This window comes from Vipera ursinii (assembly GCF_947247035.1).
Source record: "Vipera ursinii genome assembly, chromosome: 6".
Taxonomy (NCBI): domain Eukaryota; kingdom Metazoa; phylum Chordata; class Lepidosauria; order Squamata; family Viperidae; genus Vipera; species Vipera ursinii.
The window spans coordinates 27,630,859-27,702,947 of record NC_139515.1 but is presented as its reverse complement, the minus strand read 5'-3'; the positions used below and the strand labels follow the sequence as shown (position 1 = coordinate 27,702,947).

Genomic DNA, 72,089 nt, shown 5'->3' with positions numbered 1-72,089 from the left:
AAGTCTAACACCATCTCCTTTGTCTTGCCGATGTTCAGGTGCAGGTTGTTTTCTATGCACCATGAGGATAGTTTTTGAACTTTCCCCCTGTATGCTGTTTCATCTTCACCTGTAATAAGACCCAATATGGTGATATCATCTGCAAACTTAATGATCACAGTGGATGGGTCAGACGATACACAATCATATGTGTACAGTGAATACAGGTAGGGACTGAACACACAGCCCTGAGGCGAACCAGTGCAAAGCTTCAGGGAGGTGAATGTGACAGACCTAACCCTCACTATTTGTGGCCAGTCCCTCAGAAAGTCTTTGATCCAGTTACAGATGGAAGAGGGAAAATCCAAGTCAGTCAGCTTTTCAATAAGGATGCTTGGCAGGATAGTATTGAAGGCCGAGCTGTAGTCAATGAAAAGCATCCTGACATAGTTTCCAGGTTTCTACAGATGGCTCACTACAGAATGTAAGCCAGTAGCTATGGCGTCATCTGTTGATCTATTTCCCCTGTAGGCAAACTGATGTTTGTCAAAGTCCAGTGGGAGGCATGTCCTAAGGTGTTGGAGAACCAGTCTTTCGAAGCATTTCATCACTACAGACATTAATGCAATAGGTCTGTAGTCATTTAGGCAGTTAATTGCTGTTTTCTTTGGGACTGGGACAATAGTGGCTGCTTTCAAGCATGATGGAACACAGGCATTTGCAGGGAGATGTTAAAGATGCTTGTCAGGACCCCTGCTAATTGATCGGCACAATTCTTTACCACTATCCCCAGCACCCTGTCTAGGCCTGCAGCTTTGCTGGAATTCATACCCTTCAATGCAGCTTTCACTTGATGTTCGTATAGTGGCTGAGAATCAGAAGCCCGGCAGGCATAGGCTACGGGGTCTGGTCTTTTCACCTCAAAGCGAGCAAAAAAGATGTTTAACTCCTCTACCAACAAGGCATCGGTATTGACCGTGTTCCTCATGTTTCCCTTAAAGTTAGTTAGGTGCTGCAGTCCCTGCCACACTTGCTTCAGGTTGTTATCTGCTAGGTGGTTCTCCACCTTATATTTGTATTGTTGTTTTGCCATCTTAATGCCTCTCCTAAGGTTTGCCCTGGCCTCTCTATATGTATCCCTGTCCCCTGCCTCAAAGACAGAATCCCAACAGACATTTGCAAGACCATAGCTTGGTTTAGTTTTCTTGGTTGTTTTATCTGGAAGGCATACTTTTTCTTTGTCCTCATCTTTTTATATGATTGCTTTATGATCATAAATTGAATAAACTAAATTAAACAATGTTCCTGCCAAAACTTTGCAAAAGGATTTGCTGACTAAGAAAAATAATTTCAAACCTAATCTAGCAGGGGGGGATTCAATGATTCCAGATAGCTTCAGAGACTAAGCATTGATGATTTGCTACTATGCATATTTGGCCTGGTAATGTCCACAATAAAATTAAGAAATTATAACTTACACCATCCTGGCCAGTTTACATTCTTTCAGTTGTCTTTGCCCACTGGAATAAACCTTATGACTATTTTTAATAAAAGATAAATGTGTGCCTTCAACAGAGTATTTCCAGTTCATTTTTATTAAAAAGGTGTAAAGTAAAATCATAATGATGCACTCAACCTTTCTCTTCGAAGAGGAGTCAAAAAAGGTTTGTGCTTGCAATTACGGGATCTAAGTATATGTTGAATCTTAGACATTTTCAGTGGAGCTGAAAGTCTCATGCTGCCTGTCTCTCAACAGCAAGGCACTTTTACTGTATTGTTTTTATCTGGTCAGAATATTCAGTCTTTGGAAAACCAGGGTGAAAGCTCAGACTTTTGTGCCAAAGTCTACCCATTGTGTATTAAAATATCCAAGATGATTCATTCAGTCAAACCAACATCTTCTCATCAGCAGGTGAATTGGTTAAGAAGGCGTTATATCTTTCTCTAGCATAAGTTAAAGGGAGGAATTCCAATCAAAAAACTAAAACTGCTCTTTTGAGTAAAATATTTTAAGGAGCCTTCCTTTAATTCAAAAGAAAGCTGTTCCAAGAGAGACCTCTAGTGGCCAATTCTGAACACAACAAATATTCTGCATTTTGAAACTGTTTTATGGTCAGATGCTTGGAATTTCATTTCCAAAAGAAATGACTGCACAATTCCCACCAATTCCCCTTTTAATGTGAGTAGTTAAAGATCAACAGTGCCAACTATTAAATATTTTATAAACTTGCATATAGCAAAATCATTGTTAGATACTGAAGCAAAATTATTTTAATGCAGTTATCATAATATAGCACTTACCAAGAACTCCAATACAATGAAAATTAAAAGAATTGAGTGCAGCACAATATTCCATCTCAAAAACAAATAAATGTTACCTCTGTCAAATTGTCATAATTTGAGCTTTGAACCATTTTTTAAAGGAGTTGTTACCAATCTCTCATTATATAAAAGATTGACTCCTGGTCAATGTTGGTTCTTTAACAATTAGATGTGGGGGGGGGGGGAGAAATGACAAGGTTGCAAATGAAGTGGTACAGGTGAAGCTTTACATGTTTTTAATGTGTGTCATACAGATGATGCACATAAATAATACACAAACCTACATTTGCACTAACACAGCAACATTTTGACTTTTTTCCCCATACCAGATTGTCATCTCTGTTGACTTAATTAGGCTGCCATTGCATTTTTCCAGTATTTATTTCATTTTCTTTTTACTTCTCAGTCTTAAAACTTCCTACTGTTTTCACATCCATGTACTACGCAAGTAGGCCAATTCTGTTTAGCTTCTCAAGATCACCCAAGGCTAGATAAGGGCCATAACCTGTAGTGAACATGAAGAACTTATTCTCATAAACCCTGTTCATCCCCTTCTCTTGCCAGGAACATTGAAGACATTTTTCTGTCTGAAAAACCAAGTAGTTTCATGGTTGAATGTTACTGCCACTCTGGCAAGAACACACACGCTCCTCACAAACATGTGAAGACTCCTGTCCAGAACACAGTGAATATTGCTAAAGAGTGAGAACTTTGGCCCAATATTTTACTCCTCTCCTCTCTTCTCCTCTCCTCTCCTCCTTCCAATGTTACCTAAAGAACCATTGGCTTGTGTCCATTCCCTATTCCCAATTGGCAGTATTTGCCCTGAGAGGCAAATCATATAAGTATCAGTACATCCAATATCAACCTTATCTTAATCAGGAATAATCAACTATATACAACAGGGCATGTCAAAATCATGATGTCATGTGACATCATGCAATATATCGGGACTTTTTCCCCATTGCCGGCAATGAGGTGGGTGCAGTTTCAGCGTGACAAATCTGGTCTGTGGGCCGGCAGTTTGACATGCCTGGGACTAGAAAATTTATTTCCTATCAAGGATCAGTTTTTAAAAGAAAGCTGACTCTTTTCCAATAAGGAAATCAAGTAATAGAACACATATGCTTAGAAAATATGAGTATTTCATAATAACTCTAAAGAATTTAAATATAAAATATTTATTGTTACAACTTGAAAGAATATTCAAATATTTAAAAGTTGAATGGTGAGCAAATACTTCTTAGCCAATGTTTAATTACATGGCCAGCAATTTTCCATATAATTTTTAGTTGACCTTTACTAAAAGTATTTTATATTGTTTCTCATAGAAAATAATCTTCAAGTGGTTTGCAAATCAAATACAAATACTGAAAGTGTTCATTTTTTTTCAGATGAAAGAGAGTGAAATGGCTATTACGCTAACTTAAAATGCTCTGTGCTTAAAAGGAATCCAAAGCTTATAAGCCTTGGCACTAGCAAACCTGAGAAAATAAATGTACAGGACAGGTATTATTATGGGAAAGTGATGTGTACAACCATATTTGAAATAAATAGCAAGACCTTCTGGGAAGGCTGAATTGGAGACATTTTATATCCCATAATTAGTTGTATCACTAGAAATATTCTATTTGGATCTGAATTGGCAGTTTGGGAAACAGTTTAATACAGTTCAGATTGATCTGCAAGCCCAACTTGCATCTGAATCTGAATCTTACTGAAACTCTTATTGATTAAAAATTAAAATCATCAAGTGCTGATCTCTGTAGTAGAGCCTGCCCATTCCACTCATAACTCAAAAACTTGTAGAGTGAATCTCATTCAAGGCAGAGATTACTCCCTTGCTTGCTAAAATAAATGTGGCTCATTAAGCAAACATGCGGTATCTCAGGGTGGGGAAGGCCATGGAGGGCCTAGTGCTGGAACAGGCCCCAAGGCCTTCCTGACCCACTAAGATACTGCCTGCCATGCCAGACTCACCTGAAAAAGATCCTCTCTGCCATGGTTCCTGATGCCACCCAGATTTGAGGCTGGTGAATGCTTCCGTCCCCTCCATAGCCTGATCTGGGCTCTGGAGGCCTTTTCCAGGCCGCTGCCACCCAGAGGTGTTTTCCTAGCCGTTTGCGCTAGGAACAAAGGTTGGAGGGGGGCTTCTGCATGCTTTCAGGAATTACTGTATTTTCAGACTTGGGAGTTTTCTAATTAACTTTACTTTTTTTAATAAAAGAAAAACTTCCTTTTTTCCTGGGATAATTAAATGAAAACAGCTGGCAAATGTGTCTCTTAGCTAGGATCTAACTAGCTAAATTCCACATTAATAAATTACTATACATTTACATTATACCACCAAAAAGGATGTGCATCTTCCAAAGTGAGAATGTTATAAAGTGTTATAAACCCTAGATAAAACATTTCAGAAGAGTAGGAACAGTGTTTTTTAAATCTGGAAGAGGGAAGTGATTCCCTTTCCTCTCTTTTGAGCTTGTTTTAATAGGATATTATATAAAAATGACATATATCATAAAAATGACTCTAGGCAAAAAACGTACAGTATTTCAGAAGGATAGCTGCAGGGGCTTGGAAATGATGATGAATGAAACGCTGCTTACAGCTTTTTTTTGTTTTCTGCTCAATTAGTATCAACATCTAGGGAGCTATAATGACAGTTGAAATAGTGAATAGGAAGCAGAAGTAGAAGCAGGCAGACATGCATTTTCCAAGCAATCTTTCACTACTTACAGCTGAGTCCCACAGATCCTCCTTTTCCATTTTTGCTTCTAAGAGAAACTAAAAAAAAGTCAGAGCACTCCTCTAGTAGAGTGTTTTTCCCAGTTGGCAACTTTAAGACATCTCCCATATAGGCTGGGGGACTATAGGAATTGATGTCTGCACACTTTATTTTTATTTATTTTTTATTTTAATTCCATTTATATCCCGCCCTTCTCCGAAGACTCAGGGCGGCTTACAAGCTTAGCAGTAGCCTTCATACTGTGTATATGCCTGCTTATTAGGGCTTTCACACCACCACCCCAAGCGGCATTATTACAAAGTCAGCTTATTGCCCCCAACAATCTGGGTCCTCATTTTACCTACCTCAGAAGGATGGAAGGCTGAGTCAACCTTGAGCCTGGTGGGATGCGAACCTGCACTAATTGCAGGCAGCTGATGTTACTTAAGGAGGCATTAGCCCACTGCTCCACCAAGGCTTTAAAGTTGCCAGGTTCAAAATAGCACTGCTCTGGTATGTTACTCCAACATCTCTCTCCCAAAACAATTTGATTTTTATTTTATTTATTTTTTAAAAAAAACACAGTATATGTAGAAGCCAGAGATGTTAGCTACAACCTTTCCCTCTCTCCTTTTTCCTTATTTATATCGAACACTTGGGAAAGGTGTTATCAATTTTTACTAAGGGACTGACCTGTGACTATGTTCATATGAGTCTCTGAATCAATAATGAAATTCAATACATATGCTTCAGCTTTGATATGATTCCAAGAAAGCCTACTTAAATTTTGATATATTCCAAGATGATGTAATTTTATTTTCAAATTCATTTAAATCTAAAACACAGTGCTTCCTACTTCAGATTGCTCACTTCCAGTAATAGGATGGCAGTAATGTTGTCAGGACTGAGAATAGGTATGGGAACACAATATAGATCTGCTATTGTGGGGCAGCTGTTCACTTTATTTATAGCATTTCTTTTCCTTGATAACAAATTGTTTGTTTTTGCAATAATTTTGATGATCATGCTAGAGATCAGAAAGAGTCAATACTTTTATTGTAAGTTGGTCAGTTGTTCTTGTTTTGCATTAATTACATACTTCTCTAGCTCAATAGCTTGAGGAATGCTTGACACATTTCAGCTGATAAGATTTTCACAGCTATTATCTCTACAAGGAATAACCTTCTCATGCCACTCAGCTAGTAGGACTGCAATTTTTGAAAATAAACTGCTGTCTATTTCACATTGTGCAAATTATTTTGTTATTATTGCTACTTTATTCAAGGTCAAATATTATTTGACTTTAATTGTTAAATGATGAGTGCTATTAATAAACCATTCCAATGTATCCCAAACTTTTGGTCTATTGATATCTTCTGAATGAAGATATCAATAGTTACAACACCATCTACTATAAACCACATACATCAGCATGATGAAGTGCATAGTGATGTTTCATGTAAATGGCACAATTACGTATTTGCATCCTGATGTCAGAAGTAAACATGTTAAGTCACAGCATATACATGAGGAGATTGTGACACACATTTTGTCATTTGCCAGTCTTACTTTTCCTTATCAACACTCAAGGTGAGTTTCTGATTATTACAATGAACTCATGTTCTTTCAGTACCAGAGTAACAGTTTCATTTACTCAATCATTTCAAATCTATCCATATTTATTCTCCATGTTTATTCAGTTGCTGGTATTTTCTTTAGACACAATTCTTCTTGTTTTCTCATATGCTTCTAGTTCTACTGGTTGGCATATTTTTACAAGAACAAAATATTTAAAACCTAAATAATGGTTCTGTCTTCTCTGTCACAAAGACGCCTCACTCTGATGAGGCTACCTTGTACAGTTATATTATGATAACTTGTATATGGTTGTTTGAAAGGCTTCAAGCTTTTGTCAGTATTAGTATTGAGTATCTTAAGATAACTGGGAAAGGAAGATGAGAATGAAATATTAAAGCTCCCTTCAATATTAATTAAAAAGACAAGACTTTTGCCTTGGATGTATTACATTCTACCTCAAGGGGGGAAAATGACATAAAACAGTATGTTTGTTTAGATGAGAGAGATGAGTGAAAGGCTATGAGAGCAACATAGGAGAAATAAAGATTTGATAAGACTGTGCGGTAAAAGAAATATCTCTTACTACAGCAGGTCTTGTGGATTCTATCAGCTAATGCTGTCACCTTAAAGGTTTATGAGGCAAGTTAATCCAGAATGAGTTTCTGAGGATGCTATTTCCTGACTTTGGGGGGTTATTAATAATCATTACTTTTTAAGTGACAGAAAATTGAAGATCCTCAATTCATTGTTAGTGCTTTTTCACTTGAACTGACCTTCTCATATATTTGCACACTACATGGAAAATCTACAATAGGTTAATGTTAATTACATTTGGATTTTAGCTAGAAAGACTATTTCATAAAAGCAGTGAAATAAAGTAGTTTGTAAACATTTATTAATATGTACAATGTATGTCAGTAGAGTCAGTGCTGACCAGTTATTGTCATTTTGAAAAATAATTGTATGCAATTAAACCATTTTTCAACAGAATAACATTTTTGTCTATTATTTTACAGATCTTACAATTTAATGATGCCATCTTGGGCTCCTTCTATAGGGACGAGCTGAGGTAAAATAAGAAATGGGAACTTTTTGAAAAAGCCTATAAAGAGTATTCATGCAGGGCACATCAAATATTTTACTACTGGGAATCTAATATCAGAACATATGATAAGCAAGACAGAAGTGCAGGAGAAGAGACATTTTTGTCTCTTGACATCTTTGTCTGCTCCAGAATTAGAAGATGTGAATTGCCAAGAGAATAGGACTTCTGCAAGCAGTAAATCAGTAGCCTGTTCCTATCATAGTTTCTTTTTGGCTTTTTGGTTAGTCCAGGTGTTCCTATATTGAGAAGAGGTGGCCCTAAAGGTGCTGGTTGCTCGCTGGAAATTTCTGGGATTCTTGTGCCTTATTTAGTCTTGGGACAAACTTGCAAATGCTTCTTAACTTTTCTGTCACAAGATACACTTGTATCTCATCTACAGTAAAACAGAATGATAAAATGAATTTGACTACGTTCATATTAAAGGTAAAGTGTTTGACAGAACAATTTTTGAAAAGCCTTCACCTGCTAGGTGTGTCTTAAGCTAAACAAAAAATTCACACAGGGATTTTACATCTGAGCCTTCAGACTGTTTCAGAAAGCAGGTTTAGCTATAATCCAGCCATATGTCAACTATATTTGTATGGGTCCAATCGAGTTTGCATTTTTATTTTCTTTTTAATGACCACATAATGCCTTGCATTGGGGTGGAATTGTCGCAACTGAATAGAGCTGAGGATTTACTGCTGGAGGCCATTCCAGACACCTATGTGGAGCTCACAGCAGATATTTTCTCTCTTTGCCGCTACCTAGGATCAAACTCACAGCCTTCTGATTGTAAGATGGAGCTCACTTCTAGGTCCCCAATCCAGTTTGCAATAAATGAATGGAATGAAATGAAATGAATGAAAATAACTATGTGTCAAGTTTCCGACGTATGGGCTTTTCAAGTGACTCTGAGGCATTGTTTACCTTAAAAGTCCTTTATTAGCCTAATACACCAGCAAATGCTTGCTCGAAGGAAGCTGGAATATGAAATCTCCACCCCTTGAACAATATAATTAAACACAATTCTCCACCTTTCTAATTTTGTCATTAATCATATTCTTCAATTAATTTAAAGAATCAGCTTCCCTTCCCTTAGAAGAACTGCCAAAGTCTTATCTTCTTTAGAGAGACAAATGGCCTTCAAAATGCATCCCTACTCTTCCCTCCCACCAATTTTAAACTAAAACAATACACAAGTCTTAAAGCAATACACAAGTTTAACATAAGAAATAGCTACTTCTTCATCTCATGTCAAGCATTAACATTCGATGTTAGCAGCATTGACACTATGTTTCAGTAGTGTACCAGTTAAAAAGGGATAACAAAACAATAAAACAGCAATGCAATGGCATCCTTAATGTATTTGACATCCAGAGCAAATAACTTTTAACATATTTTTCCTTTTATTAAAAATTCATTTTCAGTAATAATGTTGAAGCAAGGAATAATACTGGTCATAAAATAAATACAGGCAATGATTTTTTTTCTTTTATGGAACAATATTCATGCCAGTAAAATAAATAAATAAATATAATGTAAAGTTTACCGCATAAAAAAAATGTTTTATCCTGTCTTTATTGCTGCCAGTAAACAAATACTTCCAAATAAGAATACCAATGCCATCTGGTCTTCTAGAGCTGCTGTCTGTTCTCCCACAGCAGATTCCACTTGTTAAATTGTGTGAAAATGTTCCTGAAGTGCCATCAAATCCAATTCTACCTTTGCAATATGCCATCAAATACCAAATACCTGATTGGCATGCCAGCATCAGTGACTCCACACTCACTACTAATCTTCTGGATAGCATCTTCAGCATCATTTGATAGGTAAGAGGTTTTGTCCCCAGGTCATTCAAAGGCCCTCTAAAGGTCACTTTTAATTAGTTAGACTTACAGACAATGTAAGTCTGATGCCTGCACTTGAAGCAGACCACTTCTACCTTGGTAGATCATTGCAGCAAACTCAGTTTTCACTGAAGGCATTCCAATCCCAATTGTATTCAAATGACAGTCAAAGAATAACAAAAGGCTGGACCACATCCACAAATAAGTGTTGCAACTCAAAAATTTGGACAAACATGTATACACATTAGAACCTCAATTTGAGGAAAGAGGTATCTAATAAAATGAAATGTTCTCTAAATCTGAATTCATGTATTTGACAGATTTAATTTCATTTGTACAAAGTAATTTGTACTGTTATATAACTGATCTAATTACATTTTTGTCAATTATGCAAATGACAATATCATAAATTATAGAATTATATAAGTGTACATCAAATGACATCAATTATTTGGACTGCTTTGGAATCAGTGGAATTTATCAATTACTGTATTTGCAAGTAATTAACTTTTCCTTGTTGCATCCAAAACCATATATATGTGGTAACAGTATGCCCCAAAAGGCATTTTTCAATTTGAAAATGGTAGATGCTGGGAAGCATATGCATGAATATCAGTTTCAGTATTTACAGGAACAAAACAAACCTGAAGAGATAGTCCATTTTAAATTCTTGGATCTTGAGAAGAGATAGCTTTCTACTTGTGTATAACCGTTTAGCAGGATTCTGCTGCAGGATCCTAAGGTTGCTTCCTAATTTTATAAGAACAGTTAAAAGCTTCTCCCTTCTCTTCACAACAGTAGCTCTTAAACATCTTTAAGACAGTCATAAATTGTTTTATCAGCTTCTCATTAATGTATTTTGAACCTTGCTTAGTTACATAGAGATATAATCTTTAAGTCTGCCATTCTCTTTTTTTGCATTAAAAATCATTTGTAGTTTTATAACTGTCATTTCCAAGGACATTGGAAAAGATAGGTTTATGAAAGGTTATTGTGCATTCTAAAGAGGCCAGGAATTAGCATGACTTTGTAAAGGTTCTTGGAAATTGAGCAGAAGCTATAACTGGCAATAAGCTGTTTTTTGCTCTAGTCAAGTATTTTTATTTAAATATTAAGGGAAAGGTATGACCCTTGACATCGCAGATCACTGTGCTACAGCAATAGTGCAAACTATTAACTGTCAATGAAGCACCATGGCTTTGGATCTCTCAAGATACCTATTTGTGGACAGTGCTATAATGCTCCTTCCATTAGGCATCCCCAAGGCAAATAACCTTGGCTTTAACAGAGTCAATTTAAAATTCCTTAGAGTAAAGTTAAGAGAATATCTGGATTTTGTCAGTTTAAGATGCAATGCCCACATTAGTGTCATTCCACAAATTGTATCTAGATATCATTTCAATGGAAGAAATTCACATATGCCTGCAGGTAAATATTAAATGAAGGAGCCATCAAAAAGCCATTGGGATGTTTTCAGTTTCCATATCAGAATGACTCATTTTCACTGATATACATCTTATTTATTTTACTGTAAGGAAACATGACACCACTAAAATTAAACTTGACAAAACAGAAAAGAAAGAGGAGAAAAAGTCAACAAGGGTTTGTGTGAGAAAAACTCTAGTAATGCATAAGTGAAAACTTGTTTAGAAAAGTCCTAGATTTTTTTCAAGTAGAATTGTTATTAGCATACCATCAAAAATAACTTTCAGATAAATTTTGGATTTAGAATTCAGATGATGACATTTTCCCATTCCCATTTTAGTGTTCAGAAACAAGTATTGTAGTATGCTTTTCAAGAATAAAATGTATGTTATTAACTGGATCTGTTAATGAATCATAATTAGTAAAATATTGTCTCTACTCAGTTGTGCATATGACATAATTGTAAGATGCCATACTTAAAAAACACTATTTCATGGTTCTCTATCCACATTATGAATCTAAAATAACTTTGATAATTGTTAAAATTATGTAATTATATTTGGAAAATGTCTTAGTATCTAGAACTTGCAATCCTATTAGGTAAGAATCTTTGGGGAAAGTTCAGCTGTTCCCTAATTTGCAAAGTAAATAGGAGAGAATCCATCTTGATTTTTTTTACTTAAGGCTGCAAATTGTCTGACAATGTATCCACATGTGTATGGACACTGATCTTCTATACTTGTCAAAAGCTGAGCAGGTACAATTAAGTCATGAATTGTTATAGCTTCAACAACATGGGTTAGACAACAGGCTGATAACACTGAACCTGAGTAAAAATGTGGCCATGCACACAGTTCTAGCCCTTCTGTCTGAGTTCTTGAAAAAAAAATACCAGTTCTTAGACAATTTAAAACCTTTTTATTAAGGTGATGGATCCTGTGTAGATCCATATTCAAGCTCAAGCAAATGTTGACTACAGATTTCCTTCAAACTACAATTCTCCATTTTCAAGCTTCATTTACTATCTACATTATAGAATGGGGTGGAGACTAGATGATTCATCATTTTTATTGTGGTTGTTTTATGTTGGTATGAAAGTGAAGGGTTTTTCTAACACCTGGTCTTTTTAAAAAATGTAAAGATTTCATCCTCCACATTGGGATGAATGACACAACAAACAACCTGCATACAATAGTGAGGGATTACAAACAACTAGGCAATAAAGTCAACAAGCTAGGAGCACAAGTAGTGTTCTCATCACTACTCCCAATGAAAGGCCAACACCCATTGAGGGAAACAAGAATTCTAGAAATAAACCATTGGCTAAAGAGTTGGTGTCACCAAGAAAACTTTGGTTTCCTGGCTCATGGACTGCATTTCCTACACAAAGGGCTCTTGGCAATGGATGGGCTACAGCTCACGAAAACAGGCAAAAATGTATTTGGAAAAAGACTGGCCCAACTCATCAGAAGGGCTTTAAACTAAAACTAAGGGGGGGAGGGTGACCAATCTCTAGAATCTCTAGAACCCAAAACCAATCACAAATCCCAAGAAAACAAATCAAACAATGAGGTAGGCAGTGATGAAAAAAAGAAAAACTCAAAACAACAATCAGGAGATACAGGAAACACTCCCATGGACAGGCATAAAAGCCATAAATGCTTATATACAAACACTCAAAGCTTGGGAAACAAACAGAGAAACTAGAAGCAATTGTACATGAGGGAGGGTATGACATAGTTGGCATTACAGAAACCTGGTGGGATGAAACCCATGAATGGAATGGAGTGATTGATGGATGGATGGATACAAAGTGTTCAAAAGAAACAGGTCTACAAAAAGAGGAGGGAGAGTTGCCCTATACATAAGAGCACATTACATATCTGCAGAAATGCACATAATAAAAGATAAAATCTCTCCAGAATCTATATGGATCAATATAAAAGGGGGAAAAAGTGACATTGCCATAGGTGCATATTACAGGCCACCCAACCAATCAGAAGAAATAGATTAACTCTTTGCCAACCAGCTAACAAATGTATGTAGGAAGCATACCAATGTAATGGGAGACTTTAACTATCCAGATATCAATTGGGAGACAAACTCTGCAGTGAGCAGGAGATCAAACAGATTCCTAACCAACCTAGCTGACAACTTTGTCACCCCAAATGTAATCACAAAAGTCCAGACCAGCACAATATCACTAAGAAAGAAATACAAGAAATACAAGAAGAAACCAGCATGGCTGCACAAAGATCTTTCTAACAAACTAAAAGACAAAAAAGAACAAATACAAAAAATGGAAAGAGGGGCACATAACTAAAGCCAATTTCAGCAGACAGCCAGAACATGCAAAGATGAAGTCAGGAAAGCAAAGACTCAGAACGAAGGCTCAGAATGAACAAAGACTTGAAACAGAAATCAAGGACAATAAAAAAATTTCTCCCAATGTATTAACAACAAGAAAAAAATCAAGGAAACTGTAGGCCCACTAAAGAGAGAAGATGGCAAGGAAAATTCAGGCAACACAGAGAAAGCAAAGCTGCTTAACTCATATTTTGCATCAGTCTTCACACAAAAAGAAACTATAGCCCAACACACCCAAAAAAAAACCACTGCAAAAGACATACTAGAATCAAAAATTAAAATAAGCAAGAAAATGGTAATGGAACACCTATCCAACCTTGATGAATATAAATCACCGGTACCTGACAGATTATATCCCAGACTTCTGAAGGAGCTGGCAGATGTTATCTCAGAACCATTGCACCATATCTTTCATGGAGTACCGGGGAAGTACCTGAGGATTGGAAAAGGGCTGATGTGATCCCCATCTTCAAGAAAGGGGAGGGAGAAACAGACCCAGGAAACTACAGACCAATCAATTTAACATCAACACCTTGGAAGGTCCTAGAAAAGATAATCAAAAAAGATCTGCGAACAACTAGAAGCAAACAAAGTCATAACTAGTAGCCAGCACAGGTTTGTTAAAAACAGATGATGCCAAACCAATCTTATTTCATTCTTTGATAAAGTGAGTAAACTAGTAGATCAGTGAAATGCTACGGACGTAGTATACTTAGATTTAAGGTAAGGCATTTGACAAGGTAGACCATAACCTACTGCTTGGTAAGCTAGGAAAAGGTGGAATAGACAACATCACCAGATGGATCTGTAGCTAGCTAACAAACCATATTCAACAAGTAGTCCTCAATGGCACTGCATCCACATGGAGAGAAGTAAGCAGTGGGGTACCACAAGGTTCCATCTTAGGCCCAGTATTCTTCAATATCTTCATCAATGACTTCAATGAGGGAATTGAATGGGACCTCATCAGATTTGTAGATGACACCAAACTGATAGGAGTATCCAACACCCCAGAAGACAAACTCAGGATCCAAAAAGATCTTGACAAACTTGAACAATGGGCCCTATCCAACAAAATGGGTTTCAGTGTGGATAAAAGCAAAATCTTACATTTACCAATACGGATTGGGCTAGACCTGGCTTAAAAACAGTAACTGTGAGAGGGACCTTGGAATCTTAGTGGATGATCACTTGACTATGAGCCAGCAGTGTGCAGCAGCAAACAAAAAAGCTAATGCAATCCTGTGTTGTAACAGAGGCATAGAATCAAGATCACATGAGGTATTAGAACCGCTTTATAAAACCCTAGTAAGACCACACCTGGAATACTGCAGCCAATTTTGATCACCATATCACAAAAAAAATGTTGAGAATTTGGGAAAAAATTCAGAGAAGAGCAACTAAGATGATCAAAGGCCTGGAGACTAAAGATGGTTGGCAATTTGGCGGGTCAAATCCCAAGTGCCACGTAACAGAGTGAGCGCCTGTTACTCATCCCAGCTTCTGCCAACCTAGCAGTTGAAAAGCACGTAAAAATGCAAGTAGAAAAATAGGGACCACTACGGTGGGAAGGTAACAGCGTTCCGTGTGCCTTTGGCATCTAGTCATGCCGGCCACATGTCCACGGAGATGTCCTCGGACAAGTGCAGGTGCTTCGGCTTTGAAACGGAGATGAGCACCGGCCCCTAGAGTTGGAAACGACTAGCATGCATGTGCGGGGGAACCTTTACCTTTACCTTAATCCAAAGAAAAGAAGAAATAGGGGAGACATGATAACAGTGTTCCAGTATCTAAGGGACTGCCACAAGGCAGAGGGGACCAGGTTGTTCACCAAAGTACCAGAGGGAAGAACGAGAAACAATGGTTGGAAACTGATCAAAAAGAGAAACAACCTGGAATTAAGGAGAAACTTCCTGACAGTGAGGACAATCAACCAGTGGAACAGCTTGCCTTCAGAAATTGTGGGTGCTTCATCACTGGAGGTTTTTAAGACCTGTCTAAGACGGTATAGGTTCTCCTGCTTGAGCAGGGGGCTGGACTAGAAGACTTCAAGGTCCCTTCCAGCTCTATTCTATTCTAAATCAGCTGATCTGGAAGGGGGTAGACTGGTAGGATTTTGTTTATTAGGAAGTATAGAAAATCTAGAAAGAAATAGTTCTTTGTAATTAATATTAACTCGAACAATTTTTATTTTTGTTCTATTGCATATATACTTCAATATTAGGATTTTAAAAAACCTGATTAATGAGCAATTCTGCACAATTAGAACATTTATTTTTATTTTTTTTAAAAAAGCATGTTTGCAGATTGTCATATCACTGAGGTCCCCAATCTTTTTGGCACCAGGGACCGGTTCCATGGAGAGAGGTTTTTCCACAGACCAGAGGAGATATAGGTTTGCATGCTGAAGATGGGGCTTCACTGGTTTGTGTGGACCAGTTTCTGGCATGCTGTGGACCAGTACCAGTCCAAGGACCAGGGGTTGAGGACCCCTGTCATATCAGATAAAGTAGAGAAGTCCTACTGCTTTCAGAAGTGTGGAGAACTGCATGGAATTTTCTGACTTATGCACAAAGATATTTTCACCAGTTGATTTCCTGTATACCAGGTGTTTCAAACCAAAATCAGATGCTACAGAAGGATTAGTTAATTCTTGAGAACTGCAAGACTATTGCATTTTCATTACATATATACAAAAGTTTCTAGAAAGTAAACAGTGAATAAAATTAAAGAATTACAGTGTGCTATCAAACATATACAAATTAAATAAAATAAATAAATAAATAAAATTAAATAAATAAATTTATTAAATGAAAATCTGTGCCTCTACCTGGAAGAGTCTACCATAAATTAGCCATATATCCTACATATGAATCCGTATCAGAACTAAATTGATATTTTCCATTTATTTAAATATTGTATCTTGACAAATACTTACATTTAGAAATGGTATATTAAAAGGCACCAAAATGCAGACTTTTTTACAAGTGATACAAACAAAAATTAAGTTAGGGAAGTTAGCAACCTATCCTAACATGAATGAATTTTATTATATCTTTCTGCATTTCTATTTTGATGGAAATGTTAATTTTCATTACTAATTTTAAGGAATAGAGACATTATGCTTTCTACCACTTTATTTATTTATTTATTTATTTATTTATTTATTTATTTATTTATTTATTTATTTATTTATTTATTTATTATATAGCACCCATTTCATTCTGAGTAGCAACTGATTTTCTGATTTCCAAGGAAAATTGGTCAAAGAATGGAGCAAGCTGGTTAATTTAATCCTATCCAAAATACAACATTGAAAAAAGGACTATACGTACAGACTTTGCTCTGTACATATGTAAAGCAAGATCAAGAAGAAATGTATGTACAGATAAGAAGTATGACATTTTTTTAGAACTTAGTTCTAACTCAATCAAAAATACTTGTATGTGGTTCTCACTACACAACTTTCACATATATTGACTCAAAACTTATTACTGTAGGATTGCCAAGTCCCCACCGATTTTCTTCAGGAGACAATTTAGAAGATGAAGTTTAAGGTTTAAGGTTTATTAAATTTATATGCTGCCCTTCTCCCTGAGGACTCAGGGTGGCTCACAACAATAAAAAGTTAAAAGATATAAATACAAAAATTAAAAGACGATTAAACAATATAAGAAATAAGAACAATTTAAACTGATAAAAACCAAATTTAAAAACCGTGATCAGTCCAGGCCCGCTTGTTGGAATAACCAGGTCTTTAGGTCACAGCGGAAGGACTGAAGGTCAGGGGCCATCCGCAGCTCCAGGGGCAGTTAGTTCCAGAGGGTCGGTGTGCCCACAGAGAAGGCTCTCCCCCTGGGGGTCACCAGCCGGCATTACCTGGCCGATGGCACCCTGAGGAGGCCAACTCTGTGGGAGCAAACCGGGCGATGGGAGGTTGACATTGGCAGCAGGTGGTCTCGCAAGTACCCCGGGCCTAAACCATGTAGGGCTTTAAAGGTGATTATCAGCACCTTGAAACACACCTGGAGGGCAACCGGAAGCCAACACAGCTCACACAGCAGTGGTATAACATGGGAGTATTGAGATACTCCCATAAGCACCTGCGCGGCTGCATTTTGCACCAGTTGAAGCCTCCGGGTGCAATTCAAGAGCAGCCCCATATAGAGAGCATTGCAGTAATGCAGGCGAGAGGTGACAAGGGCATGGGTGACTGTGCATAAGGCATCTCAGTCCAAAAAGGGGTGCAACTGGTGTACCAGGTGAACCTGTGCAAAAGCCCCCCTGGTCACAGCAGTTAGATGATCTTCCAAATTAAGCCGTGAATCCAGGAGGACACCCAGGTTGCGGGCCCTTTCTGAGGGGGGCAATAGCTCCCCCCATAAGAAGAGATGGAACCTGTTGGACAGTACGAGATGCCGATATCCACAGCCACTCGGTGTTGGAGGGGTTCAGCCTGAGCCTGTTCCTTCCCATCCAGACCTGCACCGCCTCCAGGCACTGGGACATCATGTCAAGGGCATCACTGGGTTGGCTCGGGGTGGAGATAAACAACTGGGTATCATCTGCATATTGGTGATACCTCACCCCAAAGCCACGGATGATCTCACCCAGCGGCTTCATATAGATGTTGAACAGGAGGGGGGAGAGAACTGACCCCTGAGGTACCCCATAAGAAAGGGGCCTCGGGGTAGATCTCTGCCCCGCTGCAACTACAAACTGCGAATGGCCCGAGAGGTAGGAGGAGAACCACCATAAAACAGTGCCTCCCACTCCCAACCCCTCAAGCCGTCGCAGCAGGATACCATTGTTGATGGTATCAAAAGCCTCTGAGAGGTCAAGTAGGACCAGGAAAGAGGAGCAACCCCTGTCCCGGGCCCACCAGAGATCATCTACCAGTGTGACCAATGCTGTTTCTGTGTTGTAACTGGGTCTGAAACTGGACTGGTATGGGTCCAGATAGTCCGCTTCATCCAGGAATTGTGGAAGCTGACGTGCCACAACACTTTCAACAACCTTCGCTACAAAGCAGGCTTCTTGAGGAGGGGCCTTACCACCGCCTCTTTTAAGGTGGAGGGGAAGACACCCTCTGTCAATGAAGCATTGAGAACTGCCCTCTCCACTCCATCGGATTCTGCCCAGTTGGAGTCCAAACCAGTCCAGATCTGAGCAATTTTGTCCTGCAGATACTGAACAAATTCCTCAGCCCTACCCTGCAAGGGGTCATCCCTCAGTCGCTGGTTAAGCAGTGAGCAGGTCACTCTAAACAGGGTGGCTGGGTGATTATCTGCGGACGCAATGAGAGCGGAAAAGTAAACACACTTTGCCACTACCATCGCCACTAGGTAAGACTTAAGACAAGTTCTTAGCTGTGTTCAATCAGATTCAGATATGCTGGACCTCCAACAGCTCTCTAGGTGTCTTTTCCAGCGCTTCATCTCTCGGAGTCCCTCGGTAAACCAGGGGGCCATGCGGGATCTGCGCTGGGTCAGAGGCCGCAAAGGCACAACTCGATCCAAGGCCCCAGCAGCAGCTCTCTCCCAGGCTACCACTAGGGTCTCGGCAGAGTCGTGGGCAAGGGAAGCAGGAATGTCCCAAGCTCCGTCTGGAACCTTTCAGGGTCCATCAGGCGCCTGGGGTGGAACCACCTGGTCGGTTCTGCCTCCCAGCGGCGGGGGGTAGCATACTGAAAGTCTAGCCAGAGAAGGAAATGATTTGACCATGACAGGGGTTAGATAGTTAAATCCCCCCTACCCAGATCATTAATCCAATGCCCAGAGATAAAAGCCAGGTCGAGTGTGTGCCCTTCATTATGGGTGTGGTCCTGAATTATTTGAGTCAGGTCCATGGCTGTCATGGAAGCCATGAACTCCCGAGCCAACTCAGACACCTCACCCATGGAAGGCAGATTGAAATCCCCCAGAACTATAAGCCATCTGGGGAACTCAATCGCCAACCCGGGCAAGATGTCGAGGAACTTGGGCAGGGCCGATTATACACAGCTGGGAGACAGGTACGTAATCAATAGGCCCAACTGAACTCTAGGACCCAACTTCAAAAGGAGAGACTCACACCCACCTATCTGAGGGACAGTGGCCACTCGCGGACAAAGACTCTCCCTAATAATAACTGCCACCTCCCCACCCCTGCCCTGGGCCCATGGCTGATGAAGCACCCAGAAGCCCGGTGGGCATAGTTCTGAGAGGGGGACACCCCCTCTTCAACCAACCAGGTCTCCGTGATGGAGGCCAGGTCCGCGTTCTCCTCCTCAATGAGATCATGTATGAGGGGAGTCTTGTTCACCATGGACCTGGAATTGAAATAAACCAACCTGAGCCCAGGGTCCTGCAATCCTATGCCCCCAGGGGAGCAAGAAGAGCCACGAGGGTGGGAACAGGCAACCACTTGAAGACAGCGGTGGCCCGTTCCCCAGTTATGATAAAGCCCTCTGCTCCCACACTCTCTGCCCCTCCCTATTACCATTGGGATGGGAAGACCCTCTTCACTCGGAGCTGAGTCCCCGCCCAAACCCCTACTCCCCCCCACAACCATCTGATGGTCTGGACTACTTTCCGGATTGAACTCCCCCAAGTTCATTCTGGATCCTTTGGGCCTCCCCCCTCCCAGATCCCCTTAAAATTTTGTTTAAAAATCTCAATAAAAAACCCCTCAAACTCCTCTTTGCAGCATGCCATCTCTCAGGGTCCCATAACCCGTCAAGAAAGATCTATAAAACAGATGGACGCTGTTGGTCCAGAATGCAATGGCCAGAATGGCTGGTGAGACAATTACATCAGTAGCAATTCTTAGGTCGCTCAATGGATCCCAATAGGTTTTTCAGCATCTGGTTATTGCTTTTAAAGCCTTTAATTGCACAGAATTAGATTTCATCAGGCACTGCCTTGCCTATTTAGAGATGGCCAGCTAAAAGATTTCCCAAGCCTGAAGAAGTAGATGGATGCCTTCTCTGATAAGCCCAGATACCTTGGGATGCAATTCTCCAAAAGATATGCTTTGCCTTTTCTTTTATTGCATTTCACAAGGAGCTAAAACCATACAGTACTATTCCAATCTATGTTTGGCTGAAAATGAATGATTGGGGGACATAATCTTGAGTATATAAATTAGGGATTATCGTCTATTTCCGTTTTTTTTTTCTTCATGGCCTATTGCAGCTGATTATTGTCACTTACAACTATATAAACAAGCATGGTGTATTGAATGTGAAATATAAAATGCATCTCAGAGTCTGCAGGTTAGTAAATATGAGCTATACAATGGAATCTTTTATAGCCTCATTGACAGAGATAAGAATTTCTTGATTTCCTGTGGCCATAAAATCTGTATGATATTTATCATTAAGACATTCAAAAAAACCCAACAGAGTTTCCAGTGCACCTTTGTGCACTTCTTTGCAAGATACAAATATCACAGATAATATTGAATCAGTCTCAGCAAAATTCATCCAAGCAGTTTTCTTGGCAAAACCATGGAAGTGATTTGCTATTGTCTTCTTCTAGAATATTTTTTGAACTTCTTGATCTAGTTATCTCCCCTGAATTTTAATTTTAATTTAATTTAATTTAATAATATTTGTATACCGCCCTTCTCCCTGAGGACTCAGGGCGGTTCACAGGGCAGAATAAAATACTAAATACAAACATTAAAAAGAGATTAAATGATTGCCCAAGTTAAAACAATTGGAATACAATTCTAAAACCCCAAGATAAAATTAAGACAGCAAAAATAAAAAACCCCACCAATCCCCATCAGGCTAGGCCGGCTTGTACAAACAGAAACGTCTTGAGATCGCGACGAAAGGAGCGAAGATCCGGCGCCATCCGGAGCTCTACCGGTAGCTGATTCCACAGCTCCGGAGCGCCCACAGAGAAGGATCTCCCCCTGGGGGCCACCAATCGACATTCTCTGACCGGTGGCACCCTGAGGAGGCCCTCTCTGTGGGAACGCACAGGGCGCAGGGAGCTTGATGCCGGCAGCATATGTTCCCTAAGGTACTCCGGACCCATGCCATGGAGGGCTTTGAACACCGTTACCAGTACCTTGAATCTCACCCGGAAGACAACTGGCAACCAATGCAGCTCACGGAGCAGAGGTGTAACATGGGAGTATCGGGAGACTCCCAACACAACTCTCGCGGCTGCATTCTGTACCAGTTGGAGCTTCTGGGTGGTCCTCAAGGGCAGCCCCATGTAGAGAGCGTTGCAGTAGTCCAGACGAGAGGACACGAGCGCATGAGTGACTGTGCACAAATCATCCCGGCTAAGATAGGGCCGCAACTGGCGCACCAGGCGAACCTGGGCGAAGGCCCCCCTAGTCACAGCTCCTATATGGTCTTCCAAGGTGAGCTGTGAATCTAGGAGGACTCCCAAGTTGCGAGCCCTATCTACGGGGGGTAATAGTTCACCCCCATAGCCAGAGGTGGAATGTCCGAATAAACCCGGGATGAAGGTATGCAAAGCCACTCAGTCTTGTCGGGGTTGAGTTGAAGTCTGTTCCTCCCCATCCAGACCCGAACCGCCTCCAGGCAACAGGACATCACGTTGAGGGCATCACTGGGGTGGTTTGGGGTCGAAAGGAAAAGTTGGGTATCATCAGTGTACTGATGATACCCAACTCCAAAGCCACGAATGATCTCACCCAGCGGTTTCATGTAGATGTTGAACAGGAGAGGCAAGAGGACCGACCCCTGAGGAACTCCACAAATGAGAGACCTCGCGGTCGACCTCTGCCCTCCTGCCAACACCGACTGCGAACGTCCCTGGAGATAGGAGGAGAACCACTGTAAGACTGTGCCTCCCACTCCCAGTCCCCTGAGACGCCGCAGCAAGATACCATGGTCGATGGTATCGAAAGCCGCCGAGAGGTCTAATAGGACTAGAACAGAGGAATATCCCCTGTCCCGAGCCCTCCAGAGATCATTCACCAGCGTGACCAATGCCGTCTCCGTGCTGTGCCCGGGCCTGAAACCCGATTGGTACGGGTCTAGATAATCCGCTTCATCCAGGACCAGAGGGAGCTGATGCGCCACCACACTCTCAACAACCTTCGCAAGAAAGCGAAGGTTGGAGACAGGACGAAAGTTGTTCAATACAGCTGGGTCCAAGGCAGGCCTCTTGAGGAGAGGCCTCACCACCGCCTCTTTCAAGATGGCGGGGAAGCTACCCTCACTCAGAGAAGCCGATATAACTGCCTGGAACCAGCTGCGTGTCCTCTCCCGGGCTGCATAGACCAGCCAGGAAGGGCACGGGTCCAATAAACATGTGGTGGTGCTCAGCCTCCCCATGATCCTGTCCACTTCCTCCGGAGTCACAGAATCAAACTCCTCCCAGGTGATATCGACAAGACCGCCCGTGTCCTGATCGTCAGACTCTGCCCAGTCAGAGTCCAGACCGGTCCGAATCCGAGCGATTTTGTCCGACAGATGTTGGTTAAACTCCTCGGCACGACCCTGCCAGGGATCCTCCCTCACCTCCTGATTTAGGAGGGAGCGAGTCACCCTAAACAGGGCGGCCGGGTGATTATCTGCGGACGCGATAAGGGTGGCGAAGTGGTTAGACCTCGCCTCCCTTATCGCAGCGAGATAAGACCTAATGTAGGCTCTTAGTCGCAATCGGTCGGATTCGGACCGGCTGGACCTCCAACCGCTCTCTAGGCCCCGTCTCCGACGCTTCATCTCCCGGAGCTCTGCAGAGAACCATGGAGCTCGACGGGATCTGCACCGGGTCAGGGGCTGCAGGGGTACAACTCGGTCAAGAGCCTCAGTGGCCGTCCTTTCCCAGGCTTCCACTAAGGCATCTGCCGAGCTGTGAGCAAGGGAGGCAGGTGGGGACCCCAGCGCCGCCTGGAACCTCTGGGGATCCATTAAGCGTCTGGGGCGGTACCATTTAATTGGTTCCAAACACCCACGGCGGGGGGTGGCAAAACGGAAGACCAGCCGCAGGAGATGATGATCGGTCCATGACAGGGGCATAATAATTGGAGAGCCCCCACCAAGATCATCTAACCACCGTCCAGATAAGAAAACTAGGTCAAGGGTGTGGCCTCCCTCATGAGTCGGTCCCGAAATTACTTGCGTCAGGTCCATGGCCGTCATGGAAGCCATGAACTCCCGAGCCAACTCAGATGATCCTCCCAGCGATGGTAGATTGAAGTCCCCCAAAACTATAAGTTTCGGGAACTCAACCACCAGCCCAGAGAGGACATCGAGCAGCTCAGGCAGGGCTGCTGCTGCGTGACTAGGTGAAAGGTACACCAGCAGCAAGCCCAACTGCGCACCAGGGCCGCATCTCAGAAAGAGAGACTCACACCCGACTATCTGAGGAACAGTGGCCTCCCGCGGACACAAGGTCTCCCTCATAACAACAGCCACACCCCCACCCCTACCCTGAGCCCGAGGCCGGTGCAGCACCCGGAAACCTGGTGGGCAAAGGTCAACCAGAGGGATCCCGCCCTCTGGGCCCAACCAAGTCTCCGTGATGCAAGCCAGGTCCGCCTGCTCACCCTCGACCAAATCATGGACGAGAGGAGCCTTATTAGAGACAGACCTGGCGTTCAAATACACCAGCCGGAGCTCAGGAGGCTGCACACCCTCACTCCCGGGACCTTGGGGTAGAGCCAGAGGGTCGGAGTGCCCCACCGCTTGTAAGCAGCGGAGAGGCCTTCCCTGATATCGATACGGCCCTCAAACAGTTTTCAAACGGTTCCTCCTTCCAAGTCCTAATGATGCCTGACCTTTCAGAAAAGGCTGGCTATATACTCACATCTGCAAACATAAGCATGCTTCTAATACCTAGTACAATCTTGGAACCACACAAATTACTAAAAAAAATGTTGAAACTATGCTCGCTCATTTTACTCCATCTCACAACATATGGACATGTGAATGTTTAGAAAGATATGCAATAGTACCAAAAATGATATAAGAGAATATTAAGAATGTCAGCTAGATAAAGCATTCTCCTTATGTCCATTCCATATAATAATTAATAGATTAATATTATCTTAATGGTGACATTCTAGCATCACAACTAACTTCAGTCAGAATAATTGTCATTTTTAATGACACCTGGAAGAAAAAGTCAATGTTTGTACAATATGAACATTATTCCTGTCTCTTTACAATATATACCCTCCCATAATTCTCCCTATACAGTTGTTTTCCATCAGTCTTTCTCTCCCTCGCCCTGCCTCTTATTCAATTATAATGCTTGAAAGAGTCACATGCAATATTTCCAGGCTACTTTTCGTTGCTCATGAAACTTTTTAACGAAATGTTAGCATTTGCAGACACCAGATGTTTTGACATAAGGAGAAGCAATATGCAAATTTTAATCCATGCTAGGAACAATAGCCTGCAGGCACCTTTTTCTTATTACATGAATCATATACTTAATCACAGTGTGGTGGATCGTATCAGAATCCTTGCTATCCTGAGCATTCGACATTTGTCTTGTAGTTGCCAATTAATGAAACTGATGTATATTTAAGTTGATGGGTATCAGTGATTTACCAACATTGCTTGACATACTTCACAACTGGTGCATCCTTGATTAGGCTAGCAGATTTGACACTGATTAGCATCAAATCTTCCCAAGTTTGCTTCTAATCGACATTGTCTGTCCATACAAATGATACTGACACTGAATTTGATTGGAAGTCTTTTGTTAATGTCATTGTCTCTAATTAAGAAGATAGCAGGCTGTGTCTTTGTAATCTGTATATTGTGATTCCATTTTCTCATGCTATTTAACTGAGTTAACAGATTGACCCAACTCTGCTTACATACAGATCATTCTGTGCCTTCAAACACACTAAAGTTTTTGCATCATCAGCTCCCATGTTAAATTTTCTTTTCTAGTTCATCTAATTCAAAATTAATTGAATTACAAGTGTTAATTAGTCCCACTGTGTATAACACAATAATTAAAAGAGTTATAATTAAATAAGTCCAAAGCAAATAAATTGGTATATTACACTCACATACCATGCTAAATAGCCTTTTCAAAGAGTATGAATTTTAAAATATGCAAGACTGCTACAAAGCTATTGCTAGCATCGTATTCCTATTTAATCACAATGTATCATTCTATCATATGTATAATCTTTTAAATATATTCTAGAAAAGCATACATTTATTACTGGGAGTTTTAAATGCTAAAATTCTTTCTTATATTCATGAAACATGGATATCTTTTGAATGACACAAGGTTGTGTAATTATCAGCAATTTCCAATGTATTGCTTGCTGAGATAAAATATTCTGTTTCCCTTAAACTGTCTGTGGAGGAAGTTTAATATACTTAAAAGGGTTGGTACAGCTTCCTTATTTAATTATTCAGAATCATCTTTCCTATGAGCAATTACTACAGCATTTTAAATTGTTTTCAAAACTTTAAGAACATGATTAAAACAAAAAAGATAGGATTATATTAAGGATATGGTACATAGCAACATGACCATGATGTTTTAAAATGGCATTGTGTATTTATTGTTCAGCATAGTGTCCGCAGTAAACAGGCTTAACTGGTATTATTATTATGTGTCACTGGATATATAGCTTAGTGCCATTCTGACTTCATGCAAGTTATAAAAAGATCTATTTTACTTGGGTTGTAATTGTATACTTTAAATAAATAAAATATCAGCATGTATTAAAACTACTTTAATAAAAATTGAATCAGTTGGTAAAAAAGCATATTCTTTTGCATGCAGTTGCTTAAAAACAAGTGGTTTTATTAATGTTAAAAATAGTAATTTTTATAAAAATGACTCTACAGTAAATGCAAGTGATCTACAAGCCTCCACATAATTTTAAATTACAATAATTTTCTTTTTTATATACACAGCCCTATTATAATCAAATGTTCTATAATAATGTTCTTAAGATTAAGCGATGGAATTATTTCCAGTCATTTCCAGTATATTATAAAGCCACAGCATTTTTTTTCTTTTTCATTTTTTCAGTTTTTTAGAATCTTTATCTCTGCTCTAAGACAACTTAGGGCTTTGGTATTTTATCTCATGAGTATCTACATTTACTGTTTGAATTAAATAAGAATATTTCAATTCTTTTTTCTTAATTGAATATCTCTTACTAGAAAAAAAGAGATAAAAAATATCCAAAGATCCTCTTCCAATGAGTAATCTAGTTGTAAATTCCTAGGACCTTTACCACATGAAAAGTACATACTCACCCAGTGGTGGGATTCAAATATGTGAACAACTGGTTCTCTGTGTGGATACTGCTTCCAGAAGTCCATTCTGGGCCTGGGCAACAAAAAATTAGCTACCGGTTCTGCTGAACTGGTGCGAACCAGCTGAATCCCATCACTGTACCTACCATATTACCGAGCCTTGACTAAGTTCCTTTGAAAACTTTTGGGATATTTTTCAAACATATTTGAACAACTACTCAAATATTCATTTGGCCTACCTCTGTTCCCCATGTATAAGAACACAGTAAGAATGCAAATCCTACTTTCTTTGCATAAAAGGACACAATAAAGATCTTTCAGTATTTGATCTTATATTTCAAATATTGGTAAAAAAATAAATGCACTTCATTCAAATAAGACATTAGAGCAATTTGCACAGTACTCTCTCTCTCTCTGTGTGTATGTGTGTCTGTGTGTGTGTGCGCGTGTGAGTGTGAGAGAGAGAGAGTACTGTGCAAATTGTTCTAATATCTTCTTTGAATGAAGTGTGTGTGAGAGTGAGAGAGGCATAACATAGACACAAAATGTACAAGTTTCTTTGTTAAAATATTCAAACTGAGATTTAAAACATGGATGCATATATATTGTGACATCATCAATAGAATTATACTGCAGAAAAAGATGCAAGATTAAAAAAAACAAATAGGAAGCATCTCAATAGTATCTAACTTATAATGGACGTATAATCCATTTAATTTCAAAATATTCATTAGGAAAGCGTCCAGCAGAAGGTTATTCTGAAACTGCCTAGATTCATTGGAACAATTAATATTAACAATGGGTCTTTTACCATCTTTAAGTATTAGGCTGCATTCTAGGCCTTTGTTTATTTGGCCTGGACTTTTAAAATCACTGGGTGATTTTATTCCCAAAATGCACAGGGACAATGGCACACCAATTTGTAATTATACAATTCACCTTAAAGTGATATTGCTGGGCACTAGACCCTGTTTATGGGGAATAGGTCAGTCCAATTATGTGAAGATAGAGATGTCTTCCCACATGCAACATTGTTTTATATCCCTAATGCACACTTTCCATGCTGATAGGTTTCCAACACATTAGGATTCATTCCTAGTGAATAAATAATTTAGATTGGTAGGAAATATTTTCATGATCAATGTCAAGTATTCCAGGATGTGAAGCACATTCTCTGAACTTAAATCTTTGTAAGCTATTGTGGATGTAGTATGATACGTAGAATAATTTCTTGAAGTTGCCAAATATCTATTTTAGGGTCCTTCTTCAAATATCTATTTTAGGGTTCTGCTTCTCATTTTCAATAGTTCAAGCATCCTAAAATAGAACACATACCCTCTACTTTTAGATTGATATGCAATGGGCTACCTTTGACCCCAACATTCTCTAACACCAACCTGCTTCTATACAATAGTGGAATAAAATTGCAAGGTACAGCATTCCTTGTAAATAAATAATAATGATACAAAAGGTCTGATGATTTGAATCAACACTCCCAAACAAGGGACTTATGAAAATAGATTTTACATGTGTTTCTACATAAAAAGGTACAGTGGGCCTTCTATACATTAACTTCCATGCACAGAGGCCAAAGAGAAACCAAACTTCTTTTCATAATTCAGAGACTTTGTAATGAATAAATTAAGCTTTCATTCAAAACGTTTGTCCTCTGTGCATGAAAAGCAATGTTCTCGTTGAATATGTATGCCCCCCTTGTCTTGCCTGAGAGTAAAATCTTACTAATTTCTATAAAGTTGGAAAATGTTCTTATTTTTTATTTCACACTCAATCCTTTCCAAAATACCGTAGATTCTATCAGCAACCAACCTGATTATGCTGAAATAAGCAGCAGCATACATATATCACTAGTAAAGCAAGGAAGAATTCCTTCTATTCTATCTATGGAATGTTCTTCTATGTTATAAATCATCACCATCACCTGAACTACAACTGCTCCTTCGGTGGCTTCCTTTTGATAGAGCAGGAGACACAGAAGATAAAAGAGGGTCTATCCCAAGTGGTGATATTTTATCATCTAGTAATATTTCTTCTAGTCTCTGTTCTTTTAAGGCAGCACTAAAAGACAAGTCTGTAAAGTGGGAAAGTGGATCAGAAAAGGCGGCAGCTGGGTCATGTACATCAGCATCTTGCTCTTGAACCATGGCTAGGTGTTGCATATAGTCTATTGAATTCTCTTCTGGATATTCCCGTTGCCTCAGGACCCTGGATGCTAAGTCAACCACACTGACTGAAGACATTGGTAGTCCATGGGCATGTGCTTGTATTTCTAGTTCCTGTGTTAGAAAACAAAATATTTAGAGAGCAGGATTTTTAAAAAATCATAGGGATTCCATGCATCTCAGTATTATATCTGGTGCAGTTCTGAAACCTAGTCTGACAATATGCTTAAAATGTAACATACTAATGCGACAAGCCTATTTTTTTGTACCTTTATAAAGCCATATAAAGACTACATAATAGCCATAATGATGAACCATGGACTCTTGGTATGATTTGGGAGTTAAGATTCAAGCACAAATATAAATGCTTCAGTTCCAATTCAGGAACAAAAAATCAGGGGGGAAAATCATCTAAGGCATTTTCCTTCTAAAAAATGGGAAACAGATTATGAGATATTTCATAACACTTTATTTTGTAATGATAACATAAGTTGTATCATGATATATAAAATGGCAAAGTTGCAAAAGTAATCTATGATTGGAAATCAAGATATCCATTTAAAATATCTTAGTGCAAAACCACTAAGTTTCCAAAAGTCCATAAAACAATAATATTATAACTACATTATTATTTTATAATAGAATAATAAAAATAAAGGCTTAGAAGAAATTAAAACTGTTGGAAGGGAGGTTCAGATTCTGAAAAAGGAAAGTATACACTGCCTTTGTGAAAAAATATATAATCTGAGCTTCTTCACAATTTTTCTGGAAAGTCAGTGCTTTCTGCATCCAGAATACACACACACCCATAAAATTGACAATTCTTTCTATTAACAGGATTGTTTTTTTTCCTATCAGCTTCTTTAAATAGGCAAAATTGAAGAATGCTTCATTTTAAAGCTAAGCATTTTGCATATGCATTTGCATAACATATTTCTTAAAAATAAATTCAATTAATGTTACAATTATTCTCTCAGCACAGTACACTTTCATTTTAATATCCCAACAATAGAAATAGAAAGAGAGAAAGAAAGAAAAAGAAAAAAAAGGAAAAGGAAAGAGAGAGAGAGAGAGAGAGAAAGAAGAAAGAAAGAAAGAAAGAAAGAAGAAAGAAAAAAGAAAGAAAGAAAGAAAGAAAGAAAGAAAGAAAGAAAGAAAGAAAGAAAGAAAGAAAGAAAGAAAGTCAAATATTTGAATAATGAGTGCTGAACTAAACATCTAAATAGAGTGCTAAAAATAAGGCTTTTAGTTCATTTTTCTCCAAAACTTTCAAAGCAAAACAAAAACATTTTTCTTCCCTTGCTTCAGAGTTTTCAGAGATATTAAATATCTAGGCTTATTCTTTGTTATTTATGACAGGTGAGATTGGAAACCTTTGCTTTCTCTTTATAAGCTAATGAAATATTAGCATCATTCCTACATTGTTTATACCTTATAATTGATAGAATTAAACCAGTTTTAAACATTTATAAATCAAGCTCTCTTTTCCATAAAGTAGAAATTGATTTAAACTGTATATATGTATGTGTGTATGTATCTTTCAATATTTGTAAACTAACCCAACTAGCACATGACAAATATTAAAATAATATAATGATAAAATAAACAAAAATAATACTATAAAAATAATAATAACAATATTAACAATTTTAAATTTACTAATTTGAGAATATTAACATATACATATTTTAATAATCTAAAATATTATCAGGTGGTCTTCCTACTTTGCTTATAGATGCAATTCTGCTGGTAGAATGAATTCTTAATATCCTCCACGATACAGGTGACCTCTGAAGAAGAGAGAGGTAGATACGATACTGGGAAAATGAGTGAGAGGGAGTTCTAATGTATGAATAAAGAATGGTTGCTTAATATAGCTGTTTAGCAGGGTTTTTTAATTATGGGGAAGCAGTGATCATATGGAGGCAACTGCCTAGGCTTAACTCATATTGGGTTCATCTCCAAAGAAATTAAATTATTTGAAATTATCAAGAGCACATTTTTAATTTGTGTCAAAAAACTAATCAGTTGAAGTATGATCCTAATAGATATTCTAGTAGAAATTATACACAAATTCCCACTGTCTGGGTTCTTGAATCCAACAGACCAAAAGTAATAAAAGTGGGAGATCGTGACGCAAGTACATGTTTTGCTGCATACCTCTCAGAATTTTAAAATGCCCACAATTTCACATGTTGCACTGTGATTGTTTTTATAGAAACAATTACTGTTTCCAGTAAACATCTATTTACAATGTTATGCATATTCCAGCTAAAGTATTTTCAAATCCTCTAATTTCACTGAGTGTTTTTTAGTGCTGTGTTACTTAGACTTGGAAGTCCTATTGATCTTACTGGAGTTTAATACTCTATTATCTAAGATCACCATACCTTACAACACAGTCCTACACATGTCTATTTAATTTTAATTTAAGCTATGGCAAACCACTTCTGAAATCTTGCCAAGAAAACTGCAGGGACTTGTCTGCATTATTGTGGCTGATGATTATTCTCTTGATTTTGGTTGCACTATTTACCTCTGAAAATGAAATACTCCCAAGTGGGTTTTGCATTGAATTAAATACTTAAAAATGCCTGTGACTGCACACTAATTCTCTTACGACATTCAGGAATGCTATCTAGAACCTTATCCAATTAAAACTGTAGATCAATCACAGTCTATTATAGGAAGCGACCAGAAAATTACATGCTGCTTCATTTGATGTTGGACAATGTACCCCAAAATAAAAGAAGGTTAGGAACATTTTTCAAAGTATATCTTAAGTCTCCAAGTAATTACGGTGTAGATCTATGTGTATGTGTTTTATAATCATTGAATACAGTTTGATGAAGTAAACGCTGTAGCAAAATCAAAAGATGGAGGAAGGAATAGGTTGGCTTTGAACGAGCATTTTTCTCTACAAACCTGAATTCTTAGCAACAGTCGTCTGTTAACCTGCTCTAATTTCTTCTGTCTCTGCTCTAATTCTTGAGCTTTCTGTTGTTCTTTCTGTAACCACTTGATATATTCCACTGATGCCTTTAAAATAGTTCCTTTATTCCAGCGCATATCACTGTAGAAAGTAATGATAACCTTTTCACAATTGTGCATGTCAGCAAAATTTATAAAAATGTGCAAAATCTTTTATATTAATATGAAATAATGATTTACATGACCATTATTCATGCATAGATATTATTGCTTCTGAATGGAAATTTTAATAGAATAGTTAAAAAGCCCTTATATATTAAAATTAATCCCAGAATGAAAATAAATGTCAAAAGAACGTAATAAAGTGACTTTTTTGGTATAAGATCTAAATGCAAATTCATGATTCTACTTTTATAGTTTTTATATTTTTAGTAAAAATGCTTTTGTTATTAACTCTGATTAAAATCTGTGTAGAATTCTCCATTAATGAACTAGGAACCATACATTACTGACAATTTAAGCATAAATTTCTGAATATAATTTAAAATTTATAACTCTTTACCTGATTTTCTAATGAGCATATTTTATTCTTATTTGAATAAAAGGTTTTGTCTAATTTTGATATTCAATGTTAATAGTACACCAAAATCAGTTTAGTTGTAGCAACAATTCCACATCATATTTTAAAACCCGTATGATTAAAACAAACTAAAACAAACTTTTCTATAAAATACTACATGAAAATGCTTTGTATATCTAGGCTAATATGATTTGTCACTGTTAGTAGGGAAATACTGACCCCAAAATGGTATTTATCTTATAAGTATGCTATTTCAAGTACAATGTTAAAAATATATTATGTAGATTATCAGTTAAATTGGAATCTGTGATTACCCATCAACTGACACAAAAATTTACTCCAGCACTCTGCCACTTTGGATGAAATGTCCACACTAAATATGATATCTAAAATTCCTGTCTGCTTCATTTTTTTGTATTTTCTTTTTATTTAAATTCTAAATACAATGATAAAAATGGCAGGTGAACTCACGGGTCATTAGACTTTGGAATAAGTGTGCCAAGCTCTTTGATCCGGTAGTTAATATTATACCTTCTTCTTCTTTCAACTATAAAACAAGATATCTTAATAGCAACAAAGTTGTTCTGTTACAAAACACCATACTCTCTTTCAAAATTCACAATATTTCTACTTTGAAAAGCTTGAAAATATTTAATCTGTGAAAGCCATTAAATAGCTAGCTTAACTATCCTGAGACAACTTTTTTTAAAAAGAGAAAAAATAATCAATACCAAAATATTTATCTTTAATGAAAGAACACCTAACTCTTCATAAACTATGCAGCTAACAAAGATTTTATAGGAATGTAATGTATAAGATAAATGTAACAATGTGTAACTCTAACATTAAGGCTGTGTGTTCAAATAATAATTGTGATTCTCATTTGACAATGAACTAAACTTGTGAATCAGTGGTCAAGGATCAGTGCTTTTATCATATCAGACATATTTTGAAAGGCTGCAAAGAGGTGATAATACCATCATGTGTTTGCTGACGTTTGAATGAAAATATTTACTTTACAATCTCATCAATGTTTACTTAAACAAAGGTCTAGCTTTGATCTTAAAAATATATGCTTTATTCTTTCACTAATTATAAATCTTGATTACCATTCATGCTTGAAAATTTGGTGAAAAAACTGCTTAATAGTACATAACAAATATACTTTAAGTTTTTTAATTAGTTTAAAAAAGTTTTTGAACAAACAATACAAGTCACTTTTGATTGTAAAATATTTTGTAGGGGAAGAAGGGGGAGAGGGTGGAGTTAGAAGAGGAATCAGCTTACAATCTCTATGTGGCCACAGGCCAAAGTCCAGCCTCCTTTAATTCTAGTGATCCTTATTTAACATTTAGCAGGTGAGAATATTGCATACGCATGAGTGGCATTAAATCACTTTAATTGGACCTTCTTATGTGGACCTGTTCTATCACACCTGACATTTTTACATTTAATATCTGCTTGTTGCATGCAGCCATCCACTTGCTTCATATTGCTATAGAACATTATGGCACCATTAGTGGTCATTGTCACCAAGATGACTATTCAGAAGTAAGAATATCAAGATTATTATTGAAATTATTTGACACACAGATATAATTTATTTGGAATGTGCAGTTTCATTTTAAGATGCCATGAAGCATGATGCATGTATAAATTGCACAAAAACAATGGGAATAATGTACAGTCCAATTAACCTCACCAATTCATACATAATTCAATACAGTAGTATGGGATATTGGTTTCATTACTTAGTTTAAACTGGATAGGAAAATACCATTTTCCTAGATATCTAACCTTATAGCATAAACCTATTACAATTTATTAATGGTAAGATGATATGGGCTACACACACGATCTCTGCAAATTGAGCATTCTGCTGTTTCTCCTAAAAATCCATACAGAAAACAGCATAGAAGCAATAGGCAACATATCTAAATTAATCCAAGGCACTAAAGGCAATAATGCATTATTATTAATGTTTAATAATTTGGGGTAAAATCAAAAACAATATATGAAACTGAAATGCCAAAGTAGCCACGGTGGCACAATTTGTAGTATTGCTGGCTAATTCTGCCCACTCTAAGGAGTTCAATCCTGACCAGCTCAAGATTGACTCAGCCTTCCATCTTTCTGAGGTCAATAAAATGAGGACCCAGATTGTTGGGGGCAATATGCTGTCTCTGTAAACTGCTTAAAGAGTGCTGTAAAGCACAATGAAGTGGTATATACTGTAACTCTAAATACTATTGCTACTTCTAAATGTCCAAACCAGCAGGAACCATTATAATTTGATAACATCAGACATAGATAAGTCTAAAATGGGATTATTAAAAAATACATACAAAAAGTGAAAAAAGAGCTAAGCATAAGAAGAAATAGAAACACCATCAAATCTATCCATACCTGGGCCAATACATTGGTACAATACACTGCTGGAATTATGAATTGGACACAACCTGAACTGGCCAATTTGGACTAAAAACAAGAAAGCAAATGATGATTCACTATGCATTACATTTCCATAGAGCAGGGGTGTTAAATTGCTGGCCTGTGGGCCGGATTCATCATAGTGAAACCGCACCCACCCCATTGCCAGAATGGCAAAAAAATCATGACACAGCACAACACGTCACGTGATGTTGCAAGTCTGACACCTCTATCATAGAGATAGTAATAGATGACGTCTTCCCTACAAAAATGAAAAGGTTTACTTTAAGACCTACAGACTGTCAAACAAGAAAACAATTACATAAAAGACAGCAAGAAAAGGCAATGATCCCAGTTTAAAATTGGAACTTATTGAATGTGTAGGTAACAAAATAATATAATAAAAACAAGAACAGAATACTGGGACGAAAAAGCATTACATGGTCATTTTTTATAAAAAATCGAGGGGAAAGTGGATGAAGGTAAAATCTGGCAATGGATTACAACTGGAACATTAAAAAAAGAAACTTGAAAACATGATTTTGGCCAAGAAATTGTGAGAGTTGGTTTATTGTTCATTTCAATTTTTCAGGTCTATCCTCTTCACAAAAAAAAGTTTTTTCAGTCTTTCTTCAACAATAACTCTAAAGCAGGGGTGTCAAACTGCTGGCCCACAGACCAGAGGCATCATAGTGAAACCGCACCCACCCCATTTCCGGCAATGGCAAAAAAGTCATAATACGTCATGACACGTCATGTGATGTTGCAAATTTGACACCCCTGCTCTAAAGCAAACAGTTATTTCCACAGTCTATTAACAATAGTAAATATTTGGAAAGTGTTAAATGTACTCACTGAGATTATGGTTGTCCTTTTTTAGTCTCTCTTTTGTGATTGCTTGTGTATCTGTGAAAGAAATAAAATCTATTTAAACAGGGCATAGGTTACTTTATATGAACAATTATCTTTTTACAAATAAGATTTTAAGAAAAGTTTTACCATCTCAGATTTACTAATTCTTTTTGCTACTTCCTGCTTCCTTACTTATTGTTTACAGTATGTGCTGACTTTTTAAAAATATCATGCATTTTTAATTTTTAAAATTCTGTGTAAGCAGTATCCAATTTGTTGTACTTTACATTGTGGTGATAGAAAACTTTATAATACTTTAAAGGGAATAAAGTTTCCAGGCATAATCTGATTTGTATGTTGAAGAAAGAGGAAGAAAATCATCTCTTTGTTCCCTTTAAGTTGCACTGATAATCTGCATGGTTGTTAACATTCTTTAGATTAATTGAATGAAAGTCTGAAAGATGTTAATTCATTAATATGGTGAATGGCTGTATTGTAAACCTTTAAAAGAGTCATTTATGATGACCTGGAACAAATGTAATGGATGATAATTTATTTATATCATGGGCCAGAAGTCAAAATATGTGCAGATCAATTATCTTTCCTATAGTAATTATAGCCATTAGCTGCATGTGTCTAGATATAAGGACCAGCAAGGACTACCATGACTTTCATTGTTAGGGATATTCACTTCAGAACAAATACAGTAGATAAAAATGTTTTGAACCAGATCATTCTAATTCAGGGAGGCTACTAAATAGAATGCTTAAATGGCTAACAGTGTTCCCTACCTGTTCTTCACATTTCATAATTCATTACCAAGAGTGAAAACAATCACATGGATGGTTCAAAACCAGTTAATAAGGAATTAGAGAGTAGAAACAGTACACTGTGAAGGTGTCCAATGTGTATTAAATGTTTATTTAAATCACTTCTTCTATGTTTTCAGTCTGCATGATTATATTTGTTCTACAAACAGACAGACACTTCAGCCTTTGTTTAAACAAGGTTTTTAGTGTGCCAAACTCTCAAAGCTGTATTACCTGTGATTTCCCTCTTAACTGGATAATTAGAAGGAAAAGAAGTATTGGAAAGACCCATATTGGCAGCTGTCATTCCTTGGTCACTGTTGTATAAATCCAGAATGCTACTTGAAAGCTTTGAAAAACAGAGTGAAAGAAAAAGACATAAAATTAGATATGGAAGAATGAAAATAAATTCATGATTTTATCATGGGAAAGAGATATATAAGTACTTAAGAACAAAATTCCATTTCAGATGTGTATTCATGTCTTAATCTCAATGGGAACTGCATCTAAAAACATACTTTGCCCTTATCATGTATAAAATAAAATAAAATGTTAAGGGTCAAAATTGCCATTGTTCCATATGCAGAAACTAGGAGGAGGATGATTTGAGTTTTATATGCAGAACGATGCCTGGTTATGGCTCCTGATGTCTGATTTTGAATTAATGCCATAGCATATTTTCCAATAACAGGATTACTGCTACAACACTGCAAATATGAGTTAAATTGAAAGGGAAAATAACCTTGCTGATCTTACCTGAGACCCAAATGAATTTCTAACTATCTCCCTGAACTCAGTTCCTAAATTGTTCGTGTTTCATGCAGCATACAAAAAAGATGCAGTTATGCAAAGCATCTTAAAATAGACCTGGATAGAGCATGTTGTGGGCAATTGTCTTGCAAAGGCATCAGGAGAAATTAGGTAGATAATTAATTATCTATCTGCTATGTAGACATAAATTTTATAATCTGCTATTTGATTATTCATTTCTGACCTTTAATATAAAATCCTTCCAAACATAAAAATAAGCTTGTATTTTGTTGGGATTTTTTAAAATAATTTTCAAATTTGTAATGCCCTTGATTGATAGGAATAGTTGATTCATACAGAAAAACTAGAAGTAACAGCTTTTGGTGTGTCTGCAATTTTCCCCCATAGATAGATACTACATGATTTGGAAAGGGAACTGTTTCCAGGGTTTTAACTTGCTAGGCAACTGGCTGGCTACCATGCAATCAACCTTCATCTGCTCTTATAATGTTTTAGTTTTATTAAGATTCTATGGCCCCAAGGGTATGCTTTTTGTTCTTTTCAAGATCAGTGCACAACAACTGATTGTTTTGTCCTGTTTGCTATATGGCTACATGGAACTCTTACAGAATACAAGTAAGGAACAATGAGAGAGAGATAGTAGTTAAGGCACCAGACTAGAAACTGGGAGAATGATTTCTAGCCTGCCTTAGGCATAAGGCCAGTGGGGTTATCTTGGGCCACACTTTAAGAAATAAGCAATGGCAAACCACTTGCCAAGGGACTTGTCCAGTCAGTCCAGGAGTCAAGACTAATTCAAAGGCATCAAAAAAACCCAACCCAACCCAAACCAAACCAAACCAAACCAAAAACAGTTATAATGAGATATCAGAAAACAGATGAAATGAATCAAAATAAACAACTATTTTAAATGCATCATAATCCATAGTATCAGTAAACTGGAGTATTTAACTCTATATCCAAAGTAAATGTAAATATAAAAACCAATTAAAATTGCAATTTTATTTGTAAGATCTAATGTTTTTATTAAAATGATAAAAACACTGTTGCACTGTGATACTTTCATGCCTTTGAATTTTTACATACTCAGAAATAAGCTCGATAGACCTTAAAATGGTTAGCATATGCCATATTCAAATCTAATAATGTTAATAATATCATTAATCTGGATAGCAGTCAAAAGCTATTTTGGTGACTTTGGACTAATATTACCTTTGAGTCTAACCTTCCATGAAGGTTATAAATATATATGAGGGTGGAAACTTGTGTAATTCATTGAGCTTTTAGGTTGAAAGATCAGATGCAAATGTAATAACCAAATGAATGCATAAATAAATATTGAAGAAAACATCTTATTTTCTTATATTTAAAACTTCTACCATTCCATCATATCTCAATGATGCATTTTAATCATGACCTTTCTCCATCTCCAGATAATGACTGAATGAAAAACTAGAGATGGAAAAACAAAAAAAAATGGAATTAGCTGTCTTTAAGAAGAGAAAATGAATGAATATATTGAAAGTAGTAAGAATAAAATGTAAAGAGTGGTGGCCATATCTATCTTGTAGGTACCAAACAGGACATGAACATTGCAACATCTACCTTGGAAATTGATGTTAAAGGGGATTCTATCTCAGATATTGGATGAAATTAATAACCATTGATAACCTTTAAGATTTAATGTAACCTTTTTCAATCCATCCAAAAATCTAGTTTCTTCTATATTTTTAGCAGCAGACTTCACACATGTATTTTGTGAAGAAAGGTCCTTTCTTTGTCCCAACTTTGCTGAAATCAGCTATTGAGGACATCTTGTGGTGAAGCCTGGTATAGCAAGGCAACTTTCCCTTTATTGTGAGGTCTGGCTATAGCCCAGATTTGTCCTTGGCATTATTTTTAAAGATAAGAACTTGAAACATCTGGCAGAGAAAACAACTTCTAGGAATAGTGGAAGTGGACATTTTCTGACCCTTATCAAAATAGCCTCCACCAAAGACCTATCTGGAAACATCATAGAAATGGATGAATACTACCCACAACTTAATTATAAACTTATACGTGAAAAAATTCTTGAAGTGACTGAATTATTGAACTCCAAACTGAAAGATAAAAGTGTCAGCTTAAACCTACCAAATGAAACCCTGACTGCAATTGATGAACTGACAATCCAAAAACCAACAGAAGAGGAAGAAATTAATATTAAAACAGGGGACCTTAAAGAACAACAACTACAATTTACTGAGAGCTTTGATACCCAAACTTTGATCTTAATTGCAAAGCCTACAATCCAAAAAATAACAGAAGCTGAAGAAAGCAACACTAAGATGGAGAATCTTAAGGATCTCCAAGCACACTATACTGAGAATCCAGCCAGCCAAACAACAACCACAACACTGGACATGACCTCTTATCTAAGCCAGAAGGGACCGGAAGAAGAAGGCCAGACTGAACCAACAATAGCTATACTAAAACAAACATGGGGATTTGATTTATTAGAGCAACAATGTAATGATTATAAAGGGACCAGTTCCTTTGAAAAATTGACAACTGGATGGTCTCCCTCAATTCAAACAATGTGTGTAGGAATGAAGGGAGACACATTTCAGAACTTAAAGGCACTGGTATGGAAGCCTGCCTGGAACAAAAAGAAAGTTAGAGTTAGATTTAAAAATGGGTTCTTTTCTTTGTCATTTATAATGACAGAGCCTAAAATATTTTTAATGGGCTAAGGGGAGTCTTTAATAGATATAAACTGACTTTATATTTAGGATTTAGACTTGTAAGGGAAATGAAAATCAGCTATTAGAACATAGTTTTGAATTATATTATAGAACTTGGAATGATATAATAAAAATACTTAATTAATAATTGATGAACCACTAAGGCGAGAAATAGAATATATTTGTGAAAATAAAAATGCATTTAAACAACCAATATATGTATTTTAGATATGACAACTATTATATAATGAAATAGGGAAATTTTGGGTTACCCGAAAACTGAATATAATGGATACTAAAGGCTAATTCAGAGCACTGTAACTGAAATTAGGTAAAATTTAAAAACAGGACATGGATAAATATAAATTAAAATATATTGATAATTGTCTCAACTGACCATGCTATAACTAAGGTAAAGGTTCCCCTGCACATGCGTGCTAGTCGTTTCCGACTCTAGGGGCCAGTGCTCATCTCCGTTTCAAAGCCGAAGAGCCAGCGCTTGTCCGAGGACATCTCCATGGTCATGTGGCCGACATGACTAGACACCAAAGGCGCACGGAACGCTGTTACCTTCCCACTGGAGCGGTCCCTATTTTTCTACTTGCATTTTTACGTGCTTTCGAACTGCTAGGTTGGCAGAAGCTGGGACGAGTAACAGGCGCTCACTCTGTTACGCGGCACTCGGGATTCCACCCGCCAAACTGCCGACCTTCTGATCGACAAGCTCAGCGTCCTAACCCACTGAGCCACCGCGTCCCTTATGCTATAACTAGAAATGTATTAATTTGATTGAGATATTGTAATTAAGGGAACTGGAGAGGGAATTTTTGCTGATGTAACCTGGAATATGTACAAAAAGATTTTCTTATTGGACTTTTGATTACCCAATCACCACATTGCTTCATAAACATCTGGATGTAAATTTGGAAAATTAATAAAACTTGTTTTAAAAAAAGAATGTGTGAATGAGAGTGGGGAATTAGGGAAAGAGATGCTGCTTAGGAAACCATCAGACAATAGAGACAGGAGCCCCCACTAGCTTAAAGGTCAAAGGAAGAAACTTATAAAGAGCCTGCTCTAATGGATTAAGTCATTTAAAGAGGCAATGGGAAGTGGAATTTTTATAACTTCAACTTGCAAGCTTCTGTTAATGTAGCCTTAAAATAAAGCAGAATTAGCTCAACTAGTCTTGTTTCATGTTTGGTTTTTCTGAGATGGCTGACAATACCCTAGTTTAGGTAAACACTTGTGTTGAATTTAGTGTAAATATAAAAAATGTGGAGAATCTTGGTAATTTTGATGGACTCAAGTTTAATGGACTAGCATACATTCCATCAGCTACATTAAGTATTGCCCTAAATTATCAATAATATAATGTATAATGTTGGGATGCCAAAGGAATCAGGATAGTTACCAAAAAATGAAAAGAAAATATGAAAATATATGAAAAGAGAAAAGGATACAATGAACATTAAGAAGGGAGTGCTGATTATAAAGTTAAAATTATCGCAGGAAGGTTAATTTATTAATAACTACTGTACACATTAGAGTTTCACTAAATGTTCATCATACATTTGTGAGTCTGAGTGTACAGTAAGCATTTGTATTGCCTGCCAATTTAAGACAATACCTTATGCATTTGAAGGAGTGTTTTCCAACTTTGTGGCTGCCATGGAGAAACAGACAAAAATACATCAAGAAATAAAATAACAAAAGGTACATTTTTTTGTAGTGAGCATCAGGTAGCACTATCTAACTCTAAGCTATATAGAGCCTTTGGTACAAACTCTCTGTCAGGTGAGAACAGCAAGAGTTTATTATTCTCTCTTAGCACGACCAAACTCATTAGGTTTTTGCAAAGATTCAGTGATGTATACACCGCTTTCAAAAGAAGAATGAGATACTTATCATGCTGACAGCAGGTCTGACTTGATGCTCTGTTCAAAAATGTTCTCCAGAACTAGATATTTTCTTAATCAAAATGGGAAGCAAGAGAAGGAGGAGGAGAAAGAGATAAATGAAAATATCATTTCATTAGTTGAATCATTCTGTTTGGTTTTCTTTCTTATATTCCATTCCTCACATTTAAAATGGAATGAGGGACTCAGTCTCAAACTAAATGGGCTGTAGAATATCTATGTGTCAGCTATTACATCTCAATTCTTGGAATACATCTACATCGTATTGATTTTTTTCTGTTATCTTTCTGAAATGCTTGCAGCAATGTACAAATAGTAATCAAAATCCTATCTGTAGGCCTTTGAATAAAACAGCAACATCTATGAAAAAAAGCTAATATACAGATAAAAACAATGGTCACGATTCCTACAGTATTATCCTTATTTTATTTTAACAAGGAAAGCTAATATAAACTCTACATCATTACAGTAATCACAGATTGACTAATAGTAAAAAGCAAATCTGCAGCCAATGCAAATTGGCTTCTTATTAAAAATATTCTATAAGATAGCTGTCATGCTGAAACTACACACATACACTAAGCAAGTCATGCAATGTAGAAAAAAGGTACCTTTCAATTCATATTGTTTTCATACCTGTGGCAGCAAACTATTCAGCCAAAACCTACGTCTCTTCCATTTCCCTCTCCCCTCTGACAAATAAAGCATTGTGCACAATGCTAATATCCATGTTGAATTATTAACACAGCAAATGGTTAACCAGACATCTTTAGACAATACAACTGCACAAACATGAAGAACTCACTAACCAAATTAAATTTCAGTTATGCTTTGGTAATAGCTAATTGAAATAAGAAAAAAAACATTTTTTATTTATATTTTATTTGATTGAAATATGGAGGGCTTTTTTGTGTATGCCCCTGTTATATACAATCAGGTAGAGTTTATGATGAATATAATCTATTCTGGATCAAGCTGTCATTTAATGATTTTTTTCCCCTTGCTAAGACACCTGAGCTGGTCTGTATAGGCGGATTCTATCATTGATAACAGCTCTCACCAGATAGCTGAACTCATAAAAATATCTTTTATCATCCAGAAATACCTTTATTTGCATCCAGAGTAGATTAGGTGATCCAGAGTAGATTAGCAGATGAGGTGAATTAGATGATAACGCACGATATTTCCAAGGTCAAAAGACAGTATCGACTCACAGTGTCTGCACGTGTGTCTGCTGGTTATGGAGGAGCACATTTATCTGCCGGTTATAGAGGAGCACATGTATCTGCTGATTATGGAGGAGGAGAGTCCCCAGGGAGAAGAAGGAGGAAGTCCATCCCAGAAAGGGGAGGGGGTGTAAGGCACATGATCAAGAGAAGGAGGAAATATGTCATAGGGAAGGAGGAGTTGGCTACCCAGATAAGATAGCATATTATAATTTCCCCAAACAACCATGTGGTGGCAGTACACTCCCCGTCTGGTATTTCATAATACCACTATAAACTTGATACCGGTAGGTATGCAAATACAAATAAATGGTTGTGATTTGCTTGTTGTCTTAAAAACCTGAGAGATATAAGAAATAAACCTGAGATATATAAGACATAAAAACCTGAGAGATATAAGAAATAAACATGCATACATATTGCAATAATAAGAATTGCCATTACAGGCCTAAAATCGTCTAAATTAAAGTTCAAATCACTTTTCTTCTTAAAGTCAGGATCCAACCAGGAAAGGTGATGAGTTCAGTCCTCAAGAGGCAAAAGCAGGACAAGCTCTGTGATGGGTCTGGTGAAAGTTTTTGGTGCCTTTCAATTTATTTATTTTTTTATTTTAATTCCATTTATATCCTGCCCTTCTCCGAAGACTCAGGGAGGCTTACAAGCTTAGCAGTAGCCTTCATTCTATGTATATGCCTGCTTATTAGGGCTTTCACACACACACCCAAGCGGCATTATTACAAAATCAGCTTAATTGCCCCCAACAATCTGGGTCCTCATTTTACCTACCTTGGAAGGATGGAAGGCTGAGTCAACCTTGAGCCTGGTGGGACGCGAACCTGCACTAATTGCAGGCAGCTGGTGTTACTTAAGGAGGCATTAGCCCACTGCTCCACCAAGGCTCTAACATTTAGATTTAACGTTTGATATTTATCATTCCCAAGATTTTTAGTATACTCCCAATTTGTCTATCACCATTCCTCACAAAATCTAATCTTCAAGATACACATCCCATTTACTTAACTTCTCACCCTCTATGTCAACAAATTAAGGATACAATATGATATCCTTCCTTTTTGCTAATTTTCAGTTGTTGTTTTTAAGTAGTAATCAAAATTTCTTTTTATTTCAATATTTAATACTTCCTCTCTTTTTTTGTATCTGCTATCTCTTGCTTAAACTGATAATTTTTGTTTTTAACATTCCATGTAGACCTATTTATTACTTTCAACAATAGGTTTTTAGCTTGTCTACATTATTCACCTTTACATGATCTTTATGCACAAATTAATATTCGAATTAGCTATTAATATTTATACTACTAAATTTTAATGACCATTTTTTATTTCAGTTCATAACAATGTCTTATGTTCAACATACACATCTTATCTATTTAAGTACATTCTGTTTCAGATTTCAATAATAATAATAATAATAATAATAATAATAATAATAATAATAATAATAATAATAATAATAATAATAATAATAATTTTATTTGTATACCGCCCCTCTCCCGAAGGACTCAGAGCGGTGAACAGGGCAATAAATAGTAAACTACAGAAATTCAAAAATTAAGAATGGATTAAACAAAGTGCCCAGTACCTTAGAACAATAAGTTAAAATACATTAAAACATTAAAACAATAATAAAACCCAGACCCATCGAAACTCCATTCTTCTTGAATCTTATTCTGGCTTTTTTCCTTTGCCAAACCATCTTCCATGTCCTTTTTTTTGGGTCATTGAACCAATCTCCTTGTAATATCATGTTTATTAATTGATATTGGCAAAACCATCCGATCACCATTTTTTTAGAGGACTTGTAGGTCTACTGGGTCATCTCTTTATTCTTCCATATCGACGTAGTTGTTCTGAATTGTTTATCTTCTCATCCAGCTGTTCTTTTTCTAGATCCTCTAATTCCTTCTGAGTTGTAAAAGAAACCTTTTTCTTTTTCCAGGTTGTCAATGTCTTTTCTGGATTTTCAAATATCAATATTTGTTTAATAGTAGATTCTTCTGTCATCGTACTTGAATGTTTCATTTTTTCTATTGTATTTTGTATAGATGATTCTTTAGTTGTGGTCAAAGCTTGAGCTTTCATATCTGGGCTGTCTTCTTGTTCCTTCCCATAGCCTCTTAATATTTCATTGGTTATGGTAAGAATTTGGATTAGTGTTTTCAACATATAGAGAGTTTGTTGATCTTCATCTATAAGGAAATATTGTTCCTGGTCTTCTTCCATATTGGTATTTTAAAGTAAAGGCTTTACGCTTAGAAAATCCAAAAGAGAGAATTTTTTTCCCCTAGGTAGGGAACAAAAAGCCTTTCACAGCTGTTGTTTCAAAGTTCTCAAGGTTATGTATCTTACCTATTTCCCTGGGCAGTCAGCCAGGCCCCTTTTAAAGTATCCCTTTGAGTCCCAAAGTTATCTTAATCTTTTCAGTTTTTCTTTTCTTTTTTTTTCATAAGAAGAAACCCAGATTTCCAACAGAAGTAAATAAAGAAAAATAAGAAATAAAAAATCTTTCAGTCCACATGCTTTAAGAAATAAAGTTCCAATTGGGATTCAGTTACTTTTTCAATGTTTAAAACGCCCCTGGGTATTTAGTCGCCGCTCTTTCTGGAGGGAGGGCTGAAATCCCCTTTCCCTCACTGCAGGGAGGAGAATGCTTAGCAGCTTAAGGAGGTACAGAAAGTAATTAGGGTGTAAAAGAGGTAGATCTCACTCAGTCTCTTCTGCACTGCTTTAAGATTGCCTAGTGGAAAATGTGACTTCAGCTGTTCACAGCCTAGGGACGAGCCATAATGGCTGGTCCTTTTGTCCGCCAGTTTGGAGGGATCACCAGGACTAACGGGAGAGTTGTGGCTCTCCCGCAATCCAGCGAGCATCCCTCCTTGCTGGTCGCCTCTTCAGGGCAACTTTTGGCCCTTTTCAGGGCCCCCCACTGATGCAAAACTGGACGGGGGAGAGAGAGCAAGTCTCCCAACCGTCCATAGTGGCTGTGTGACAAACCAGAAGTGGGAATCTGTCTGCTCTTGACTGCCCAGTTTGGACACTTGGGATCAGACTTTGATCTTTGGTCACATGGCTCATTTAGTCATATCTGTCCAATCTTGGGTGATGCATATTGGGAGCTAACCAAAGATAACACTTCTTTCTCGCATGCATATTCCAGAAAAAACCATGACTTGTTTTTTTGAATAACTTCCTATTATGACATTTGGGCCAGCTTGGATAGGTCATGTTCTTGACTATCACTTTGATTAACTGTTAAATTTCCTATATTGGTTGTTCCTAGTTTACCTAGCTCAGAAGGCATTTTACTACAAATGGTTTGATCTATTAATAGGTTTGACAGCAATATCTGTTAAGAAAGACCTTGGAAGCATTTTAGTCCAATCTCTGCACAGAATAGGAATCCTCAGATACTCTACACAAATGGCTGTTCTACTGTTGCTTGATATCCTCTAGAGATTGGGCACACTCCAGGAAATATACTGTTCCACTGCTTAATAGCTCTAGCAATTATAAAGTTATTGCCTGAATTTGGATTTGTCTCTGTAAATCTTCCTTCTATTGTGCTATTCTGGGATATCATAGAGAATAAACACACACCTTTTCCCCTGTGACATCTTTCAATATTGGAAGACAAGATAGCAGAAGACTGCTATCATGTTTTCCCTTAGTGTTCTATTCATTAGGTAGTCATACTTATCTACAACCTAATGTTTTTACCTTTCTATGACCCCATTTGTAATCTGGTTTCCCAATCTCTATCCACCTAGTTTACTATAGGAAACATAATTGTAGCAATCACGAACCAAGCTTACGTTTATACCTTTATCATCTTAAGGCAACATACCTGAAACAGCTGTCAGACATTGAAACTACAGATACATCACATTCATATCATAAATTCATACATACAGTTACAGTATAAATAACCAAATATTCTGTATTAAGAATTACTTTGCAGTTATTTGTGAAATTAATCCAGTTTGGGCCATGTTAAAATCACTGTTGCTATCTGTCCAGAAAACTTATTTCTACATTTAGTTAATTCAAATTTTAAAATTGCTTACTTGTTTAATTTGTTCACCTGTTAATTTAACTGCTTCTAATTTAACTAGTTATCAGCTACAGTTTGTCTCAACAGAGCAGCACTCAGAGCCCATTTTTAGCCTGAAATTAATTAGAAAGTATGGGGCATAGGTGGTGACAAAATATTTGGTTTGCTGCTAATTGCCAAGGAAAAATTAACAAAAATAGGTCTTCAGTTTAAACCTCAGACATACTGGTTTAAAATCAATGACAGTGCTTCAAAAGTTTAAGAATGTAGTGGTATTTTCATTAACAATGCATATGATAGAAAAATGCATTTTGTGGTTCATTTTAATTAACTAAAATAGAATTTGTTCAATGTTTGTTTCATTTTTTATTAGTTCACCTTTATTCAATTTAACTAACCAACATGTCCATGTCTTTGCAGATGAATTATCAAATATGCATTGACTATGGACCTTTTAATGCAAACTGATCCACTGCCTCTAATGCAACCACCTACACAATAAAGCAAAACTATCAAAATATCTTTCCCCTTCTAAACTGGAGAAGAAACAGTACAGCTTTGTGTATTTTATTTGGCCTAGCCTATATTAAGCCTGTTCACAAAGAGGCTGCAAGTCTGTCTTGTTAGCTGCAAGCTGCAGAAATGACCTTGAAGTAACTTTAATTGTTTATTTTCAATTCTCTGTGATTTAACTGCCCGTCTACAAGACCTTTCATCCTCAAGGTAACACTTGTCTTTTTACCAGGCAAGCAAAAATGCTGAGTTTGATTAGATTATATAGTAAACAGATGGATAAGGCAGACAATATTGGAAAACCAGAACATCCAAGGAGAATAGTGTTAAAACTAGATAATGGAAACATAGCAGTGATATTAACTAGATAACCTTTCAAGGAATAGGTCAGCAGCTGATATGTAATTATGCTGTGGTCCTTTTCTTCAAACTAGAACATACAATGCCACAATACCCATTTCAGTGCTAGATTTCTGATCACACGAGTTTTTAGCTCATTTCCAGTAGAATAAATCTACCTTGGGACAGGACTGACTTTCTCATAGTGTAAAACAAAATCTTGCCTTAAGCCAGACTTCAAGGTATCTTCTCACCTAGCAGCTTGTGGTTATGTATTGAGAACAATTCTATAGCAGAATATAAAGAAACTTGAGAGTGATTAACCCAAAAACTTTCGTAGCTGTCATTTTGGCTTTTTTGATCCTACCTCTCAGGCATTCATACTAACATCTTAACCACCATACTACAATGATCTGAATATTTACTGCAATGAATATGATAAGACCACATCTTGCCAATATGTGACTTCTCTCATTTTTTTTAAAAAAATGAAGCATTCAGTCCATATTGAAACTTTCATTTTCAATAATTGTTCATGGAGATTAAACTTTTAAAGGACATAGTGTACAATCTCAACTACATCATTTCAAAGTAGCAAAACAAAGCAAAGCAAAAACCTTCTAAAATGGTGTCATAAATTAGCAGTGTGTCATTAATACCCAAAAGATTTAGTGAGCAAATGTTTTCTCTCCTTTTGGTCCATTTTTAAAAAAAATGTATATTAAGGTCTTAATTTTTCCACAGAAGGAAGAGATATGGGCTGTCCAAAGGATGAATATATAGCAAACAACAAAGGTATAATATAAAAGGAGGTAAAGCATAATCAGGCTTGCAAGAATTTGTTGTTATAGCCAATCCCAATAAAGCATAGTTTTAGTCTTTCTGTGGAGTTCATTTCCTAGCTTAGTTTACCTACTTGGATGGATATCAATCCTTTGCAAAAAAAAAAAAATCTACACATTAACAGTGGGTTTTTCTGTAAGTGGTCTATGTGTTTGTGATTGCTATACAATTTGTATAATGATCATTTCAATGCCAAATATACATTTGTTCATGTGGTAGGTGACTTGCAGACCCCACTTTCACATTATACTAAAATGGGGCTGTTATGTACTGATATTAACAGTTAATGTGTTTTGTTTTAAATGTGTCTCCAACTGTTTTGGAGGAAAACTGAAGTTTGTATCTGAGTGGGAAAACCAGCTTTAAATTTGATTGGTTGCTGCCTAGTGGCGGCACTTCAGTCTGTCAGTTGAGTTCAGTTCTGTTAATCTTGCAAATAAACCTGTTGCATTAGATCAGTCTGATCAGTGTCTCCAAGATCCCACTACGCAACAGTGGTGATGAAGGTGGGATCTTTCCAAAGGAATGATGCCTATTAGAGTTGAAATCACACAGTGTTAGCCCAGTCACCAGAGCCCTGGTGGGACCACGTCACCACCCTCTCTGCCAATAAACCAAACTGGAGGCACATCATCCTGAGGGATCCATCCCCAGGATCTATGCAGTTCATCTCCTTCATGGCAAGAGAGGTGGTGTCCAAGACCTCACAACAACAACAACAACTTTATTGATTAGCCCTTGGGCCATATCAAAGTACAAAGTTCCAGCAACAAACCGTCACCAAAACTAGATAAAAGCAATCCGAAATGGAATTTGATAAAATACAATTTAAAATGGAATTAAAATACAATTTAAGTTAAAATAGTAATAAAATGCAAGTTTAAGATATAGATAAAATATGGAAACATTATATTTCGGAGTCGCCCTTACAATCTACCCCAATCAGTCCCACATATGCAGATCTTAACCGGATCATTTTGTTCAAATACTGTGCTACGTTGGATGTTATTTTCAAGTTCTGGCCGGACATAAGGTAAGTTATTTTGATATGGGGATCCCAATGGGTCATTCGTTTGGTATATGGACCAAGATACCTGTCTCTCACCCTCTTATACAAACAACAGTCAAATAGGATGTGAGCCAGGTCCTCTACCTCTGCCGCTCCGCAAATGCAGAGACGCTCATTGTACGGTATAGCATGAAATCTCCCATATCTGACCATTGTGTCAAGCTGTTCAAATCTCGCTCTCGTGAATATCTCCCTAAGATGTTTTGGGAGTTGTAACTTCAAATAACTGTCCACTTGAAAAGTACATTTGTATTTACTCAGCCATTTCAAGTTACCCACCTTACTAAGGATAGCTATATCAGTTTGTGCTTCTATATCCTTAATTCTTTGGGCAACTCTTTTTTTAGATTGTTCTGTTACGCAAGAAACAGGAAGGCCACAGCTTCTTACAAAATTTGTTAGTTTGGTGATCCAGGAGATTTGTGATTGCAGTTTTATTTGCTCTAGTAGGCATAATTTGGAGAGTCTATCAGTCTCCATTTCATTAACTTTGCACCAGTAGTTATAAGTCTAATTTTAGATAATGCCTGAATTGTATGAATTCCCAATTCAGCTCTAACTGCTGCAGCAGATGTTCTTGGATCTACACCCAAAATGCATCTCAGATGCTGGGACTGTGTTCGTTCTAAAGCTGTGGTTGAATAAAGACCCCAAATTTCTGCTCCATACAAGAGCATTGTCGTAACCTTAGCCTTATAAACTTTGAGTAGTGGAGCTAGGGACCCTGGGTAACTATGGTTCTTTAGTTTGAGCAATAAATTCAAACAGGCTTTTGCTCTAAATGTACTTCGTTGATGATGGCAGGCCCAAGATCCAGTCTTGGAAAAAGTTACTCCCAAATATACAAAGGTATTAACCTGTTCAATTGGTTCACCGTCTAATTGCCACTTATGTCTCTGATGGTTTCTTCCAAACACCATTATTTTCGATTTGGATTTGCTAATAATTAGGGAGTTATCCTGGCAATAAGAGCTGAATCTTCTTAATAGCCTACGTAATCCTACTTGTGAGTATGATAATAAAATCATATCATCAGCATAAAGCAAGCTGTTACAGTAAGTATTTAGGATCATTGGCATGTGTACCATGGTATCCTTCATTAACCCTGGCAAATCATTGATGTATAAATTAAATAATAATGGGGCCAGGATACACCCTTGCCTTATCCCTTTATTTGTGTGAATCCTGTTAGTCAGGGCCCCATTAACCCCATACCGCACCCTCAAACAGGTACTTGTGTAAAGGGCTTTAATCAAAGCCAGAAGTCTGGGTTCTATTTTAAGAGATGTCAATTTACTCCATAGTACGTCTCTATTTACCATATCAAATGCTGCTGTAAGATCTATAAAAGCAGCAAACAGGGGTCTCCTCTTATAGGCATATTTGGCAATTAGATGGTTCAAAACAAAGCAGTTATCAATAGTAGATCTGTTCTGTCTAAAACCTGCTTGTTCTTCTGTGAGGATGTTGTTTTCCTCTACCCAGATTTCAATTCTGTTCAAAAGGTACCTAGCATATATTTTTGCTACAATGTCAATCAGGCTGATGGGCCTATAATTACTAGGATCCTTTTTATTCCCTTTTTTATATATAGGGACAACTATTGCCATCTTCCACCCGTCTGGTATATGGCAGGTGTTATTTATGTGTGTAAAAAGACCTGCTAATACAGGGCCCCACCAGTTGGGAAATTTCTTAAATAATTCTGCTGGTAAAAAATCCTCGCCTGGGGCTTTATTGCTCTTTAAGCTTTTAATGATGGACTGTATCTCCTTTTCTGAGACTGGTGGCCAAGGGGGGAGAGTTCTAGGATTTACCAAATCACTGTTTAAAAATAATTTCTTTACCGGTTCGGTGGGGGCAAACAAGCACTGATAATAATTCTCCCAGTCCGCAGCAGAGATTGGTATGTCAAATGCAAATCTCTGTTCCTTCAGAATACCTGCTACTGAGTGCCAAAATAATACTGAATTATGACTTCTGGCAGCCAACTCAAGTTCTGACCAGATTGAAATGGCAAAACGTTTTTTCTTTAATGTTATAGTTTTTTTATATTCCCTTCTTGTGTGCAGCATCTTAGCTTGTATATGGGCAGTAGGATTCCTCTGGGCAAGCCTCATGGCTGCCTTCAATTTCTTTTTCTGTCGCTGGCAATCAGGATCAAACCAGCGAGGTCTACGCACTTGGGCTCTTTTTGTAGTAGGTTTAGCTGTTAGGTGTTTCTTCACTATGTTACACAGATTGGAGAATGCATTGAAGGCTGACATCCAGTCAGTAGTAGATGACTGTATTGTTCTAGCCCACTTAGTAGCATTCTCTGTTTTAAGGCATTCTAATATTGCCTTAGTATCAACTTTGGCCCAAATTAAACTTTTATTTTGGGTCACCTCTACCTTTTTGGTGAGCCATCTGTCAGCCATGTTATATGGTCTTAAATCTGAGCGGCCTCGCAATGTCACACTTACAGGCTGATGGTCGCTATTGTCGCTAAGGTCTACTGTGACCTCTGAGAAGAGGTCAGCCTTATCTCTAGACACACAAAAGAGATCCAGTACACTACTTGAATTGGCTGAGTGGTATGTATAAGGGTATGTATAATTCTTGTCCTTACCTCCCAAAATTTGGAGATTACCCTTAAAAATTAAGGAGACTAGGAGCAGGCCAGCGGCATTACTTTTACAGTCTCTCGAGAGCCACTGAGGATGGTTATCAAAGAACTCCCCTGGGATTCCCTTCTTCTGGGCAAGCTCATACAGAGAGGGACCCAGGCTAGCGTTCAGATCTCCTAATAATACCACTATGGACTGAGGGTACAGTATAGATATATCTTCTAAGATAACTTCCAAGTCCATCCAATATTCAAAATTATAGTGCTGGGATGTGCTTGGAGGAATGTACACATTTGCCAATATTAACTCAAACTGGTCATATTCAAATTTGACAGCTAGAAAGTACGGATACTTATCTTCGTTATATAATTTCTCTCCCTGCCATTGCAACTCTTCCTTTATAAGAATGCATAGCCCACCAGAGGGTCTCCCTTTGTTCTTTGTTTTTAGGGCTGGGGAGGCCCATCCCTGAAAGCCTGGCAATTGTACTGGTTCATCCACTTTGGTTAGCCAGGTTTCTTGAAAGGCTATTACGTCAAATCTAGAAAGAAAGCTCATTAGTCCACTATCAACCATCCTTTTCCAGCCAGCTATGTTCCAGGTCATCAACTGTATGGGGTTCTCAGAAGCAACATGGTCTGACTTGGTTGATTGGCTAGATGGTGGAAATGCCAGATGTCAACTTGACAATGGAGCTGGGTCAATATGATCTAAGCTTCCCATATAAACACAGTTGTTGTGATGTTCAATATTTCTCCTCGTGGGTTGCAGAACTTGTTGTTGCTCCTCTATATCTCGGTTGCCAGTGTGCCTCTGCTCTTGCTCCAAGAATGATTTTTTTTCCCAAAGAGCAGGTACTCTGGCTTAAGTCTATGAATGTAGATTTATGTCCATTTTTGGAGGGGCATGGCTGAGGGTTCATCTTGTGGAGATATGTTGTGGGAACCTCTAAATCAGATGAGGATGGAAGCTGGATTGTGTCCTTAGTGTTTGTCAGCTTAGGGGGCACTGTGTGATGAAGCCCTTTGTCTTTTAGTTGTTTCTCAGAGGCTGGGTCAGTCAGTGCAGTTACTCCACTCTCAGCCTGTGTGACAACACCTTTTTTTTACTGTTGAGGTAAAGGCAGATTGTTGATTAAATATCTTGTCACAAGGTTGCGTGTTTAGTGGAGCCAAATTAAATAGAGGCTTTGCTGTAGATTGGGTTGTTGTCAGTGCCTCTTTTAGGTCGTCCAATCTTTGAATGATGTTAACTTTTTTTTATTGCATTTATATCCCGCCCTTCTCCGAAGACTCAGAGCGGCTTACATGCAAACTTGCTCAGGTTCTGGCAATGCACTGAATAGGTCAATCAACATTTCCTCTGGCACATCCTCAGCAGTTCCTGCAGCTGTGGGTAACACAGTTCGTATATTGCTTCTTTGCTTTCTCAGGGTCAGTTCAGTTGCAGCAGCCTCAGGCTTAGTAGTGTGAGGGCTGTTGCAGCCTAGATTTAAAGCGACAGTTCCCTCTTGGTGACGCTGTTTCAGGAGTGGGCACACTTTTTCTGAGCAAAAGACCCTTATTGGAAATATAAAAAAAAAAGCTCAGAAAGGGCTTCATTCTGAAGAGCATGGAGGGAATTGTGGGCTGCTTGAATGATAGGAGAATTCTCATACATTGTGTTCTTGCTGGCAGCCACTCTGCATGTAGTAGATCTATCAGAGTGAATTCACTGCGGAGCAGCTGGCTCAGGGACAGCCTAATAGCTTTTCTATTGCTCCAACGCCCTCTATTTACTCTCTTGTCATAAATTTGCAAAGTAACCTGGTTAGTTTGCAGACTGTAGTTATATTGGTCATTTCTTAGACCTTTGCCTGATTGAGTGTTTTCTCTGTAGGTGTTCAAATTTTTGGGAGGAGAACAAGGTCCTTCTCTACTTTCACCTTCTGAGTTAGCCATCCCATGTCTGTCCATGGTTATCCTCCCAGGTCCTTCCACAGTATTTGGGTGGCTCCTGACAAACTCTGCAAAAGACTCTTTCAGACAATCAACCTTATCCATGACAATTGACAAGAGATTATATATTGAATTTACAGTTTGAGCTGTAAGCAAACATTGTCTAGAGAGGAAGTCTGTCACATTTTCCCCCTTCAAATTTGCTACATCTCCCTCCTGTGTAAAAGAGGCTGTTGCCAGATTCCAAGGAGGGGAGCCATTCTCCAAGAGGGAGGAGGACAACTCCACACGCTGTCTGCTCTCCAGTTCAGTTTGTAAGTCCCCTTCCAATGAGTCACATAAATTAAATTTATCTGATAAGGTGCCTGCGAATGAGTTACTTACTGGAGCAGACTGTCTGTTTGCAATATAATCCTCCATTTTCTGCTGCTTCAAAGGCTTGGATATACTTTCTGCTGCAGAGTGCTGTCTCTTCCTTCTTTTCCCCATTCAGGTTTGTTAAAACAGGTTTAAAAATAAGTTTAAAACTATGGTTTAAAAGGTTGAAATGGGTTAAAAATGGGTTTAAAAAGTTTAAAAGAGGTAGGTTAAAATACAATATTAAAAGAGGTTAAAAAGTTAAAATAAAAATAAAGTAAAATAAAATAAAACCTTTACTTTTGGAGGAGCTCTTTACAGCCTTTGCTGCCTCTCCACCATCTTGGCTCCGCCCCGCTCAAATAGCAGTAGTTTTAATATTACAATAGGCTTTGGGCAAGATTATACTTGCATTCCTAGGCTAAATATAATAAAAGAGAGAAATACTGATAATATACATGGAGATGATTCTTCCATTTGGAGATCCTAGATCAGAGTAAAGCCTCACCCAAGTTGGGTTTTGTTTTTAAGAAAATATATCTTGAAAAAATATCATGACTCAGACTTTTGTTCTGGTCTAAAAAGAGCTTGCAGGGTGTAGTCCCAAGACCTCACAAGAATAAGAGCATCACCAAGGTGGGCAGGCTCAATGAATTTGATGTCTCCCACCCAGAACAGTGGAGCTCCTATGTCTCCAGGGTGGACACCTATTTGTGGGCCAACCAGGTCCAAGAGGACAGGCTAAAAGCAGCAACCCTGCTCTGCATGTGTGGACAGGCCACATACGACATTGCTGAGAATCTGGTGCGCCAGCCAGCATTGAGTCAGTAATGTATGCTGACTTAAAAAAAAGATTGAAAGAACACTTCAAACCTAAGCTGTCCATAATTGCTTGGCGTCATGCTTTCGAACAGAGAGAGCAAAAGTCAGGGGAGTCGGTAGCTGAGTTCGTGGCCTTACTCCAACAAGTGTCACATGACTGCAAGTTTCCAGACCTGGAGGATTGTCTCAGGGACAAACTCATGTGTGGGCTGATGAATAGAGATTTGCAGCAGTGCCTATTTGCCATAAAAATGCTAACCTTCCAAGGTGCCTTGAAGGAAAACATGGCAGATGAGGATGCTGATGGAGTGATGAAGGCTCTAAGGCTGTGGTGGTGAACCTATGACATGCGTGCCATAGGTGGCATGCAGAGCCCTCTCTGTGGGCATGTGCGCCATCACCCCAGTCCTTGGCCTTCAGCTGGGTTTTATAAAACCTTTTCGCTTTAGGCCTCCACCATGGAGCTCGACACATGGTCAGCTCTGTCCATCATTTCATACAAGACTTTAAGTTATATCTGCAGACAAGGCAAGAAGCGAGTTCAACTCAAACCATCAAGCCTTGTTCTGACAGATTTTCAAAATCACGGTAAAAGGTGAAGCCACCGTAAGAGTCAGATTCAAAGAGTTTGATGGTCCCCACAATGTTGTGGTCATTGAGGGACAGCGCACCAGTCTAATAGGACTGGACTGGTTCAATGACCTGGGCATCCGAGTAACAGGCATCCACTGCACTCAAACAGCTGACCTGGCAGCAGTATGTCAAGAGTATGCTGATGTGTTCAGTCCTAACTTAGGACAGTACAAACGGGCACCCATCTCCCTTAAACCTGATCCGGCTGTCACTCCAATCCAAATAAAACTGTGCCCTTTGCATTAAAACCTAAGATTGATGCAGAGCTGGACAAACTAGTACAGCAGGGAGTGCTCCAACCTGTGGACAGTAGCTTGTGGGAGACTCCCATAGTGACCCCTGTTGAAATCAAACAGGAACATCCACATCTGTGCAGACTACAAGTGCACAATTAACAAAGCTCTACAGCAAAATGCTTACCCAGTTCCAGTGGTAAGCCACATCCTCGCAGCACTTCAAGGAGGTCGCCTGTTTGCCAAACTGGACCTCGCACAAGCTTACCAGCAGCTGCCAGTAGACAATGCCACAGCAGAGGCAGAGACAATAGTCACTCACAGAGGGGCATTCAGAGTTCATCACCTGCAGTTTGGAGTAAGTGTTGCCCTGGGATTGTTCCAGAGCTTTATGGAATGGACACTTAAAAATATACTAGGCATCTGCCCCTATTTTAATGACATCCTGATTGCAGGTGAATCTGCGGCAGTCCCAGCAGATCACCTCAGAACAGTGCTTCAACAGTTCTGGGAAGCAGGGTTGAAGTTGAAAAAAGAAAAATGTCAAATTGGAGTGGACGCTACTGAATTCTTGGGGTTCCATATAGATGCTGCAGGAATACATCCTTCAGAAACCAAGCTTAAAACTATCCAACAAGCCCTCAGACCTAAATCCAAAGGGCAGTTGCAGGCATTTCTAGGACTCTTAAACTTTTATCACTCATTTCTGCCACACAAAGCTGCATTTGCAGAGCCACTCCATCACCTTTTAGACAAAAAAGCACCCTGGGTGTGGACAAGCACCCATGACAAGGTATTCAGAACAGTCAAATCACAGCTATCATCAAATTCTGTATTAGCTCATTTTAACGAGAAACTGCCCGTGACTTTAGCATGTGATGCATCACCATATGGTATTGTAGCAGTTATAAGCCATAAAATGACAGATGGTCATGCAGTCCCCATAGCATATTATTCTATAACATTATCAGCACCAGAGAGAAACTATGCCCAGAATAGACAAGGAAGCTCTCACTATTGCAGCAGGAATTAAGAAATTCCATGACTTCCTATACGGGCAACCCTTCACCATTTTCACTGATCACAAGCCATTGCCTGGCCTCTTTATAGCAGACAAGCAGACTCCGCAGATCCTATCACCAAGGATGCTGCAGTGGTCAATTTTATGGCTGCCTATTCATACAGGCTAGTCCATAACCCAGGCAAAGAAATGGGCCATGCTGATGCACTCAGCTGACTGCCTCTGCCTCAAACACATCCAGACCCAGACCCAGCAGCTCACATCCTGGCAATCCAGGATGTTCCTGAAACACCCCTACAATGCTGGAGATGTGGCTGCCAAAACTGCCACTGACAGAACACTCAGCTGTGTTCTGAACTGGGTGTGGAGGGGATAGCCAGAAAACAGGCTAAGTCCAGAGTTCCAGAGCTATGCCAGCAAAAAGGATGAGCTATCAGTCCACAAGCGTTGTGTATTGTGGGGAAACAGGGTGATTGTTCCACCCACATTGCAAGCCAGAGTACTAGAATCTCTGCATGAGGGTCATTCTGGCATCGTTAGAATGAAGGCACTTGCAAGAAGCTACTTGTGGTGGCCAGGTCTGGATAAGGACATTGAGGCTCAAGTAAGGAGCTATCGGGTCTGCCAAGAAACCTGGCCAGAAATTCCTCAAGCACCAGTGCACCACTGGGAGACCATGCAAACTCCATGGTCTCACGTGCATATCAATTTTGCAGGACCATTTCAGGGACAGGTATTCCTCATTGTAGTGGACAGCTATTCAAAATGGCTAGAGTAGTACCTGTCCAATCTATGACTACTGCCAGGACAATCCAGAACTGTGCAGGCTTTTTGCTACATACCGCCTGCCGGATGTCATTGTGTCAGACAATGAGGCACAATTCATGGCAGCAGAGTTCCAGTCCTTCCTTAAAGCTAACGTGATTAGACACACCACTTCAGCTCCGTTCCATCCAGCTTCCAACGGCCAAGCTGAATGGATGGTGAGATCCACAAAAACGGCTTTAAAAAGACTAATGACTGGAGACTAGAATCATCGCCTGGCAGACTTTATTTATGCCAGCACACAACGCCAAGTACTGATACTGGTCACAGCCCAGCTGAGCTTACATGGGGTTGCTGACTCACAACAAAGTTGGACCATCTCCGTCCTGACAGATCAGTTGCAGAAATGTCACAACTCAAGCCTCCAATGAATTTACAGCTGGGTGAGCCTGGGTGTGGGCAAGAAACTATGGGCAGGGAGCACCTTGGGTGGTTGCTATTGTGACAAAGGTTTCAGGGCCACTATCCTACGAGATGGCCCTGGACGACGGTTGTGTGGTCTGATGCTACATTGATCAATTGCAGTGACAGCAGGCAAGTCAGAGTCCTGGAGCAGAAGGCGAGAGGACTATAGACATGTATAGGGAAGTTGCCATTCCCGAATTACACAGACCCACAGAAACTGTACAAGTAGAACCAGGGTCACTGCAGAACAGTGAACTGTGTTTGCTGGCAAGTGACACGAGCAAACACAGCGGTACAGATCTACCCAGTACAAATGGACATAGTGGCATGGGTCTACTGGGTATGGCTAACTGGCAAGTTGATCAGGAGCCCCAAACAGTTTTGCAGCACTCTAAAAGAACCCATAATCCACCAGCATATCTAAATGATTATGTGCATAAAATGTACTGGGGATGACTTTGTCCAGGGAGAAGGGGTGTTATGTACTGATATTAACAGTTAATGTGTTTTATTTTAAATGTGCCTCCAACTGTTTTGGAGGGAAACTGAAGTTTGTATTTGAGCAGGAAAACCAGCTTTAAATTTGATTGGTCACCGCCTAGTGGTGGCATGTATAAATATCTGTCAGTCTGTTGGTTGAGTTCAGTTCTGTTAATCTTGCAAATAAACCTGTTGCATTAGATTGGTCTGATCAATGTCTCCAAGAACCCACTATACAACAGGGGCCATAAAATGCATCTCCCAGACATATTCTACCTGCAGAATATCATATGTATTGATTGAAGCTTACTCCCTTTTATTGCACCCAGTCTTCAAGTTAGAAACTTTATAATTTACCCAATTTGGCTTCCAGTTGCCCTCCGGGTGAGATTCAAGGTGCTGGTAATGACCTATAAAGCCCTACATGGCATGGGTCTGGATTACCTACGGCAACACCTGCTGCCGGTGTCAACTTCCCTCCATCCAGTGTGCTCCCACAGAGAGGGCCTCCTCAGGGTGCCACCGATTAGAGAATGTCGACTGGTGGCCCCCAGGGGGAGGGTGTTCTCTGTGGGCGCGCCAGACCTGTGGAACCGCTTACCGGTTGAGCTCCGGATGGCCCCCGACCTTCACTCCTTCCAACGTGATCTAAAAACTTATTTATTTGAACAAGCCGGCCTGGTCTGATGGGTTTGGGGTTTGGGATTTTAATATGAATTTTAACTAATGTATCACATTGGGCATAATTATTTAATGTTTTTTAACTTTTGTATTTTGTATTTTGATATTTATTGCCCTGTACACCGCCCTGAGTCCTTCGGGAGAAGGGCGGTATAAAAATTTAATAAATATAAATATATATAATTTGTGAAATGCGAGAGTATATTTTGGGTACAATGCTAAATTAAATGGATTAAATGTTAATAAAGAGAAATGGATGCTGCCAACAACTATCAAGGTTGCTAAGAATGTCATGCCAACTCCTATGATATTGAAATATACATTTTAAATAATGTGTGTAGAAATAAAGAACAAGAAACGCATCATATTATTATCAGCAATAAATGCAAAGTAAAAAGTTGAATGTCTATAAGATGCTAAGGTGCCATGATGAAGAAATACAGCCAAAGATCACTCCAAAAATGTTTGCTTGGAGGCAAAGGGGAGGCACAGTGAATGTCAGGGTTGGGCATGCATGCATTCTATGCTGAAATAAATTATATTGATTTAAAAGAAATGAGGTGACCTAGTAGTCTGTTCTTTACATATCCAGTAAGCATTTATCAACTAAATTCCAATTTATGACAAGTTTTATCTCAAACAAAAATGTTGTATAAATATTTTATGTACAAATTAGGCAGAACAAAACACCATGGCAGCTGAATCATTTTAAAAGCCTAGTTACTTCTGAACAAATATTAGTATACATATAGATATACAGTAGGAATACACTAGATGTCAGCGAGAGGATACAAACCACACTGAGATATAAAAGCTCTATGAAATCACATCCTCACCATAAAATTACACAATTATATGTTACTTAACTGGAAAGATAGTATTAAAATATAGTTCTGCTTGAAACCACCTCCTTTGAAATAAAAGAAAGATGAAGTCATTTTGCATGTTAAAGATTAGGTGGCACTTTTTGAAATGCTCATCTTCATATGTCTCACCATGCACATGAATGTTATACCAAATAAGACAGCAAACTTTGGTAAGAGACAAGGAAATACTGAACAATATTCTTGGGTAGTCAAAATGGATTCCATGTGTACTGTAGAATATGGCATGCACTCAGTATACAATGTCTTTCCACATGCTATATTTCAGCAGAACCAGAACTGAGGGGAAAGCATCACTTTCCATTGCTGATAATGATCATCTATGCACAGCATATGGATGCACTGTATTAGTGCATTTAGCAATTACCAGATCAACTTGAATGTTCAGAACATTTGCCAATTCACTATATCCAGTGGGAGCAATACTAAAAGGTCCAGAAAACTTTTCCTGTTATTTGCTAGAAATAGTTAATTGCAGTACATTTGGGGAGCACAGCTTATGTAAATGATAAATTTATTATTTTTCATATTTATTTATTTAGGAAATTTATTTGCTGCTCATCTCATATCTAATCTCCCCTCTTGAGAAATTTACTAAAGTATTATACTTAATTGCAATTTATATATAGGAAAGTGTGCTTCAGTATTGTTATATTTGACAACAGTAAGTTTCAACAACAATTGTTAAGTATGTAAATATATACTATATACAATTCTTGTTCATATTTTTTCATACCTACGGGATACTTAAATGATTAAAATCAACCAATACTAAAATAGTAAGGCATACATTCTCTTGGCAATAATTTATATTTTCATAGAAAAATGCTATCCTTGCAAATAAAAATAAAATGCTAAGGAATTTGATTCATGTATGTTATTCTGCATGAACTTTTCCTGAAAAAAGTAACTACAAACTGATGAAATATTAAAGGCATTCTAGCAAATAGATGAATCCAAAACCTCACTGATATAGTTTTACAACTTTGAACAATACAGCTTTCTATGGCACACATTTACAATTTGTAATTGCAAAAGATAGTTTGAACGCAAGCAACACATTTTACCTGATTATAATTCCAAACTACAGTTTTCTGATCCACATTTTCAATTGTTCTTATGAAAAAGTATGCCAGTTACTTACCACTTTTGGCATGAGCAGTGGTGTTTCAGAGCAACTTATCCCTTCATCATTAAAATTTGATTCCATGTTGATTATCTCATCTATAACTTCTTCCATCTAATATTACAAGAATTGTTAATGAGTGAACATGAATAGTTAATAGAGATATTTACAGTACAATCCTATACAGGTTCTTGCCAAAGGAAGATCAATGATACATGCACTGAATGAGGTAGAGGACTGCAGTCATAAAAATAATAATTTAAGAACAAAAACAAAAACAAATAATATTTGGTAAACCTATCTCCTAAGAATGGTCTGAAAGAGAACAACGTCATGATACTGCTACAATTAAGTGGAATGGTTCCAATATACTATGTGGGTTAAAGATCACCTGGAAACAACATGTACGATTTTCTGAGTTCTTTGAAGAAAGAACACAGAAAAAGAAAAAATTACCAAATGGTTACTTGTTGATTTTTGGGGGAAAAATCAGAATATTCATTTGAGGAAATAGACAATGAAGTCTCTGAAATATGATTTGCCTTCAGCCAAACAAATTGATTTCACTTATTTACTGATTTTATCCTATTTCCTAATTATCTCTAATCTGCTAGAATCATCCACATGACTAATCCAAAATGCATTTCCTTCTCTCTCAGTGGGATACACATCACATAGCCAAAATTATATTGCTGTTTATGATAATAACATCTTATTAACTATTTATTGATCTCTTATTACCTAGAATCATTTATGTGACTAACTTACAGTGATAACAGAAATAGTAAATAAGAGTAGTTAGACCAGATGGCAGAAATAAGGGTTCTGAACATTTTAAAAATAACTGAATAAAATTAAAGCATTTGGGGAAAATTTTCTATCCCTGGAATATCAATATTTTGGCCATGAAGCTAAGGCATGGGAATCTCAACAACTGAAATAGCTTCAAATTGGTCAAAAAAAGTATTCCTTAGTAAAAGTCATGGAGCTTGAAAATGAGGAAGGACACATACTCTTAGAGGTGAAGGAACCTATTGCTTTATAAAACCATTTCCAAGAAGTGATTCATTTCAGTCCCTGTCCAAACCAACCTACTTGTTCAAAGATCTGGACAACCTTATGGTCTACATTTACAGAATAGGAGCAAAAACATCCAATGTTTGCAGCATTGACAATTAAATAATATTCTTATACAGTATGCAATGCAATGCAATAATTCTACAACTCTTGTTTGCTGGAACAAGAGATAGTTATAGTATATTTACATGAAAGAAAGACTACTTTTTCTTTGAAATGCAAAGGAAGTCTCAAATGAAAATATGGGAAAACAGATCAAATAAGTAATGTTGTTCCCCCCCCCTTACTTTTCAGAGCAGGCGGGTAGCACTGACTTAAATTGAAGACATTATTCTTTTAGGTAAAAGTAAAAAACCTCCAGTAACAAACATCAACCCTAACATTTTTCCCTTTTACATATGTTGTTCAGTTATGGTTAGATTCCTTGGAAAAAGGAAAATAACTTCTTAGCATATCAGTTACAAAACACATCATTAAGCAGTGATGATATGGTAGGCTTGTTAATGATGATGCATGGCTTGTTGATGTCCAAATGAAGTTGGATACACAATGAAGTTATGATTTTTTAATGTGCAAGCTTTATGGTGCAATCAATAAAATTAATGTCTAAAGTCATCCTTCCTTAAACCTATTTTATTTAAACAACAAGAGATGAATAAACTGGAGAACTGTTCTTTTTGTCAACTCCATTCGGTATGATAGCCTGCTCTAAACTAATCTCACAACTTTAAATCATACCCCATTTTCATGTTCTCCTCCAAGAGTTAGTATCTTGGTTACTGGACTTTCAGGAACGCTGATATTACTAGTAGGTGGCATATGATCACTCTTTATTATAAGTGTAGATCCTGAAGAAGGTACAGATTGGGAATGAGGCAGTAATAGAGATTGGCTAGATAACTTGGTATCCAGTGTCAGAAATGGTTTCACTTGATGCTGTGGAATTTGCTGAATGTGATACCTCACTGGATTTTCCAGGTGGGATTGAATCTGAAAAGAAGGGGAAAAATTCCTGAAATGTTACTTTTTCTTTGTAAGCATGATATACACATTTCTGATATGGAAATTTGATAGCAGTTATATTTCCACTTGAAATCTATATCCTTTGAATGTCAATACAAGTAGATCATTATTCCTATTGCTTGCATCAGAATTATCTATGCTACATTCACAAACCAATAAGAAAATCCTGGTATTTCAAACCATTTTCCTTACTCTCTAAATTTTCCAATTTTCAGTCACTATTCATTCCACTATTGGTGGGAATAAATATTTTGAAAAGATAACTAGACATTATTTAATATGTCATTACCATGCAATACTGTTTTAAAACCTTGTCTGAAATGAAACCTATCTACACAGATATGTCCCAATAGAAAACATTCCAAAAATGGGCATTACATTAACAATGTAACTAATTACTAAGCTTTTTTTTTAAAAAAAAAATAGCTCACCTGATAGCAAGAGCAATCTGTCAAATGAGGCATTTTCAGATTTACCACAGATTATCTAGGAAAGTAGATGATGAAAGTCTGACTTGACCAATACAGTATTCTCAGTGCTTTGCTTTAGGACTGACAAAATTTTGTGCAACCAAAGAGGCATTATAAAATTAGTGGTCATGCCCTAAATGGCTAATTGTACAGTCCATCCTTTGATTGTGCAGATTGACAGCCACAACTTCAAATAACACTCATTTCAGAGCCTCTCCACATTCCTACTATTTATCTACTTCAAGGATATGTACTGTTACATTCAGCCTCTGGCCTTGAAATATTCTAGTGAGACTAATGAGAAATTTCTACTAATTTTCTTCCAATGTTTCTTAAGATTTAAATAATACTGAAGCTTTTGTGTATTATATTTTAATTTACTTCTACTATTAAATGTAGTATGCAGTTCTAATCCTAGTTTTAGTTAATGTAATGATTTTTCAAACAAGTTTAAGTAAACTCACATTCTTATACTAATTTTTCAGATACTCATTGCTTCCTCAGCTATCCTATGGTTATTTTATCTTGCTTTTACTTTTTTTCAAGTTCTATCCCATTACAGGTAATTATGACAAAATTTTAAATGAATAAAATTACAAAGAATTAACTCAGAAGCATTAAAAGTGGAGTTTAAAGATATCCATCTCAGTTCTCAATCATCTAGAAATAAAATTGCATTTACAAAATTGCATAGGTCAGAAAATTCAGCCAAAAATATATCTTTATTTTAGTAGTGTTTAAGCACTTCAATTTGACTGGATCATGCTGCCAGTGAAGCTGTAACTGATTCATAATTACAGTGGAAATGTTCATTGTAGTTTATGTAGCCAAATAAACAAACCATGTCTGTTTTAAACTAATTTTAATATGTGCATTCACTCTTTGATTTAAAGATATTTCCCATGAGAAAACATGTAATATTAAGCATTTGAAATCAGACAATTATTTTTAGTGCTTATTATTCAGTCTGGTCTGAAATAATCTTATGGATTATATCTAGATGTTAGAAATCATATGCATGTTTACTCAGAAATAAATATATCTATCTGCATAGATTATTATATATATCCATCTGCATAGATTATTATATAACTGTAACCTATTTGTATTATAAAATACAATCCTGACTAAATATTAAAAGGATGTTTGTAACATCCTTTATTTTCAATTTCACATTTGCTCACTATCATATTTCAAGAGCATCCTACTATATCATTATATTCAGCCTTCCTAAATTCATTTTTTATCTCTGCATAGCATTTCATTTACATCAAAGAAATGTAAGAGATCTATCTGAAGGACAACTAACTCACCAGAACTAATAGTAATTAATAAGCATAGGGTACCTAATCATATAGAATGGTACACTAATGAAATGACCACCTTAAACCACATTTGATTCTCCAATATTTATTCTTATAAATATGATCTTCAGAGAGCATCATGTATAAGTTTGACTTGAAAACTAAAAGCATCTGCATCACCTATGGAGGTGCAACTGAAGCACTTGATTTCTTTGTTCATCTTGGGATTTGAACATATATTGTTAGAAAGTTCCAGTCCCTTGATTATTAATAATAAAGCAGACCTTCTTTCATTTCATCAGGATGCAAGAGCTGTTCTGATGCTTTTGGCATTGTGAAAGTAGAGGGGAAGGCACTGAGGGCTTTGCTTCTTTGTTTCTGATTTTCAAAGGAAAGAAAAAGGATTGTCCACTTTTAGGAGACATACAGCAAATGCTAGGATCTTCTGTCTGCTGATATCTGCTGCTCTACATGTAAAATTAAATGTTCCCTTGAGTTTTCAAACTTTCAACTTGGAAGTAGTTAGCTATTGCCTTTACAGCAGCTGCCAAAATCTCCACTGATTAAGAAAAAGGCTAAGCAGGGGTAATTACAGTTAATTCTTGAATTAGACAGTATCAGAAAAGCCCGGGGCTGGAAGCAACACTGGAAAATAAAATAAAAAAATAAAAAATAAAATTCCAGCAGGATGATTACTTCTACTTTGATACAAAGAAAACTATATGATCATGTTCATGTGGTTCCCAGAGGTTAGTTTATATGGTCAGATTGCAAATATTATTGCTGAGGTTTTTTTCTCTCTCTTAACCCTGAAAATAGAATCTTCTTTATATTCTTCTTCATCAATAGCTACATTTGTATTCTGTCCTGTTCAGAATCAAGGTTATTGTGTGTAAAAGCTTTGAAGTTTAAACAAAACATTCATGTGACATTAAATATAGTTATTTATATTAACCTTTTGACATCATAATCTTCAACAAACTTTGAGTGAAATGAAAGTAACTGAAGAAACAACTATTTTCATGGTTCTCATTACAGCATGGGCTGCTCAAACTGCATTATTGAGCTGTGTAGTTTAGTGTCAAAATCTAAAAATAGTTCTGGCATCTCTCTTTCTCTCTTTCGGTATACACTTCTTTATCATAGCTGTTAGGCATTATTAAATCTTCTTGTATTATAGTTCAAGAGGAACTATCTTTAGACCCTGAATTCCTTGCAATGTTTTAGCACTGACAGCCAGTAAGTCAATTTAAAGCCAGAATAGTTAAATAATGCAATGTTCAACTTAGTTGGAGATAACTTGCGTTCAAAGTCCTGAGCTGAATAAATACTGATGGACCAGATATACAGTACTTTCTAGACACAACATGGATTTACTTACCCCTTCTATCATATATCCCAGAGTGATTTATAAGAAACATAATTAAGATTACAAAAAAAAATACAGAACAAACCTAAGATTTAAAAAAAGAAATCAGAAAAGTAATATGAACTACTGTAATAGGAAGGAAGGAGAAAAGGAGTCCCTGCAAATTTTATTCCACTATGTTGCCAACTATAGGGGCCAGCACTCATCTCCATTTCAATATGAACTAATAATTAGTATTAAACTTGTGCTTCATTAATGCAGTAAAGCAAATAACCTGATTAACATATACATCTAACAATATTTCATTCACATACCCTTCCTCCCTTGTACACAGCTCTAACTAAAATCTTAGCCTTGTGATGTAATTCATGCTAGCAACAGCTACTATTTGGAGTTTACATATGCCAGGAATTAGAAACCAAAGCCTAATTTCCATAATTTCAATTTTCACCATCCCAAAATAGAGACCACTTTAAGGTAAGACAACTTAAAAAAGTCTATGTGGGGGAAATAATTTTTTCAATCTACTGTTTATATGTATTATGTCTACCATAAGGAATGAATGATGAACTTTTTAAAAGAAATCATATTTATTTGTATTTTTGTACATACTTCTAATAATGTACTATAGTACTATATATAAAAATATGTTTTACAAGCTGTATTCAGTTGCTGTGCTTACTTCTTCAAGGAGAAACTCTAGTACACTAACTACTTGCTTCAAAAGGCAGTGGGAATTTACCCCAAAATTGTTTTTCCCTAAAATTTTCCCAGGAGATAAGAAAAAAAGAGAATTAGTCCTGCAGATAGATCTAATAGCAGCTCTGAGGGGTCCTTGGTGCTCCCTGAGCTTGATTGTTTTCTTGTAGACATTTCATTACTCAAACTAAATAATATCATCAGCATCATCAGCATAAGTAGAGAAGGAAACTACGGGATCAGCCATATTGGATGTAGTTCTCACTAACAGAGATGAAATTATAGAAGAAATTGAATCTACAAGAACCTTAGGGAGGAGTGATCATGCAATATTGGAATTCAACATTATGCAAGCACAAGCAACAGAACATAGTCAAACTAGAGTCTTGTTCTTTAACAGAGCTAATTTTAATAAACTTAAAGAGCACTTGGAAGGATTCCATGGATGAGAATCTCCAAGGGGAAGCAACTCAAGAAGCTTGGGAAATTTTGAAAAGTGAGATTATAAAAGCCCAGTCTAGCACAATACCAATGAAGAAGAAAAATAACAGCTCTCAAAAGAAACCAGCATGGCTGCAGAAAGAACTCTCTGATAAATTGAAAGACAAAAAGGACAAGTATAAAAAAAGAGGGGCACATAACCAAGGCAGAATATTAGCAAATAGCCTGAGCCTGCAGAGATGAAATGAGGAAAGCTAAAGCTCAAAATGAACTAAGGTTTGCGACAAAAGTCAGAAATAACAAAAAAAGAAAAGCTTCTTTCAACATGTAAAAAACAAGAAAAAAGTCAAGAAAATTATTGGTCCATTAGTGGGAGAAAGTGGCAAGAAGATGACAAGCAACAGGGAGAAAGCAGAATGACTTAACTTGTTTTTTGCATCCATCTTTCACAAAAAGAAAAAAAAAACAGTCCAACCTATCAAAAACAGTACTGTAAAAAACAAATTAGAAACATGTTAAAATAGGCAAGAAAATGGTAAGTGAGCACCTGTCCACCCTAGATGACTTCAAATCACCAGGACCAGATGGATTACATCCCAAGGTTCTGAAGGAACTGGAAGACATGATCTCAGAACCACTGAACTATATCTTTCAAAGATCCTGGAACATTGGGGAACTACTGGGAAATGGTATAGGGTTTTCTTCCTGAGGTTGGACTAGATGAACTCTAAGGTCCCTTCCAACTTTGTTGTTGTTGTTACCAGAGGACTGGAAAAGATCTGATATAGTTCTCATCGTCAAAAAAGGGGAAAAATGATCCAGAAAACTACAGACCTATCAGCCTGACCTTAATACCTGGAAAGATTCTGGAAAAGAATAATCAGGCAAGGAATCAGTGAACACCTAGAGGCAAACAAATTCATAACCAAAGATTTTTTGTCAGGCAAATCTTATTGCATTCTTTGTCCAGGTAACAAAATTAGTGGACCAGAGGAATGCTGTGGATGTAATTTACTTGGACTTCAGTAAGGCATTTGATAAAGTGACAAGTGATTGTACTGCCTCTTCTTAAAAATCTCCAGTGATGGAGCACCCATGATTTCTTGTGGCAAGCTGTCCCACTGGTTAATTTTCCTCACTGTCAGGAAGTTTCTCCTTAATTCCATGTTGCTTCTCTCTTTGATCAGTTTCTAACCATTGTTTCTTGTCCTGCCTTGTGGTGCTTTGGAGGAAAAAAAGACACCCTCTTCTTGGTGGCATTTCTTACCTGTTTTTCTCCCTCCCTCATCTCAAATATTTTCCCACTACTCAAAGGAAGGAAGGAAGGAAGGAAGGAAGGAAGGAAGGAAGGAAGGAAGGAAGGAAAGAAGGAAGGAAGGAAGGAAGGAGAGGGAGGGTCTGAGGAAAGTCCTGCATTAGTCCTTCCCTACTGCCATTTCACCATCCCCTTGCCCCCTTCTCCTGGCCTATCCTGGGGGGGTCTCCAATCCTAATGTTAAGGAAACTTTGATACAAAGCCAGGTCTCCTCAAGTTGCCCTCGGACCCATCATGAGCAACCTGGCTAAGGAGAGCAAGCATAGCAGCAGCAGCCTTGAGGAGGTAAGTGCAGCTGGTGCCCCCTTGGGGAAGTGGGGCTGGACTTAGTGCCATGGGTGCTTGAGGGCTGGGCTGGGCATTTGACCTCTGCACCACCATCCAGCCCCCCCAGATGGCCTGAGAGAAACAGGCTCCTCCAGTGGACCATGCCTTGGCACTTGCCTTGGTCCAATCTCCTTCTGCCAGAGACCCTCAGATCTGTCCCACTCCTGCCCAGGCCCCCATAGGTACCCTTGATGTGAATGATGTAGAGCTGGCCATGCCCACCCAATAGGCCACACGCACTCCAGCCACGCCCACCCAGTAGGCCACACCCTGGCCACACCCACTTGGCCCCCCAAGGGCAACTGCAATGCTGATGTAGCCCTCAATTAAATTGGGTTTGACACCCTTGGTATAGGTGGTGCGTTGCTCAATAGTAATAACTGTGAGAGGGATCTCAGAGTCCTACTAGACAATCATTTAAATATGAGACAGCAGTGTGCTGCTGCAGCTGCCAAAAAAGCAAACACAGTTTTAGGCTGCATTAACAGAGGGATAGAATCAAGATCATGCAAAGTGTTAATATCACTTTATAATGCTTTGGGGGCAAGGCCACACTTGGAATATTGCATCCAGTTTTGGTCACCATGATGTAAAAAAAGATGTTGAGGCTCTAGAGAGAGTACAGAGAAGAATAGCAAAGATTATCAGGGGATTGGAGGCTGAAACATACAAAGAATGGTTGATGGAATTGGGTATGTCTAGTTTAATGAAGAGAAGGGGGTGACTAGGGGTGATTAGGGGTGATATGATAGCAGTGTTCCAATATCTCAGTGTTTGCCACAAAGAAGAGGGAGTCAAGCTATTGTCCAAAGCATCTGAGGGGAGGACAACAAGCAATGGATGGAAACTAATCAAGGAGAGAAGCAACCTAGAACTAAGAAGAAATGTCCTGACAGTTAGAACAATTAATCCATGGAACAACTTGCCTCTAGAACAGGCATGTCAAACTTGCGATGTTATGTGACATCACGTGATATATCGCAACTTTTTCCCCATTGCTGGCAATGGAGTGGGCACGGTTTCAACATGACACATCCAGCCTACAGGATGGCAGTTTGATATGCCTGCTCTAGAAGTTGTGAATATTACAACACTGGAAGTTTTTAAGACAAGATTGGACAACTATTTGTCTGAAATGGTATAGGGCTTCCTGCCTGAGCAGGGAATTGGACTAGAACAGGGCTTTTCAACCTTTTCACTCATTGTACCACTTTTAGTATATGACAACATCCAAGTACCTCCAGTCACCTAGCAAGGTGTCAAAAACTTGATAACCAAAAAAAAGCAAAAAAGTGATGAAGTACAGGTAGTCCTTGACTTACAACAGTTTGCTTAGTGACTGTTTGAAGTTACAATGGCACTGAAAAAAGTGCCCCCCAAGCCACAGCTGAGCAAGACACATGCCTGCCTGCCCAGCGGTGCTCTTCCTCCTGTCCAAGGTTTTCATTGTTGTGAGCATTTCTGCTGCAGATTGGCAGTGGGGGTGGGGTGGGGGGTATGTTTGGTTTTTATTCCCCCCCATCTGCTGGGTGGTTGCAGGAGGTTTTGGTCACTTCACATGACCCTGGGACACTGTGACTGTCATAAATATGAATCAGTTGCCAAGCATCTGAATGTAAATCACAAGACCCTGGAGATGCTGCAACATTCCAGCTGATCGATACTTCTCTGGGTTCAGCAGAAGCGCCAGGATCAGCACCAAGCTCCAGCTGGAGCCTGGCACTGATCCTGGCACTTCCACTGAGCCCTGACAGCCCCAAAGAAGCACTGATCCTGGTGCTTCCGCTGAGCCCTGACAGCCCTGCAGCTCCAGCCATCTCTCGCTCAGGCTTGTGCGGTGCAGCCACTGGTTCAGCTCATTCCCCTTCCCTGCTACCACTTTTCTAGGATGGTCGTGTACCATCTTCCAGGTGCCAATGTACCACAGGTGGTTCCTGTACCACTGGTTGAAAAGCCCTCAACTAGAAGACCTCTAAGGTCCCCTCCAACTCTGTTGTTCTATTCTATTCATGATGATTGTTGTGTTCTGGGATCATTAGGCATTGATGAGCGAAGGTGCAAACAACAGAACATTTATTAAGTTAACACAGAAGCGACTCTAACAGCCACTTTGACATCTATTTATACAGACCGCCGATAGGCGGTGGCCAATGACTTTAAAGCAATTTTCCCACCCAAAACACAAGCTTGCAAAACCGTAGACAGACAGACAGTTAACAGTTTAAACAAACACAGCAGTTACTTATTTA

General features: G+C 37.9%; 1 protein-coding gene across 1 annotated transcript; it reads right to left on the bottom strand.

Moving 5' to 3' along the window:
- Window positions 1-28,465: 28,465 nt before the first annotated feature.
- On the bottom strand, window positions 28,466-64,376 carry TFEC (transcription factor EC; the record flags this gene model as incomplete). The annotated part of the gene is made up of 8 exons (XM_083366725.1): window positions 64,347-64,376; window positions 63,631-63,882; window positions 61,834-61,929; window positions 36,563-36,677; window positions 35,523-35,591; window positions 32,709-32,784; window positions 31,652-31,799; window positions 28,466-28,840 (listed from the first exon to the last, which is right to left on the bottom strand). Exons 2-8 carry the CDS (start codon window positions 63,709-63,711, stop codon window positions 28,466-28,468), a joined length of 960 nt encoding a protein of 319 aa, XP_083222851.1. The 5' UTR covers window positions 63,712-63,882; window positions 64,347-64,376.
- Window positions 64,377-72,089: the final 7,713 nt, after the last annotated feature.